Raw genomic sequence first — 72,089 nt, forward strand, 5'->3', positions numbered from 1 at the left:
CTGCTAATTATAATTTTGAACAGGTGTAAGAAGATGATCGATCCCATTTATCAGCCTTGGGAGGAATCCAATGTCGAAGAATTTAAAAGCCCAAAGAAACTGGTTCAGGTGGTTTATTTTATTGTATTTATCATGTCTTTATTACATAAGCAAAAAGTGGTTTTGAGGTTACTTTGAATTGGGGATGCACCGAAATTTCGGCCTCCGCAACATATCGGCCGAACATGGTGTTTTCGGCACTTTGCCAAAAGAGAAATTTTGCCGATAATGGCGCCAAAAAAGGAGCGGGGGCCATACCGCCAGGGTGCCGCACATGTATTATCCCAGTGCGCCCCTCAGAGTCTCCCCTTCCCCCTCCTGTCATACACAGGCACTCTGATCCAATGCTGGGAATCAATGTGCCATAGGAGGCGGGGAGATCGTTACAGTAGCTGCACAGCGATTCAGATCCAGCTCTGACACACAGCGTGACATGCATTACCAGGCACTGGCGGGCTGCACGTCATGGGCACTGGCGGGCTGCATGTGATGGGCACTGGCGGGCTGCATGTGATGGGCACTGGCGGGCTGCACGTCATGGGCACTGGCGGGCTGCACGTCATGGGCACTGGCGGGCTGCACGTCATGGGCACTGGCGGGCTGCACGTCATGGGCACTGGCGGGCTGCACGTCATGGGCACTGGCGGGCTGCACGTCTTGGGCACTGGCGGGCTGCACATGATGGGCACTGGCGGGCTGCTGCATCGGATATGCATGGGCAATGGTGAGGCTGCATGGCATGGGCACTGGCTGGATGCTACATATGGGCACAAGCACTGGTGAGGCTGCATGAAGGGCACAAGCAGGCTGCTACATCTGACTGGTAGGCTGCATCTGACAGGCACTGGTGATGCATTTGATGGACACTGGTGAGGCTGCATTGATCTCCTGTACCACGTCTGCAGTCTCTGACCATCTCCTGTACCACGTCTGCAGTCTCTGACCATCTCCTGTACCACGTCTGCAGTCTCTGACCATCTCCTGTGCCACGTCTGCAGTCTCTGACCATCTCCTGTACCACGTCTGCAGTCTCTGACCATCTCCTGTACCACGTCTGCAGTCTCTGACCATCTCCTGTGCCACGTCTGCAGTCTCTGACCATCTCCTGTGCCACGTCTGCAGTCTCTGACCATCTCCTGTGCCAGGTCTGCAGTCTCTGACCATCTCCTGTACCATGTCTGCAGTCTCTGACCACCTCCTGTACCACGTCTGCAGTCTCTGACCATCTCCTGTACCACGTCTGCAGTCTCTGACCACCTCCTGTACCACGTCTGCAGTCTCTGACCACCTCCTGTACCACGTCTGCAGTCTCTGACCACCTCCTGTACCACGTCTGCAGTCTCTGACCACCTCCTGTACCACGTCTGCAGTCTCTGACCGTCTCCTGTACCACGTCTGCAGTCTCTGACCGTCTCCTGTACCACGTCTGCAGTCTCTGACCGTCTCCTGTACCACGTCTGCAGTCTCTGACCGTCTCCTGTACCACGTCTGCAGTCTCTGACCGTCTCCTGTACCACGTCTGCAGTCTCTGACCGTCTCCTGTACCACGTCTGCAGTCTCTGACCGTCTCCTGTACCACGTCTGCAGTCTCTGACCATCTCCTGTGCCAAGTCTGCAGTCTCTGACCATCTCCTGTGCCACGTCTGCAGTCTCTGACCATCTCCTGTGCCACGTCTGCAGTCTCTGACCATCTCCTGTGCCACGTCTGCAGTCTCTGACCATCTCCTGTGCCACGTCTGCAGTCTCTGACCATCTCCTGTGCCACGTCTGCAGTCTCTGACCACCTCCTGTACCACGTCTGCAGTCTCTGACCATCTCCTGTACCACGTCTGCAGTCTCTGACCACCTCCTGTACCACGTCTGCAGTCTCTGACCGTCTCCTGTACCACGTCTGCAGTCTCTGACCGTCTCCTGTACCACGTCTGCAGTCTCTGACCGTCTCCTGTACCACGTCTGCAGTCTCTGACCGTCTCCTGTACCACGTCTGCAGTCTCTGACCGTCTCCTGTACCACGTCTGCAGTCTCTGACCGTCTCCTGTACCACGTCTGCAGTCTCTGACCGTCTCCTGTACCACGTCTGCAGTCTCTGACCGTCTCCTGTACCACGTCTGCAGTCTCTGACCATCTCCTGTACCATGTCTGCAGTCTCTGTGCATCTCCAGTACTATGTCTGCTGTCTCTGATCATCTCCTGTACTGCGTCTGCAGTCTCTGACCATCTCCTGTACTATGTCTGCAGTCTCTGACCATCTCCTGTACCATGTCTGCAGTCTCTGACCATCTCCTGTACCATGTCTGCAGTCTCTGACCATCTCCTGTACCGCGTCTGCAGTCTCTGACCATCTCCTGTGCCACGTCTGCAGTCTCTGTGCATCTCCAGTACTATGTCTGCTGTCTCTGATCATCTCCTGTACTGCGTCTGCAGTCTCTGACCATCTCCTGTACTATGTCTGCAGTCTCTGACCATCTCCTGTACCATGTCTGCAGTCTCTGACCGTCTCCTGTACCATGTCTGCAGTCTCTGACCATCTCCTGTACCATGTCTGCAGTCTCTGACCATCTCCTGTACCATGTCTGCAGTCTCTGACCGTCTCCTGTACCACGTCTGCCGTCTCTGACCGTCTCCTGTACCACGTCTGCAGTCTCTGACCGTCTCCTGTACCACGTCTGCAGTCTCTGACCATCTCCTGTACCATGTCTGCAGTCTCTGACCATCTCCTGTACCATGTCTGCAGTCTCTGACCATCTCCTGTGCCATGTCTGCAGTCTCTGACCATCTCCTGTGCCACGTCTGCAGTCTCTGACCATCTCCTGTGCCATGTCTGCAGTCTCTGTGCATCTCCAGTACTATGTCTGCTGTCTCTGATCATCTCCTGTACTGCGTCTGCAGTCTCTGACCATCTCCTGTACTATGTCTGCAGTCTCTGACCATCTCCTGTACTATGTCTGCAGTCTCTGACCACCTTCTGTACTATGTCCTAATGTAGCAGTCTTGATAAAAATCGCTGATCGCCGCCATTACAAAAAAAAAAAAATATTAATAAAAATGCAATAAAACTATCCACTATTTGGTAGACGCTATAAATTTTGCGCAAACCAATAAACGCTTATTGCAATTTTTTTTTGTACGAGAAATATGTAGAAGAATACGTATCGGCCTAAACTGAGGGAAAAAAATGTGTTTTTATATATTTTTGGGGGATATTTATTACAGCAAAAAGTTAAAAATATAGATTTTTTTTCAAAATTGTCGCTCTATTTTTGTTTATAGCGCAAAAAATAAAAAAAAACGCAAAGGTGATCAAATACCACCAAAATAAAGCTCTTTTTGTGGTAAAAAAAATAGGACGCCAATTTTGTTTGGGAGCCACGTCGCACGACCACGCAATTGTCTCTTAAAGCGACGCAGTGCCGAATCGCAAAACCTGGCCGGGTCCTTTTAGCTGCCTAAAGGTCCGGGTCTTAAATAGGTTAAAGGGCAACGTGCCTGTGCCCAGCCGTGCCATTCTGCCGACGTATATCGGCGTTAGGCGGTCCACAAGTGGTTAAGCCAGTACGAAATCGGCATCCGATTTTGTATCTTTTTTCTCCTTTTAGGATTACAGACACAAAACGGCGGAGCTCATTCTAAACCCTGTATTTTTATTGGCTCAGCTTTCCTGTCTCAGGCATTGTAGATGTGTCTTCCAGTGTTATATTTTATTTGAATTTCAATAGTAAAATGGTTATAAAGTGTATATACTTGTATCTAACCATCTTCTGTACATTCAGCAGGGCTCATTTCCAGATGATGAAGATGATTTTCTTAAAGGAGAAATGCCCCAGAATAGTAGCGTTGAAATGACGCCGGGTTCATACGACTCCTTCCTGAAAAGTCCATTGGGCAGTGTTGGATCTCCTTCAGTCAAGTTTCTTCAGCGGCGTTTCTGAACATTTAAAAACACGTGCCCAACCTTCTGCGTTATTTTGTTCTGTCAACCTCACCAATATTTCCCCCCAAAAAAATCTTCAAAAAAGACGCGTAGAAGCGGTCGCGCATGCGCCACGCCCACACGCTCTGCGGATGCGCGACCGCTTCTACGCGTCTTTTTTTTTTTTAAGATTTTTTTTTTAACTTGCTTTGTGCGAATTGGAGACTCGGTGGAGTCAGAGTACCTACATGCAGCATTCACATGTAGCATTGTACCTGTTTTTATTTAATAAAAATTTCTCAAAGAGACAATATCGCACTATTTGGAGTTTTATTTTTTTTGCATGATTTGGATATTCGAGCCACCTGCTTTGAACACCGACCGGGACACAGAGGCTCCTGACAGGAGATACCCAGGAGCAGGGGCGTACCTAGAGTATTTGGCACCTGGGGCGGATCCTATATCTGGCACCCCTCCCCTACCTTAAAATGTAAAAACACCCCACTGTGCCCCCTGCATACCTCTGTATCCTTCAATATCTTTTTGTCACTACTGTGTACCCCTCTCCACAACTGTACCCTGTACCCCTTTACATTACACAGCACCCTGCACCTCTGGACTCATTTACATTACACAGCACCCTGCACCTCTGGACCCCTTTACATTACACAGCACCTTGCACCTCTGGACCCCTTTACATTACACAGCACCCTGCACCACCGGACCCCTTTACATTACACAGCACCTTGCACCTCTGGACCCCTTTACATTACACAGCACCTTGCACCTCTGGACCCCTTTACATTACACAGCACCCTGCACCTCTGGACCCCTTTACATTACACAGCACTCTGGACCCCTTTACATTACACAGCACCCTGCACCACCGGACCCCTTTACATTACACAGCACCCTGCACCACCGGACCCCTTTACATTACACAGCACTCTGGACCCCTTTACATTACACAGTACCCTGCACCTCTGGACCCCTTTACATTACACAGCACTCTGGACCCCTTTACATTACACAGCACCCTGCACCACCGGACCCCTTTACATTACACAGCACCCTGCACCTCTGGACCCCTTTACATTACACAGCACTCTGGACCCCTTTACATTACACAGTACCCTGCACCTCTGGACCCCTTTACATTACACAGCACTCTGGACCCCTTTACATTACACAGAACCCTGCACCCCTTTACATTACACAGCCTTGTAGCTCTGGACCCCTTTACATTACACAGCACCCTGCACTTCTGAACCCCTTTACATTACACAGCACCTCTGGAACCCTTTACATTACACAGCACTCTGGACCCTTTACATTACACAGCACTCTGGACCCCTTTACATTACACAGCACCCTGCACCCCTTTACATTACACAGCACCCTACACCTCTGGACCCCTTTACATTACACAGCACCCTGCACTTCTGAACCTCTTTACACAGTACCCTGCACCTCTGGTCCCGTTTACATTACACAGCCCTTGTAAATCTGGACCCCTTTACATTACACAGCACCCTGCACTTCTGAACCCCTGTACATTACACAGCACCCTGTACCGCTTTACATCACACCACCCCGCACCTCTGAACCCCTTTACATTACACAGCCCTTGTAGCTCTGGACCCCTTTACATTACACAGCACCCTGCACTTCTAACCCCCTTTACATTACACAGCACCCTGCACCTCTGGACCCCTTTACATTACGCAGCACCTAGCACCTCTGCACCCCTTTACATTACACAACACCTTGTACGTCTGGACCCCTTTATATTACACAGCACCCTGCATCACTGGACCCCTTTACATTACACAGCACCCCTGGACCCCTTTACATTACACAGAACCCTGCACCTCTGAACCCCACAGCTCTGGACGCCTGCATGTTACACAGACACCCCCTAACAATAAAGACCCACCCCTTACAGTGCAGATCCCCCCCCCCCCCACGGCCCCACTATGTACCTCAGATGATCACAGCACTAGTGGACTGGTCCTCCCCTCCCCCTGTGTCGACATAGAGGAGGGGAAGGCGACCTCACTCTGCTCGGCTGTGCCGAGATTGATCAGCCTGCTGCTGTCTCTTAAGTTCAACCCGCCCGCTCAGCCCTGCTGTCTCCACTTCAGTCGCAGGGGGGGGGGGGGGGGATGCCTGCCGCTGTCTAAACCCGCCGGCTGCCCCTCAAGTTCATCCAGCCCGCTCACTGTCTTCGCTTCAGTCGCGGAGGAAGGAGGGTGCCTGCCGCTGCCTAAACCTGCCCGCGCTCCAGTGGGGGAGGGGCGCCGGCCTGACACCCTCCCCAGCGTGTGGCACCCCGGGCGCCCCGCCCCCACTTAGTACGCCACTGCCCAGGAGATCCGGATATCCATGGCTGGGGATCTCTGATCCAATTACCGTTGTGTGACCTCCCTGAGTAAGGGGGAGGGGGGGGGGGGTCGCTGGAGTTCTGGTAAGCCTTTCATCTCACTGGGGTGACGGTTCTCACGAGGTCAAGCATTTGTATGAACTTTTATCACATACGTCACTTTTTATTATTGCACTTTATTTGCTGCATCTTATTACATGGCACATGGTTTGTTTACACATTAATTGTTACACACATATTTCATTTTATGGAGTTGTATTTCTTTGCACTGGTGGGTGGCTGGTGGGTAGGGGGAACAGCGAGGAGTGTGTAGATTTTGGCATAAATAGAGAAAATCACAGCTGTTTAATAACAACTGGCGACCTTTAAAAAAAAATCTTTGCTGAAATGATTGCAATGATTGCAAAACTCCTTTTTTTGGATTTAAAGAATTAGCCCACCTTTGTGATGAAAAAATATTAATCATCGATGAACCGGTGACACCAAGGTAATAGCTGAGCTCAAATTAATTATTACATCTTTACATGTATTTAAGTACACAGCAGTGTAAGTACCGGGAATTAGCCTCTTGCAGTACAGCAGAGCTGGAGTGTGAGAGGAAGGAGCAGCACAAGGAGTCAATCGGTTCATGTGCTGACAATGAGTATGCTGATAGGAGGAGAATAGCAGACTGACAAAGAGATGAGCTCATCACTGTGCTGCTTCTCTTTTCACTGTCCAATTACAGGATGGGGACAGATCCAGGATTAGAGATGGCCTGCCGGTTCGCCAGGCGGTCGTTTCGCGGCGGACATCTGGCGAGGGCGCGAAAATAATATAGTAGTTTAAGGGATGATATTCATTTTTATTGCACATATCCTACCGAGAAAGGAGATGTGGTATGAGGACCATTTTTTAACCAGTTCCCGACCCCCGCATGTACATATACGTCCACAATATGGCACGTACAGGCACATGGGCGTACACGTACGTCCTCGCCTATTAGCGGGTGGTGGGTCCGATCGGGACCCCCCCCGCTACATGCGGAGGTCGGGTCCGCTCGGGGAGCGATCCGGGACCACGGCGCGGCTATTTGTTTATAGCCGCTCCGTCGCGATCGCTCCCCGGAGCTGAAGAACGGGGAGAGCCGTATGTAAACACTGCTTCCCCGTCCTTCACTATGGCGGCGCATCGATCGCGTCATTCCCTTTATAGGGAAGACACGATCGATGACGTCATTCCTACAGCCACACCCCCCTACAGTTGTAAACACATACTAGGTGAACCCTAACTCCTACAGCGCCACCTGTGGTTAACTCCCAAACTGCAACTGTCATTTTCACAATAAAGAATGCAATTTAAATGCATTTTTTGCTGTGAAAATGACAATGGTCCCAAAAATGTGTCAAAATTGTCCGAAGTGTCCGCCATAATGTCGCAGTCACGAAAAAAATTGCTGATCGCCGCCATTAGTAGTAAAAAAAATTTTTTTTATAAAAATGCAATAAAACTATCCCCTATTTTGTAAACACTATAAATTTTGCGCAAACCAATCGATAAACGCTTATTGCGATTTTTTTTTACTAAAAATAGGTAGAAGAATACGTATCGGCCTAAACTGAGGAAAAAAAATGTTTTTATATATGTTTTTGGGGGATATTTATTATAGAAAAAAGTAAAAAATATTGCATTTTTTTCAAAATTGTCGCTCTATTTTTGTTTATAGCGCAAAAACTAAAAACCGCAGATGTGATCAAATACCACCAAAAGAAAGCTCTATTTGTGGGGGGGGGAAAAGGACGCCAATTTTGTTTGGGAGCCACGTCGCACGACCGCGCAATTGTCTGTTAAAGCGACGCAGTCCCGAACTGTAAAAACACCTTGGGTCTTTAGGCTGCATATTGGTCCGGGGCTTAACTGGTTAAGGAGAGAACTTAGGTGTGAAAAGATTGGAAGATAATTGGCTTTGTATAATTGATTATGTGAGGGTGTGACATTGACTCCTAAGTATCTAATGGCGTGTGGACACCATATAAAGGGGAAATTGAGTCGTAAAAGGTTTTGTGTGTCTATAGGAATATTTATTGGGAGGACTGAGCATTTATTCGTGTTAATTTTTAGGCCAGAAATATTGTGAAAAGAGTTCAGTATCTTTAGAAGAACAGGTATGTACTTACACTGCGTGTACTTAAATACATGTAAAGATGTAATAGTAATTACAAAGCTGCATTCATTTGAGCTCAGCTATTACAGTGGCAGCTGGTGCTCAAATTTTTTGGGGGGCAAAAACAAACAATCGCAGCTTTACTGTAGAGCTGCACGATTAATCGCGGAGAGAATCGCGATTTCGATTCTCCCCGCCCGCGATCTCCCCGTGGGATGACCCGCGATTCTTCTGTGTTCTCCGCTGGTTCCACGTAACCAGCGTGGAACGCAAATGCCGCCGACATCGAAACCGACGTCAGCAGCCTGCGCCGCTGGATAGATTCCTTGAGCTTCTCTCACAACAATAGTTTGTATCCATGCGCCACCCAGTGGTTGCCGGCGGTACTGCTTCTGATGTATTAATCTTTCTCACAGTTCTGTACAACTGTGTGTATCCATGCGCCACCCAATGGTTGCTGGCGGTACTGCTTCTGATCTATAAAAAAAAGAGACCAGTGATATGTCTATAATGTTAAAGATCATATAACTCCTATGAAAAAATTTGAATCAAAGTTTTATTCTCCTTTTTTCATAGGAGTTATATGATCTTTAACATTATAGACATATCACTGGTCTTTTTTTTTTTTTATATATTCATATTTTCAGATAAATCACAGGGTTTTTTTTATTAATTTTTTTTTTGGGGGGGGGGGGGGGGGGTTCTGGCATTACATTTTTGAGAATCGTGAGAGAATCGTGATCTTTTGTCTAAGCAAAAGAATCGTGATTCTCATTTTGACCAGAATCGTGCAGCCCTACTTTACTGTGCGCATCAATTGCAGCCACTGTGCCCATCAATTGCAGCCACTGTGCGCATCAATTGCAGCCACTGTGCCCATCAATTGCAGCCACTGTGCCCATCAATTGCAGCCACTGTGCGCATCAATTGCAGCCACTGTGCCCATCAATTGCAGCCACTATGCCACCAACTGTTGCCATTGTGCCATAGGACAAAAAATAGGGTGAACTACAGCGCTAGCCAACAGTGAATAATGAAGATAACAAGTGCACAAACAAAATGCTGCTCAAATCTAATATGTGCTAACAACAAAAATAAAGGTATAGAAATTAAGTGAATAGCGCAAACTGAACTAATGAAAGAAACCAATATGGCAATATTGCAGTGATCACAATCTAAGATAAGAGGTTATAATACTGATATAAATCACAAATAACCAACAGTGAAAAAATAGTCCTTTTTTTTTAAATTCAAAAAGATGCTTTAAAGAAAAAAGTCCATGATAAGGTGAGTGCACAAATCAGTATAACAACTAATTCAGAAATTCCTGCCGATAGAAGATGCTGCAACAATCTAGGATGGTCTTCACAGGTATTGAGCTCACAGAGCGCTTACCTCCAAACAATAGAAAATGCGCATCAACGAATTCCTCGGGCCACTGGAATGGGATTTGGAACGTCCTCTGTGTATGGGAGAAGTCCCGGTCCTCACAAAGATACGATCAGCTCACCATGACAACCACGAGTCAGTCATAGATGGAGTGAAAAAATACAAACTCTCATTGTGAAATATGTAAAGCTCAAAGTGGTTTAATGAAGCTAAAAACTTGCTTACATGAAAAACAATTTCAATTTGTGCCATCAATTGTCACCACTGTGCCATGCCATCAAACATCACCACTGTGCCATCAATTGTCACCACTGTGCCATCAATTGTTGCCCCTGTGCCATGCCAAACGCAGCCACTGTGCCCTCACTTATCGCCACTGTGGCCATCAAACGCAGACACTATGCTATCAATTGTTGCCACTGTGCCCATCAATTGTCACCACTGTGCCATCATTTATTGCCACTGTGCCCATCAATTGTCACCACTGAGCCACGCCATCAAACGCAGCCACTGTGCCCATCAATTGTCACCACTGAGCCATGCCATCAAACGCAGCCACTGTGCCCATCAATTGTCGCCACTGTGCCCATCAATTGTCGCCACTGTGCTCATCAATTGTCACCACTGTGCCCATCAATTGTCACCACTGTGCCCATCAATTGTCACCACTGTGCCATACCAAATGCAGTCACTGTGTCCATCAATTGTCGCCACTGTGCCATGCCAAACGCAGCCACTGTGCCCATCAATTGTCGCCACTGTGCCCATCAATTGTCACCACTGTGCCCATCAATTGTCGCCACTGTGCCATCAATTGTCGCCACTGTGCCGTGCCAACAAACACAGCCATTGTGCCATCAATTGTCACCACTGTGCCATGCCATCAAACATCACCACTGTGCCATCAATTGTTGCCCCTGTGCCATGCCATCAAACGCAGCCACTATGCTATCAATTGTTGCCACTGTGCCCATCAATTGTCACCACTGTGCCATCATTTATTGCCACTGTGCCCATCAATTGTCACCACTGAGCCACGCCATCAAACACAGCCACTGTGCCCATCAATTGTCACCACTGTGCCATCATTTATTGCCACTGTGCCCATCAATTGTCACCACTGAGCCACGCCATCAAACACAGCCACTGTGCCCATCAATTGTCACCACTGAGCCATGCCATCAAACGCAGCCACTGTGCCATCAATTGTCGCCACTGTGCCCATCAATTGTCGCCACTGTGCTCATCAATTGTCACCACTGTGCCCATCAATTGTCACCACTGTGCCATACCAAATGCAGTCACTGTGTCCATCAATTGTCGCCACTGTGCCATGCCAAACGCAGCCACTGTGCCCATCAATTGTCGCCACTGTGCCCATCAATTGTCACGACTGTGCCCATCAATTGTCGCCACTGTGCCATCAATTGTCGCCACTGTGCCCATCAATTGTCGCCACTGTGCCCATCAATTGTCGCCACTGTGCTCATCAATTGTCGCCACTGTGCCCATCAATTGTCACCACTGTGCCATACCAAATGCAGTCACTGTGTCCATCAATTGTCGCCACTGTGCCATGCCAAACGCAGCCACTGTGCCCATCAATTGTCGCCACTGTGCCCATCAATTGTCACCACTGTGCCCATCAATTGTCGCCACTGTGCCATCAATTGTCGCCACTGTGCCATCAATTGTCGCCACTGTGCCGTGCCATCAAACGCAGCCACTGTGCTCATCAATTGTCACCACTGTGCCCATCAATTGTCACCACTGTGCCATACCAAATGCAGTCACTGTGTCCATCAATTGTCGCCACTGTGCCATGCCAAACGCAGCCACTGTGCCCATCAATTGTCGCCACTGTGCCCATCAATTGTCACCACTGTGCCCATCAATTGTCGCCACTGTGCCATCAATTGTCGCCACTGTGCCGTGCCATCAAACGCAGCCACTGTGCTCATCAATTGTCACCACTGTGCCCATCAATTGTCACCACTGTGCCATACCAAATGCAGTCACTGTGTCCATCAATTGTCGCCACTGTGCCATGCCAAACGCAGCCACTGTGCCCATCAATTGTCGTCACTGTGCCCTGTAATATGCTGCCAGATTGCCCCCTCCCCCCCTGCCCAACACTTAACTTTCTGGGGTCAGCCATTCTCCTTCCACTGTCCCTCAATGTCTTCTCCCGCCCTCGATGACGCTTCAGCCAATCATGTTACCGGTAACCAGACCCGGTGAACCTGATTGGCTGAGACACGTGTCAGTGTTAACCAGGGAAGGCACACCCAGTGCGTCCTCTGGTTAATTATTTGGAAGCCGATTAGAGCCCACAGGCTGTAATCTGGAAACCTATCGGAGCTGCTGGCTCTGATCGACACTTCCAAAACCAACCAACTGCTGTTATTCAGATGGCTGTCGCTCACTAGGGGGCCGGCCATCTGAATAGTGGGCGGCAGCGACAATACATAGATTCATGCAATGCATGAATCTATGTATTGTTTCAGTGGTGGTACAGGAGAGAAGGGGCGGCGCTCCTGCGCCCACTATTGACGCGCCGCCACTGCTCCTGACTATGCTTGTTCTTGTCCACACCTGGTACCTGACCTTGGCTTTGAACTGGCTTCTCTTCTGACACCTTGTGAGTCCTGCTACTTCCCACCTGTCTGCAGACACTGTCTTAGTATCCCATCTGGACATCTCATCCGAGGACACTGCAGTCAGGACATCTCTGAAAGCAATTCCAGCAGGCGACCTGCGCTTCTTTGAGCCCGTCTCCTTCTGTTCCACCTTCAGAGGAGTCTGGAACTTAGCCGCAAGGGAAGCCCTCTCTCCATTAGCCTACAGCAACAGGTTTCTGATAAAAAAAAACATTTTAACCACTTATGGACCGCCTCCTGCACATATACGTCGGCAGAATGGCACGGCTGGGCACATGCACGTACAGGTACGTGCTGTGCTATTGTGCGGGCGTGCGCCCGCGACCCGGTACGAAGCTCCGGGACCCGCGGACCCGATCGCCGCTGGAGTCCCGCGATCGGTCCCCGGAGCTGAAGAACGGGGAGAACCGTATGTAAACACGGCTTCCCCGTGTTTCACTGTGGCGGCTGCATCGATCGAGTCATCCCTTTTATAGGGATTCACAATCAGTCACAACTACAGCCACACCCCCCTACAGTTGTAAACACACATGAGGTCACACATAACCCCATCAGCGCCCCCTTGTGGTTAACTCCCAAACTGCAACTGTCATTTTCACAGTAATCAGTGCATTTTTAATGCATTTTTTGCTGTGAAAATGACAATGGTCCCAAAAATGTGTCAAAATTGTCCGATGTGTCCGCCATAATGTCACAGTCATGAAAAAAATTGCTGATCGCCGCCATTAGTAGTAAAAAAAAAAAAAAATTATAAAAATGCAATAAAACTATCCCCTATTTTGTAAACGCTATAAATTTTGCGCAAACCAATCGATAAATGCCTATTGCGATTTTTTTTTTTACCAAGAATAGGTAGAAGAATACGTATCGGCCTAAACTGAGGAAAAAAACATTTTTTATATATGTTTTTGGGGGATATTTATTATAGCAAAAAGTAAAAAATATTGATTTTTTTTCAAAATTGTCGTTCTATTTTTGTTTATAGCGCAAAAAAACAAAAACGCAGAGGTGATCAAATACCACCAAAAGAAAGCTCTATTTGTGGGGGAAAAAGGACGCCAATTTTGTTTGGGAGCCACGTCGCACGACCGCGCAATTGTCAGTTAAAGCGACGCAGTGCCGAATTGCAAAACCTGGCCTGGGCATTTAGCTGCCTAAAGGTCCGGGGGCTTAAAGCGGAGTTCCGGCCACAATTTTAAAAATAAAAACTTTTTAAATATAAATACCCCTGTAATACACAAGCTTAATGTATTCTAGTAAAGTTAGTCTGTAAACTAAGGTCCGTTTTGTTAGGTTGTTACAGCATTTAGACACTTTATAAAACAGAAATTGACTGGGGCCATCTTAAGTGTGGGCATCATGAAGCCAGACTGTATGACTTCCTGGATTTCAGCCTCGCACATGCTCAGTGCTGTACAAGCAGTGTAATAGATTTCAGATCAGGTTTCAATAGCAACGGGAGTGTCAGAGGAAGTTACCGCCCCTTATCTATGCAAACCTCTCTTCCTCTCCTCCTTCCAGGAACCAGTAAATATACGAAATAATTTGTTCCTGTGCAGATATATCTACATAACAAGATGATATATATCTCTTGTTATATATGTGGTGTGTATACATATACCAGACATGTGCACTGTCAATAAATTAATTTTGTTTAGTTCCGTTTCGCATTATTAGCCGTTATTTCGTATTTTGTGCCCGAAACTCAATTCGGATTCGTACGCTCGTAATGGGCACAGCAGGAGTACAGCCACAGGAAGTCAGCACAGAACAGGGATGGTGGGAACCCTTCATGAGGGATTCCCACCATCCCTGCACGGAGTTCCCGGGTCTGTACACCTGCTGTGCCCATTATGAGGAGTTCCCACCATCCCTGTGCTGAGTCCCCGGGTCTGTACACCCGCTGTGCCCATTATGAGGAGTTCCCACCATCCGTGTGCTGAGTTCCCGGGTCTGTACACCCGCTGTGCCCATTATGAGAGGTTCCCACCATCCCTGCACGGAGTTCCCGGGTCTGTACCCCCCGCTGTGCCCCATTATGAGGAGTTCCCACCATCCCTGTGCTGAGTTCCCGGGTCTGTACACCAGCTGTGCCCATTATGAGGAGTTCCCACCATCCCTGCACGGAGTTCCCGGGTCTGTACACCAGCTGTGCCCATTATGAGGGGTTCCCACCATCCCTGTGCTGAGTTCCCGGGTCTGTACACCCGCTGTGCCCATTATGAGGGGATCCCACCACCCCTGTGCTGAGTTCCTCCTGCTTCCTTCTTCCCCCAGCACAGCACATTGCCACCATAACATTGCCCACCGCATCATCCCGCATCGGCCCCAGCCCACCGCATCCTCCCCGGCACAGCACCCCGCATCGGCCCCAGCCCACCGCATCATCCCCGGCACAGCACCCCGCATCGGCCCCAGAACCACAACCAGACCCAAATGTCAGTGCCCACCAGTGCATTATCAGTGCCCATTAGTGCGGTGACACCAGTTCATTATCTGTGCAGTGGCACCAGTGCCTTATATCAGTGCGGTGACAACATTATTAGTGCCCATCAGTGCGGTGACAACATTAGTGCCCATCAGTGCGGTGACAACATTATTAGTGCCCATCAGTGCGGTGACAACATTATTAGTGCCCATCAGTGCGGTGACAATTAGTGCCCATCAGTGCGGTGACATTAGTGCCCATCAGTGCGGTGACATTAGTGCCCATCAGTGCGGTGACATTAGTGCCCATCAGTGCGGTGACAATTAGTGCCCATCAGTGCGGTGACAATTAGTGCCCATCAGTGCAGTGACATTAGTGCCCATCAGTGCGGTGACAATTAGTGCAGAGTGGGGGAGGTACAGATGATCAGGCATACAGAGCGGATCTCTGATAGGTCTGTATGTGAGTACAGTGATCGTAGTACAGCCCCGCCTCCCTGCACTAGAATTGTAACACACAGTGCAGAGCGATGTTGCTATGTACAGGGAGGCGGGGCTGTACAGGGAGGCGGGGCTGTACTACATTCGGTGCTCTCACATACAGATCTATCAGACAGAGTGAGATCCGCTCTGTCTGTCTGATGATCTGTATCTCCGTGCACACCGTCGGTGACGGATGGACGGGGGCGGTGCTAGGACGGGGGAGGAGTTGGAGAGGGAGAAGAGGAAGGACACCACCTCTATGGGCGGCACTGCCCTCCCTCCCGCCCCCCGAGATGTTCATCCACGGCTGCGATGTTGAGGCCAGCCTCCTGGGATTGATGACACACATATCCCAGGAGGCATAGCAGCGCTGGATGCGGCAGGGGGGGGGGCCATTCCACCGCGGCGGGGGAATAAGACACTCAGGGATAAAAACGTAAGTTTTTAAAAGAAAAAAAAAAGACATCCCAAATGTATTTAAAGGGGCAGTGTTAAAACTAATGCTGATAAGTTGAAAAATAGGGTGGAACTCCGCTTTAAGTGGTTAATGAATATGGTACTGGATCATAGGCGTACGCACATAGGGTGTAAGGTGTGCCTGGGCACACCCTAATCACCCTGTACTATGCAGATTCCCCCTGAGAAAGGGACTGGGGAATCTCTGTCCTCAGTCCCTTTCTCTGTCTCAAAAGCACTGTATGTGGCAATTGAATTTGGTTGAAGTTCATTTTTATGGCTTCTCCCATTTGAATCTTCCACTGCTAGACAAGGGTTTCCTCTCTTGTGTATTCGGCTGCTATGCGAAGCTAGGTCTGACTTCCTTTTAAATCCTTTCCCACAGTCTGAACAGCTATACTGAAGATCACTCTTGTGAATTATCTGATGCGAAGTAAGGTTTGATTTATCGCTAAAACATTTGCCACATTCGGGACAGGAATAGGGCTTCTCCCCCGTGTGAAGTCTTTCATGCGTGATGAGGATAGATTTGTGGAAAAACCGCTTGCCGCATAGAGAACAAGAAAATGGCTTCATCCCCGTGTGACGTGCCTGGTGTTTGGCAAGGCTCGACCTTGTGGTGACGCATTTCCCGCACTCTGAACAGGAGTACGGCTTCTCTCCTGTGTGACCTCTCTGGTGAACCGTCAGTGAATGTTTCGAAGTAAAACTCTCCCCACATTCTGAACAGGAATACGGCTTCTCCCCGGTGTGAGATCTCTGATGAGAAATGAGGCGTTTTCTTTCAAAAAAACGCTTTCCGCATTCTAAACAGGAAAAGGGCTTATCTCCCGTGTGAACTCTATAGTGTTTAATGAGTAGATGTTTATACGAAAAACACTTCTCGCACTCGGAACACGAATAAGGCATCTCGCCCGTATGAGTCATCCGATGAGAGATAAGACGCGCTTTCTGGAAAAAAGCTTTCCCACATTCCGAACATGAAAACGGCTTCTCGCCCGTGTGAGTCCCCTGGTGCGCAATTAGGTGCTGCTTCTGAGAAAAGCGCTTCCCGCACTCCGAACACGTATACGGGTTTTCCCCGGTATGAATTCTTTCGTGTACTAGAAGATACGACTTAAAGAGAAAGCTTTTACCGCATTCAGAGCAGGAAAATGGCTTCTCCCCAGAGTGCATTCTCAGATGTGCGGTAAGGTTCGACCCTTTAGCAAAACATCGGCCACATTCAGGACAGGAGTACGGTTTCACACCGGTGTGGATCCTCTCGTGTTCAGTAAGACTGGATCTTTGAGTAAAGCCTTTCCCACAGCAGGAACACGAAAAAGGCTTGATGCCTCTGTGGATTCTCTCATGCTGAATGAGACTGGATCTCTCCGTAAAACCTCTCCCACATTCCAAACACGGATAAGGCCTCACCCCCGTGTGAATTTTCTGATGTTGAAGAAGATTGGATCTCCGAGCAAAACACTTTCCACATTCGGGACATGAAAACGGCTTTTTCAGTTTGTGATTGGCGCGGTGTGAACAAAGTTCTTCTATTTGGGCGAAAGACTCCCCACACTCATAACACGGGAAAGGCCTATGTTCTGACTGCGGTACTTGCTGGATGGTATGATAGGCATGGTCAGGAAACCACCCCCAACGTGTGGAGGCATTGGGTGGTGGATCTGCACTAGGAGGTTCTGGATGAAGATTTGCGGCTTTGGGGCTTTCTTCTGAAGAATCGGATGTGACTTCATCATCTTCTATTTCACCGGCAGAAGGGGAAATGAAAGGCTCTTCGGTGTCACTTCTGTATTGTTCATCTGAAAAAAAAATGAGACAAATAAAATTGTAACGTAGGTCAGAAATATTGGATTTTTCTGTATTTTGTGTTTTGTGAAATGAAGGACCCCTTCACGCCGATATACGTCGGCAGAATGGCACGGCTGGGCACATCAACGTACCTGTATGTTGCCCTTTAAGCCCAGCCGTGGGGTCGCGGGCACGTGACCCGGTCCGAAGCCCCGTGACCGTGATCGCCGCTGGAGTCCCGCGATCGGTCCCCGGAGCTGAAGAACGGGGAGAGCTGTGTGTAAACGCAGCTTCCCCGTTCTTCACTGTGGCGGCGTCATCGATCGTGTGTTCCCTAATATAGGGAACCACAATCAATGATGTCACACCTACAGACACACCCCCCTACAGTTAGAAGGGGGGTCGCTTTAACTGACAATTGCGCGGTCGTGCGACGTGGCTCCCAAACAAAATTGCCGTCCTTTTTTTCCCCACAAATAGAGCTTTCTTTTAGTTGTATTTGATCACCTCTGCGGTTTTTATTTTTTGCGCTATAAACAAAAATAGAGCGACAATTTTGAAAAAAATTCAATATTTTTTACTTTTTGCTATAATAAATATTCCCCAAAAATATATAAAAAATATTTTTTTTTCCTCAGTTTAGGCCGATACGTATTCTTCTACATATTTTTGGTAAAAAAAATCACAATAAGCGTTTATCGGTTGGTTTGCACAAAATTTATAGCGTTTACAAAATAGGGGATAGTTTTATTGCATTTTTATGATTTTTTTTTTACTACTAATGGCGGCGATCAGCGATTTTTTTCATGACTGCGACATTATGGCGGACACTTCGGACAATTCTGACACATTTTTGGGACCATTGTCATTTTCACAGCAAAAAATGCTATAAAAATGCATTGTTTACTGTGAAAATGTCAGTTGCAGTTTGGGAGTTAACCACAAGGGGGCGCTGATGGGGTTATGTGTGACCTCATCTGTGTTTACAACTGTAGGGGGGTGTGGCTGAAGGTGTGACGTCATCGATTGTGTCCCCCCTATAAAAGGGATGACACGATCGATGCAGCCGCCACAGTGAAGCATGGGGAAGCCGTGTTTACACACAGCTCTCCCCGTTATTCAGCTCCTGTGACCGATCGCGGGTCTCCAGCGGCGATCGGGTCCGCTGGTCCCGGAGTTTCGGGCCGGGTCGCGGGAGCACGCCGCTACCCACGGCTGGGTACTAGTACAGGACGTACCTGTACGTACATGTGCCCAGCCGTTTCATTCTGCTGATGTATATGTGCAGGAGGCGGTCCTTAAGTGGTTAAATAAGCTGGATTTAAGACAAATAGAAAAAGACACCGTATAGTTCACACGTGTTATTAAAAAAAATAAAACAAAAATCAGGACAGTGATAAAAGGTTAGGAACTATGGGCCAGATTCTCAAAGAATTACGCCGGCGTATCAGCACATAGGCCAACGTAAGTCCGAATCTAAGGCCGTCGTATGTTTAAGTGTATTCTCAAACTGAGATACACTTAAACATGCCTAAGATACGACGGCCAGCGCCATTGTATCTTAGGCTGCAATATCTACGCTGACCGCTAGGTGGGGTTTCCATTGCGGTCAGCGTAGAATATGCAAATGACTAGTTACGCGGATTCACGAACGTATGCTTCCCCGCCGTCGTGATTTTACGTCGTTTCCGTAAGAGATACGCGGCGTAAAGATAAACATCCCCCGTAGGTGGCGTACTCAATGTTAAGTAGGGCCGTCGTTCCTGCGTCTCAATTTTAAGATTTTACGTTGTTTGCGTAAGTCGTCTGTGAATGGCGCTGGACAGGTATTTGCACCCACGTCCTCACAGCAGGGATTCTGCGGGTAGTGCGTCACTTCCCGCCCCCGACCGCTGTGTTCTGGGAAACACTCGGCTCCTAGAACACAACGGGAACCAGTGAGGACGGCGCTGCGCGACTCGCGCATGCGCCGTAGGAAATCGGGCAGTGAAGCTGGAGCGCTTCACTTCCTGATTCCCTCACCGAGGATGGCGGTGGGGGCAGCGATCGCTCGTCCTCTGCTGCCGACGTCGCTGGACTCCAGGACAGGTAAGTGTCCTAATATTAAAAGTCAGCAGCTGCAGTATTTGTAGCTGCTGGCTTTTAATATGTTATTTCCGACGGAGATCTGCTTTACTGGCTCCAGGCCATGGTTGCACTCCAGCCTCCTCCACATACAATGCAGGGTTAATAGCCATGCATTGTACATGGTGATGCCAAAGAGCCAACCACAGGCCAGAGGGAGAACAGCACTGGATCAGACCAGAGTGGGGATAAGGGAAGTATTAGCAAACTTCTCTACTTGCAAATATAAGGTCGCCTCAATGGTATCTTCAGAATCTGCTCCTTCTCTTGGTTATCGCTAAAGAAAGTTGGAAGGTTGACACCTTTTAGATAAATCTTAAAAAAGTGAAACGTTTATTAGCGGAAGGTCCTGTGCCACATGGATGGTCAGGACTCCTCCAAACAAAACAGCTTTATTGATATCTTTGATAAGTTGCCATTAGGCAAAAAATGCAAATGGATTATGGATTGGTGACTCACATTCAGGGATGGACTGGCCATTAGGACTACAGGGAGTTTCCCGGTGGGCCGATGGCTCAATGGGCCGGCTTCAGTGACAGCGGACCGCCGCCCCCCTCCGCTGCTCCGTGGGTTGCTCCCTTCCCTTAGCACTCACCTCATCTTCCTCCCCACAGCGCTCAGTTGGGGGGAACAGAGAAGCATGGGGGAGGGGACAGACAGCCAACTCAACAGCTATGGCCTGGGAGTTTCTCACTTCTGCCTAATCTTGTCCCATAAGGGGGTGCACTGAACTGATTCCCCACTGGTACTGCCTATAAAAGTACCAGTAGTACCAGCCGTTCTACTCTATTAAAGTAGAACGGCTAGTGGCTAGTGAAGGGGGAGAGGTGGCTTGGGTGGCCGGGGGGGTGCGGGAGTTGTCCGGCCACCATGGGAGAGACCTGTCAAAGTGGGCCAGTCTGGATGAAGTCCAGGGCCAAATTTTTGTCCCAGTCCAGCCCTGCTCACATTCGATATCCTGCAGAACAGCAAAGACACCAACATGAAGTGCAAATGTGCATGTGAACATACATACACATACAGTAAGTGCATTATGATGTGTCAAATGGCCCCTCCCTGCCCCCAAAGCCAAACCCCCCCATCCTAAGGCGCAAAGCTCCTAACGGGGTAAGGCACAATTGGGTCCACCTAGCCAGAAGGCAGGAGGACCCCCTGCTTATGATAAGCCAAAGCTGACCAACCAGTGCTAAGAGCTGTGAGGCATTCCTGAAAAGAGACCGCCTCCCATCAATGGGACCCAATGGCTGCACATCCTTCCCCTAGATGTCAGTAAAGGTCCGAAGACCCACACCCTACAATCCCAAGTGAGAGTTAACACACTAAAGTGTGAGTGAGAGATGTGAAGAGATAATAAAAGGTGCAAATGTGCTACACAAGGCCCGCTGGGCCGAATCTGGCCCTCGTACCTCTCCTGCAGCTCCAGCCCTCCTCTGGTTCTCCTCCAGACCCTTACTTTCTGCTTTCAAGCAATGCATCCAGCTTCTTCCCAGCAGCAGCATAAGGAAAGGGGGTGCACTGTGATGTAAGGGAGAGTGGGGGACTCAACTTCTGATGGTGGGGTGGCTCTTGACATCTAATGTAAGGGGAGGGGATGCGCTGGACATCTAATCTTACAGATACAACCGGAACTTTGGAGGACAATCATAATGCTGACGCGGCCCATGATGAAATTGAGTTTGACACCCCTGTGCTAGACAATGGATAGGCCAGACTTGCCCATACGGCATTGTGCAAAAAACTTTAATGTTGTGGCTGAGTACCCTTTCTCACCCATAATGATACTTGAAACCAGTGGCGGTTCGTCCATAGAGGGCGCTGGAACGCCGCCCCCTCTGGCTCTCACCCGCCACTGAGTCTAATAATAACATACATTCATGCATTGCATAAATGTATGTTATTGTTGCCAGCTGCCACTGGTCTATTCAGAGATGGCTGGAACTTGAGCGCCGGCCACCTGAATAACGGCAGCTGGTTGGCTGTGCGGAAGTGCCTATCAGAGTACAGCCCTCGCATGTCTTATCCTTGGAACGTACGGGGGGTGTGTTCCTTGGATAAGACCGACGGCCGTCTCAGCCAATCAGGTTCCCCGATTCTGGTTATCGGTAACCTGATTGGTTGAAGCGTCACCAAGGCGGGAGAAGACATCGAGGGACGTGGAAGGAGTAAGGTAAGTGCATTTTACAGGGCACAGCAGCGACAATGGGCACAGAGGCGACAAAGGGCACAGAAGTATCAATGGGCACAGTGGTGACAAAGGGCACAGTGGCATCAATGGGCACAGTGGTGACAATGGGAAAAGTGGCAACAATTAAAGGGCACAGTGACATGCACAGTGGCAACAATTAAAGGGCACAGTGGTGACAATTGGCACAGTGGCGACAATTGGCACAGTTGCGACAATTGAGGGGCACAGTGGCTGCGTTTGATGGCATGGCACAGTGGCTGCGTTTGATGGCATGGCACAGTGGCTGCGTTTGATGGCATGGCACAGTGGTGACAATTGATGGCACAGTGGCTGCGTTTGATGGCATGGCACAGTGGTGACAATTGATGGCACAGTGGCTGCATTTGATGGGCACAGTGAGGCTGCAATTTTTTTCTTTTTTTCGTTTGCGCCCCCCCCCAAAAAATTTTGAACACCAGCCGCCACTGCTTGAAACACCCCTGGGATGCCACTCTCGGGGGGCGTGCAACACCGTGAGCTCTTTGCCTTCCCAGTTCCTCACCAGACCGGGAAGCACCATTTAAATCATTGGCCCCATCGGAATCCTCCCCCAGGGGCTAACTCTCAGCCTCCACCACCCAGTGACGCTCCGATTTCCATGCCCATGTGTAGATACCTCAGGACCCCTATACTAGCAGAGATACTAGGTGTAGATACCTCAGGACTCCTATACTAGCAGAGATACTAGGTGTAGATACCTCAGGACCCCTATACTAGCAGAGATACTATAAAGCCAGCCGCCTTAGCCGAAAGGCCAGAACTTAAATAAAACACACTGGAAGAGAAACAAAAAACTTTTACAGCAATGATAAGGATCAGTGATTTTCTTTTACTACTCACCTGTGCTGATCTCTATAGGAGTTGCCTCCTCTTTAATCTTCACACGTCCTTCTTCCTCCTCCTCAGATTTGACGTCCCTCTGAGGGTCTCTGGTGTCTCCGGGATCTGTGAATAAAGATGAGAGTGAAGCCCCCTGTACTGAGATGTATGAGAGACCCCAGAGAGTGTGTGTGTGTGGGGGGGGGACTATCTAGCAGAGGCGGCTCTAGGCTTTGTGAGACCTTAGGCAAAACGTACACATGAGGCCTGACTCTTGGCCGTAATGGGGAAAAAAATTAAGTGATACAAATTAAGGCCCGGATTCACAAAGCACTTGCGCCGACGTATCTGCGTAAGTGCAAATATGTGCCGTCGTATCTGTGCGCCGTGCCCACAAAACTAGATACGCCTGAAAATAGGCTTAATCCGACCGACGTAACTTGCCTACGCCGGCGTAGAGTGGGCGCATATTTACGCTGGACGTATTTGGCGCTCCCATTGATTTTCTATTCACATATGCAAATGAGGAAGATACGCCGATTCACGAACATACGTCCGTCCGTCGCGATCGCTCCCCGGAGCTGAAGAACGGGGAGAGCCGTATGTAAACACGGCTTCCCCGTGCTTCACTGTGGCGGCGTATCGATCGAGTGATCCCTTTATAGGGAGACTCGATCGATGACGTCAGTCCTACAGCCACACCCCCTACAGTTGTTAACACACACTAGGTGCACCCTAAATGCTACAGCGCCCCCTTGTGGTTAACTCCCAAACTGCAACTGTCATTTTCACAATAAAGAATGCAATTTAAATGCATTTTTTGCTGTGAAAATGACAATCGTCCCAAAAATGTGTCAAAATTGTCCGAAGTGTCCGCCATAATGTCGCAGTCACGAAAAAAACCGCTGATCGCCGCCATTAGTAGTAAAAAAAAAATAATTAATAAAAATGCAATAAAACTATCCCCTATTTTGTAAACGCTATACATTTTGCGCAAACCAATCGATAAACGCTTATTGCGATTTTTTTTACTAAAAATAGGTCGAAGAATACGTATCGGCCTAAACTGAGGGAAAAAAATGTTTTTATATATGTTTTTGGGGCATATTTATTATAACAAAAAGTAAAAAATATTGATTTTTTTTCAAAATTGTCGCTTTATTTTTGTTTATAGCGCAAAAAATAAAAACCGCAGAGGTGATCAAATACCACCAAAAGAAAGCTCTATTTGTGGGGAAAAAAAGGACGCCAATTTTGTTTGGGGGCCACGTCGCATGACCGCGCAATTGTCTGTTAAAGCGACGCAGTCCCGAACTGTAAAAACACCTTGGGTCTTTAGGCAGCATTTTGGTCCGGGGCTTAAGTGGTTAAAGTGCTGGTGTCAGTGTCCTCTATCGCAATGCTGGTGTCAGTGTACTTTCTCAGCACTGGCATTAGTGTGCCTCAGTGCTGGTGTTGGGGCACTCTATCTCAGTACACTGTGTCTTGGAGCTGGTGTCAGTGTCCTCTATCTCAGCGCTGGTGTCAGTGTCCTCTATCTCAGACAAGCCTGCAGTGTCCTCCGGTTATCATAGGGCTGCTGCACATGTGTAGCACGGGGAAAGCGTGCAGAGCACCTCCGGATCCCTGCAGAAAGGAATGTATGCAGCCGACTTGGGGGGCGGGACTCTGGCTGAGGAGGACACCGAGCGGCGCTGCATTAAGCAGGAGAGGAACCCGGAGGAGCTGGCCAATGACAGGGTATGCGAAACATAGCAGCCAGTGCAATAGAGCAGGGAGCTCTGCTACAGAGGTGGCTCTTCAATTAGGCAAATTTGGAGCCCGCGGGGCCCCTGCAAATGCGAGGCCTTAGGCGGCCACTTAATTTGCCTAATTAGAGAGCTGCCTCTGCTGGCTGGTAACACACAATGACATGATGTGAGGAGGAGAGCCGGAGTCTAATAGAGGCTGATGGCTCCTGACTCCCCCACTGGGCACATACTGTCTCCCCATTACTGTCTACTGACAGAGGAGAGGGGAGAAGAAGAGATTGTTGTAGTGACTGAACAAGGAGGATCTGGGACTCTTCTCTGGATTTAGTGTTTATTACTCACCTGTGCTGATCTCTGGAGGGATTTCCTCCTCCTTACACCGATTGGCACTCATCATAGAAACTCCTTTATTATTTTCAACTTTAACAGTAACTAGGCCTTCACCCTAGATAGAACAACAACAACATATATTTACACAGAGTATGATGTATAATAAAACGAGAAGAATTTGAATGAAAACTTTTAGTCCCTCCTACCTGATCCTCCTGAGGGATCTCCAGATCCTCCTGATCTTCCTGTGGGATCTCCAGATCCTCCTGATCTTCCTGTGGGATCTCCAGATCCTCCTGATCTTCCTGTGGGATCTCCAGATCCTCCTGATGTTCCTGTGTGGAGTCCCGGGAATACAGAGGACGGGGACATCTCTCTGGTGGGTTCCCATTACTGGATCCATCTGTAGGAAACACACACTGACTCAATACATTGTTTCTATGGCCCGGATTCACATACATCGGCGCATATTTATGCCAGCGTATCAAATATACGCTACGCCGACGCACCGCACAGAGGCAAGCACTGGATTCACAAAGCACTCGCTCTCAAATCTACGCTGGGTTTCCTCGGCGCAAGCCGGCATAGGTGGAAGTGGGCGTGAGGCATGTTAACGAGGCGTGACCCCATGCAAATGATGGGCCAAGCGCCATAGAAGTACTTAAAACGAACAGCGCATGCGCCGTCCCGTGGCCGCATCCCAGTGCGCATGCTCAGAATCACGTCGAAACATCTGCCTAAGATACGTCGAATCACTGCCTACGACGTGAACGTAACCTACGCCTAGTCATATTCACGTACAACATAAACGATGTAAAATACGACGGCTTGTGTTCCCTGGTCCATAACTTTGCATGAGTTGCGCCTCCTATATGGGGAATAACTTTACGCCGGACGTACGACTTACGCAAACCGCGTATATGATGCGCCGGGCGCAACTACGTTTGTGAATCGGCGTATCTCCCTCATTTGCATATGTGCATAGAAAATCAACGGGAGCGGCAAATGCGCCCGGCGTAAATATGCGCCCACAATACGACGGCGTAGGAAAGTTCAGTCGGTCGTAGGAAGCCTATTTTTAGGCGTATCTAGTTTTGTGGGCACGGCGCACAGATACAACGGCGCATAGTTACACTTACGCGGCGTATCTCGAGATACGTCGGCGTAAGTGCTTTGTGAATCCGGGCCGATATCTTTATATCAGGGGATGTGTGTATCTAGGGGGATCCTCAATACAAAAAATGAAAGTCTCCTCTTACCCGGTGATGTGATGATTGGCTGGCTCGCCATCATGACTCCATTTTACTGATCCTTATGTCCCATTGACACGGAAACACTGGTGATGGTGAGCTATGGAAAAATGGAGCATAAACATCATTTCCCACAGTGTACTGCATGCCACCACACAGCAACGTGAAGCAACATGCTGCTGTGCACTGAGTGGCACTTCAAATAAAGTTAAGAAAAAAAAAAGTAAGCAGCATGATACAGCTCACAGAGAAGAGATGACTGGTTGCTATGGGCAATCAATGATTCCTTCCCTCAGGCCCAAAGTCATTATTGGGTTCTTCAGGTTACAATAAATAAGCAAATGGTGGAAGCAGAACTTTACTCATAACAACTTGCTGGAGGCTGCCATTTTTCTGAAGCCCAGAGCCCCCAAACAGCAGTAAATCATAAAGTGGAACTAAACCCATTGATTTAAAGGGGTTGTAAAGGTAAAAAAAAAACAAAAAAAATCCTAAATAGCTTCCTTTACCTTAGTGCAGTCCTCCTTCACTTACCTCATCCTTCCATTTTGCTTTTAAATGTCCTTATTTCTTCTGAGAAATCCTCACTTCCTGTTCTTCTGTCTGTAACTACACACAGTAATGCGAGGCTTTCTCCCTCATGTGTAGTGTGGTGCTCGCCCCCTCCCTTGGACTACAGGAGAGTCAGGCACCTTCATTCCGGAAACAATACAGTGTCCCAGATTGAACGGGACTGTCCCGTCATTGACATGTCTGTCCTGGGTCCCGGGCACCTTCATTCAGGAAACAATACAGTGTCCCAGATTTAACGGGACTGTCCCGCCATTGACATGTCTGTCCTGGGTCCCGGGCACCTTCATTCTGGAACAATACAGTGTCCCAGATTGAACGGGACTGTCCCGCCATTGACATGTCTGTCCTGGATCCCGGGCACCTTCATTCCGGAAACAATACAGTGTCCCAGATTGAACGGGACTGTCCCGTCATTGACATGTCTGTCCTGGGTCCCGGGCACCTTCATTCTGGAACAATACAGTGTCCCAGATTGAACGGGACTGTCCCGCCATTGACATGTCTGTCCTGGGTCCCGGGCACCTTCATTCCAGAACAATACAGTGTCCCAGATTGAACGGGACTGTCCCGCCATTGACATGTCTGTCCTGGGTCCCGGGCACCTTCATTCCAGAACAATACAGTGTCCCAGATTGAACGGGACTGTCCCGCCATTGACATGTCTGTCCTGGGTCCCGGGCACCTTCATTCCGGAACAATACAGTGTCCCAGATTGAACGGGACTGTCCCGCCATTGACATGTCTGTCCTGGGTCCCGGGAACCTTCATTCCGGAACAATACAGTGTCCCAGATTGACCGGGACTGTCCCGCCATTGACAAGTCTGTCCTGGGTCCCGGGAACCTTCATTCCGGAACAATACAGTGTCCCAGATTGAACGGGACTGTCCCACCATTGACATGTCTGTCCTGGGTCCCGGGCACCTTCATTCTGGAAACAATACAGTGTCCCAGATTGAACGGGACTGTCCCGCCATTGACATGTCTGTCCTGGGTCCCGGGAACCTTCATTCCGGAACAATACAGTGTCCCAGATTGACCGGGACTGTCCCGCCATTGACATGTCTGTCCTGGGTCCCAGGAACCTTCATTCCGGAACAATACATTGTCCCAGATTGAACGGGACTGTCCCGCCATTGACATGTCTGTCCTGGGTCCCGGGCACCTTCATTCCGGAAACAATACAGTGTCCCAGATTGAATGGGACTGTCCCGCCATTGACATGTCTGTCCTGGGTCCCGGGCACCTTCATTCCGGAAACAATACAGTGTCCCAGATTGAATGGGGCTGTCCCGCCATTGACAAGTCTGTCCTGGGTCCCGGGCACCTTCATTCCGGAAACAATACAGTGTCCCAGATTGAATGGGGCTGTCCCGCCATTGACATGTCTGTCCTGGGTCCCGGGCACCTTCATTCCGGAAACAATACAGTGTCCCAGATTGAACGGGACTGTCCCGCCATTGACATGTCTGTCTTGGGTCCCGGGCACCTTCATTCCGGAACAATACAGTGTCCCAGATTGAACGGGACTGTCCCGCCATTGACATGTCTGTCTTGGGTCCCGGGCACCTTCATTCTGGAACAATACAGTGTCCCAGATTGAACGGGACTGTCCCGCCATTGACATGTCTGTCTTGGGTCCCGGGCACCTTCATTCCGGAACAATACAGTGTCCCAGATTGAACGGGACTGTCCCGCCATTGACATGTCTGTCCTGGGTCCCGGGCACCTTCATTCCGGAACAATACAGTGTCCCAGATTGAACGGGACTGTCCCGCCATTGACATGTCTGTCTTGGGTCCCGGGCACCTTCATTCTGGAACAATACAGTGTCCCAGATTGAACGGGACTGTCCCGCCATTGACATGTCTGTCCCGGGTCCCGGGCACCTTCATTCCGGAACAATACAGTGTCCCAGAATGAAATAGAGGACACAGCCACCCCCTACTAACTACATTTCCGGAACGGTTGCTAGGGCCAGCGCTAAATAGCGGCGGCCCCTCTTTGTTTAGTAAACAGACGCCAAGTTGCTTGACTATATGCAACACAAGAATACATCTGCAGCGCTATCAGCCCCAGCAGAGCCCCTCCCCCATCTAATGTTCTACATATCAGAGGATTAGAAAAAGATAAAAAAGGTGACATAAACCCCCATCCAGTCCTCACACAGTACTGCCACCCCCTTTTCTCATAATAAGAACATTATTATTATCATTACCTCCTCCTCAATGGACACTCTGCAGCCCAATGGGCAACACCAGACATTTCTAGGAAGTATAAAAAAAAATCCTTCTGTGGGCTCCAAGAAAATGGCCGCCACCCCTTCAAACTCCCCAGCTCGGCGCTCTGTTTTTAAACACAAAAACAAATAAAAACTGCCGTCTAATATAGGAGCCGATAATACCAAATATTATCCACGGCATTTTGTAAATATTTAACGAATCTATCTCTTTTTTAATGACAACTCTGTGGATGTAAGAGACGTTTTGTCTGGGAGGGTTTGCCCTCTAGTGGATGCTTGGTGTTTCCGTCGCCCGGGTCGTGGGCGGTGTGTTGTCACATTCTGCCTCCCAGCTGTATCTTGTTGCTATGGTGACGTGCGTGCGCAGAGGAAAGGATCAGACAAGAATGCGGTCGCCATCTTGTGGACAAATTAGGGAACTGACTATTTTTTTTCTTGTGGAGGGTGGTCGCCATCTTGTGGACAAATTAGGGAACTTTTTTTATTTATTTTTTTCTTGTGGAGGGTGGTCGCCATCTTGTGGACAAATTAGGGAACTGACTATTTTTTTTGTTCTTGTGGAGGGTGGTTGCCATCTTGTGGACAAATTAGGGAACTGACTAGGATTTTTTCTTTCTTGTGGAGGTCGGTCGCCATCTTGTGGACAAATTAAGGAACTGACTAGGATTTTTTTTCTTTCTTGTGGAGTTCGGTCGCCATCTTGTGGACAAATTAGGGAACTGACTAGGATTTTTTTTCTTTCTTGTGGAGTTCGGTCGCCATCTTGTGGACAGAATAGGGAACTGACTAGGATTTTTTTTATTTATTTCTTGTGGAGTTCGGTCGCCATCTTGTGGACAAATTAGGGAACTGACTAGGATTTTTTTTTCTTGTGGAGGGCGGTCGCCATCTTGTGGACAAATTAGGGAACTGACTAGGATTTTTTTTTTCTTGTGGAGGGCGGTCGCCATCTTGTGGACAAATTAGGGAACTGACTAGGATTTTTTTTTTCTTGTGGAGGGCGGTCGCCATCTTGTGGACAAATTAGGGAACTGACTAGGATTTTTTTTTTCTTGTGGAGGGCGGTCGCCATCTTGTGGACAAATTAGGGAACTGACTAGGATTTTTTTTTTCTTGTGGAGGGCGGTCGCCATCTTGTGGACAAATTAGGGAACTGACTAGGATTTTTTTTCTTTCTTGTGGAGGGCGGTCGCCATCTTGTGGACAAATTATTTGTGGGAAAAAAAGGACACCAATTTTGTTTGGGAGCCACGTCGCACGACCGCGCAATTGTCAGTTAAAGCGACGCAGTGTCGAATCGCAAAAGGTGCTCTGGTCTTTGGGCAGCAATATGGTCCGGGGGTTAAGTGATTAATGTGTCTGTAAGGTGGCACATCTGTAGCATGTAGGGGTGCAACGGATCACAGTTGATCCGTGATCTGAACGGGTCACCCCCGTCGGATCGGAACACACTGTGATCCGCGGATTGCCACGGCTCCGGAGCTAGGCCGAAGCCGCGGCCTTTCCTAATGTTACGGCGGCGGCTCCGGAGCTAGGCCGAAGCCGCAGCCTTTCCTAATGTTATGGCCGCGGCTTCGGCCTACCTCTGGAGCCGCGACCATAACGCTAGGAAAGGCCGCGGCTTCGGCCTAGCTCCGGAGCCGCCGCCGTAACATTAGGAAAGGCCGCGGCTTCGGCCTAGCTCCGGAGCCGCGGCCATCTTGGTACACCCGGCGGCGGCCCTTCTCTGTTTACACCCACAGAGGAGGAGGAGCCTGCACTCGTAGGACACAACGCTCGGGGAGTGTCTGTCGGTACCTGTATTGAGAGCAGAGGGGGGCCACTGTACCAAAAGAAGGGGGGCCACTGTACCAAAAGAAGGGGGGTCACTGTATCGAGAGGAGGGGGGTCACTGTACCGAGAGGAGGGGGGGTCACTGTACCGAGAGGAGGGGGGGTCACTGTACTGAGAGGAGGGGGGTCACTGTACCGAGAGGAGGGGGGGTCACTGTACCAAGAGGAGGGGGGTCACTGTACCGAGAGGAGGGGGGGTCACTGTACCGAGAGGAGGGGGGGTCACTGTACTGAGAGGAGGGGGGTCACTGTACCGAGAGGAGGGGGTCACTGTACCGAGAGGAGGGGGGTCACTGTACCGAGAGGAGGGGTGGGGGTCACTGTACCGAGAGGAGGGGTGGGGGTCACTGTACCGAGAGGAGGGGGGGTGTCTGCACCGAGGGGGTACTATAGTTGGTGGGGGGGACATGTGGATATTACAGTGGGGGAGATTTTTTTTTGTTTTGCCGATCCGAAAAATGATCCGATCCGTGACTCCTGATCCGAGGAACGATCCGAACCGTGAGTTTTTTGATCCGTTGCACCCCTAGTAGCATGCATAAAACATGTTACAGCAAAAATATCCTATGAAAAAAAAAGAGTCAAATCTCATTTAAAAAATTAAAATTTTGCTGACACCCGGCTATTGAAAAAATAAATAAAAAAATGACCCCCCCCCCCTCCAGTCCATACCAGGCTCTTCTCTGGGCATGCAGCCCGGCAGGTCAGGAAAGGGAGAAGACGAGCGATCGTGCCCTCCTGAACCACACCAGGCTACATTCCCTTAACATGGGGGGGGGGGGGAGTTGGGTTGTCCAGGGTTGTCAGGAAGAGGCCCTTCTGTGCTTGGTGTGGTTTAAAATGCTATAGATGAAGTCATTGGGACTGGCGGGGTCATCAGATGTTTAATGCTGAATAGTTGCCCAGTGGTTGTACTACAGAAAATAAATCATGCATGGCCTGCCTAGAGCTCCATCTGCTGGCTCAAGAGAATAAAAAATATTCATAAGCATTAGTTCATATTGACCCGACAAATGAAACGTTTCCCAAAATGTTATTTTATTTTTCCCGTCCTGACCATAATAAATAAAAGGAAGATTATGTACAAAACAAGTATACATTCCCTTTACGATATCATTTGTGGAAAAAAAAGACCAGACATACAGTATCTCACAAAAGTTAGTACACCCCTCACATTTTTTGTAAATATTTACTTGTATCTTTTCATGTGACAACACTGAAGAAATGACACTTTGCTACAATGTTGTGTAGTGAGTGTACAGCTTGTATAACAGTGTAAATTTGCTGTCCCCTCAAAATATCACACAGCCATTAATGTCTAAACCGCTGGCAACAAAAGTGAGTACACCCCTAAGTAAAAATGTCCAAATTGGGCCCAATTAGCCATTTTCCCTCCCCGGTGTCACATGACTCGTTAGTGTTACAAGGTCTCAGGTGTGAATGTGCCGCAGTTGTGTTAAATTTGGTGTTATCGCTCTCACTCTCTCATACTGGTCACTGGAAGTTCACCATGGCACCTCATGGCAAAGAACTCTCTGAGGATCTGAAAGAAAGAAAAGTTGCTCTACATAAAGATGGCCTAGGCTATAAGAAGATTGCCAAGACCCTGAAACTGAGCTGCAGCACGGTGACCAAGGCCATACAGCGGTTTAACAGGACAGGTTCCACTCAGACTAGGCCTCGCCATGGTCGACCAAAGTTGAGTGCACGTGCTCAGCGTCATATCCAGAGGTTGTCTTTGGGAAATAGGCGTAGGAGTGCTGCCAGCATTGCTGCAGATGTTGAAGGGGTGGGGGGTCAGCCTGTCAGTGCTCAGACCATACGCCGCACACTGCATCAAATTGGTCTGCATGGCTGTCGTCCCAGAAGGAAGCCTCTTCTAAAGATGATGCACAAGAAATCCTGCAAACAGTTTGCTGAAGACAAGCAGGCTAAGAACATGGATTACTGGAACCGTGTCCTGTGGTCTGATGAGACCAAGATAAACGTATTTGGTGTCAGATGGTGTCAGGCGTGTGCGGCGGCAACCAGGTGAGGAGAACAAAGACAAGTGTGTCTTGCCTACAGTCAAGCATGGTGGTGGGAGTGTCATGGTCTGGGGCTGCATGAGTGCTGCCGGCACTGGGGAGCTACAGATCATTGAGGGAACCATGAAAGCCAACATGTACTGTGACATACTGAAGCAGAACATGATCCCCTCCCTTCAGAGACTGGGCCGCAGGGTAGTATTCCAACATGATAACGACCCCAAACTCACCTCCAAGATGACCACTGCCTTGCTAAAGAAGCTGAGGGTAAAGGTGATGGACTGGCCAAGCCATGTCTCCAGACCTAAATCCTATTGAGCATCTGTGGGACTCCTCAAACGGAAGGTGGAGGAGCGCAAGATCTCCAACATCCACCAGCTCCGTGATGTCATCATGGAGGAGGGGGAAGAGGACTCCAGTGGCGACCTGTGAAGCTCTGGTGACCTCCATGCCCAAGAGGGTTAAGGCAGTGCTGGAAAATAATGGTGGCCACACAAAATATTGACACTTTGGGCCCAATTTGGACATTTTCACTTAGGGGTGTACTCACTTTTGTTGCCAGCGGTTTAGACATTAATGGCTGTGTGTTGAGTTATTTTGAGGGGACGGCAAATTTACACTGTTATACAAGCTGTACACTCACTACACAACATTGTAGACACACATAGCTAGATTCAGGTAGATGGGCGCATCTTTGAGGCGGCGTAGCTTATTGTATTTACGCTACGCCGCCGTAAGTCAGTGAGGCAAGTGCTGTATTCACAAAGCACTTGCCTCCTAAGTTACGGCGGCGTAGCGTAAATGGGCCGGCCTAATTCAAATGAGGATGAGGGGGGGCGTGTTTTATGTAAATTACTCGTGACCCGACGTGATTGACGTTTTTTACGAACGGCGCATGCGCCGTCCGTGTACATATCCCAGTGTGCATTGTTCCAAAGTACGCCGCAAGGTTTTGACGTGAACGTAAATTACGTCCAGCCCCATTCACAGACGACTTACGCAAACAATGTCAATTTTTCAAATTTCGACGCGGGAACGACGCCATACTTAATATTGGCTAGGCCACCTAGGGGGCAGCTTTATCTTTACGCCGGCATACCTCTTACGGAAACGGCGTATATTTACTGCGACGGGCAAGCGTACGTTCGTGAATCGGCGTATCTAGTCATTTGCATATTCTACGCCGAACGCAACGGAAGCGCCACCTAGCGGCCAACGGAAATATTGCACCCTAAGATACGACGGCGCAGGCTAGGTTTAAATGTATCTCAGTTTGAGAATACACTTAAACTTACGACGGCTTAGATTCCGAGTTACGCCGGCGTATCTACTGATACGCCGGCGTAACTCTTTGTGAATCTAGCCCACTGTGTCATTTCTTCAGTGTTGTCACATGAGAAGACAGAATAAAACGGGAGGGGTGTACTCACTTTTGTGAGATACTGTAGATCATCTATGTAGATTTTCACTTGAATGAACTTTCTGATGTGCAGCTAAAATCCATCCTGCGCGGAAACGCTTTCCACATTCCGGACAAGGGAAAGCCCCCACCGCCGTGTGCGATATCTTGTGTTTATCCAGGCTGGATCTGTATGGAAAACTCTTCCCGCATTCGGCGCAATAAAACGGCTTCTCCCCGGAGTGCCTCCTGTAGTGGATGACGAGATATTTCTCGTGCGTAAAGCGTTTCACGCACTCGGGACATGAATACGGCTTCTCCTCTTTGTGGCAGACCGGCTGAGGAGTTGGCGTCATGGCTTTTTCTTTTGCCACGTAGGCTGTGATGTCCTCACTGTCTGGATATTTTTCCGTGTTGTACCATCTGTATCGTCCATCTGGAGTAACAAATGAAGCCGTTAGGGATGATTAACCCCTTCCATACCGGGGGGCACTTATACACCCTCCCGCCCAGACCAATTTTCAGCTTTCAGCGCTGTTGCACTTTGAATGACAATTGCGCGGTCGTGCTACACGGCACCCAAACTAAATTTTTATCATTTTGATCCCACAAATAGAGCTTTCTTTTGGTGGTATTTGATCACCTCTGGGATTTTTATTTTCTGCAAAAAATAAATAAAAAATTACCAACAATTTTGAAAGAAAAAAGTTTTTTTTTGTTTCTGTTATAAAACATTGTAAATAAGTAAGTTTTCTCCTTTACTGATGGGCACTGATGGTACTGCACTGACGGGCACTGATAAGGCAGCACTGATGGGCACAGATGAGGTGGCACTGATGTGGTGGCATTGATGGGCACTGATGATGGGCACTAATATGTTGCATGGATAGGCGGCACGGTTGGGCACGGATAGGAGGCATGGATGGGCACGGATAGGTGACACGGATAGGCGGCATGGATGGCCACGGATAGGCGACACGGATGGCTACGGATAGGCGGCATGGATGGGCACGGATAGGCGGCATGGATGGGCACGGATAGGCGGCATGGATGCGCACTGATAGGCGGCATAGAGGGGCACTTTAATGTGTTGCACTAATGTATGTGTTGTACTAAAGGATGCCAATCAGTGCCAAACAATGCCTGCCAATCAGTGATGCCCATTGTGGGCACTGATTGGCATCCTTTTTTTGTGTTTGTCATCCCTGGTGGTCTAGGTGGGCATCCCTGGTGGCATCTGTGGTGGGCATCCCTGGTGGTCCAGTGGGGGGGGGGGCTGCGCTGATAATCGATCAGCGCAAACCCCCCCCTGTCAGAGGAGCAGCCGATCGGCTCTCCTCTACTTGCGTCTGTCAGACGCGAGTGAGCAAAAGCCGATTACCGGCTTTTCCTGTTTACATCGTGATCAGCCGTGATTGGACACGGCTGATCACGTGGTAAAGAGTCTCCGTTACCTAGATCGGTGTTGCGGGGTGTCAGACTGACACCCTGCAACAACGATCGCCGCGATGCGCGCCCCCGGGGGCGCGCAGCGGCTCAATATCCTGAGGACGTCATATGACGTCCACTCAGGATATTGAAACCACTTTGCCGACGTCAATATGTCATTGGTGGGCGGCAAGTGGTTAAAGGGGTTGTAAAGGTACAATTGTTTTCCCTAAATAGCTTCCTTTCCCTTAGTGCAGTCCTCCTTCACTTACCTCATCCTTCCATTTTGCTTTTAAATGTCCTTATTTCTTCTGAGAAATCCTCACTTCCTGTCCTTCCGTCTGTAACTACACACAGTAATGCAAGGCTTTCTCCCTGGTGTGGAGTGTCGTGCTCGCCCCCTCCCTTGGACTACAGGAGAGTCAGGACGCTCTCTACATTGCAGATAGAGAAAGGAGCTGTGTGTTAGTGGGCGTCCTGACTCTCCAGTAGTCCAAGGGAGGCCGGGGGCGAGCACGACACTCCACACCAGGGAGAAAGCCTTGCATTACTGTGTGGAGTTACAGACAGAAGAACAGGAAGTGAGGATTTCTCAGAAGAAATAAGGACATTTAAAAGTGAAATGGAAGGATGAGGTAAGTGAAGGAGGACTGCACTAAGGTAAAGGAAGCTATTTAGGGGGGAAAATAATTACCTTTACAACCCCTGCAAACAGTGCTGGACAGCTGGGCTCACCATGACACCATCCACAATGCTACTTCCGCAGGCAAGCTCTTAGTGATGCCGACTCAGCAGCTCCCACTCCAGCTCCTACCCCGCAGCCTTCAAGTCCCGAGCATTCAATCTGCATGGGGCGGGGTCAGAGCATCACTGGCGCTTCGGCCCCGCACCTCCCTGCTGGCTGTGAAATAATAGGTATCGTTCTGCACAGCACGGGGTACTGCTGCCAGCCTGCCTCCCCTGTGTATCCATCACTCTCAGTACCATCATGGGGCCCCCAATTTCGGGGCAGCGTGGGCTCAAGGACCAGCTACTTTGGGGAAAGTGCAGGGGCCCCCCATACAGCATTAAGACAGCCCTGCCGAGATTCCCCAGTTCCTTTCTCTGCAGCCAAGTAGCAGGGGGAATCTGCCCAGCACAGGGTCATTAGGGTGTGCCCAAGCACACCTGGCACACCCTGTGCGCACACCTATGAATGAGAACATGTTCTCTATGTAAACTCAGACGGAATTCCTCTGGATATTCAATGGAAAAACTCAGATGGGCATATACACGGTCGGAAATTCTGATGAAAATGTCAGTCGGACCTTTTCCATCGGAAATTCCGATCGTGTGTACGAGGCATTAGTCTAGTATATTGAATTGCTGTAGGGAACAATAACTTGGAAGAAGGTCTAAAGGTAATGCGGTAGGGGCCTAGTTACTTAGAACTGTGTTATGGGGAAGGGGTTAGTTGGGCGTGAGGTACTATTGTAGTATATTTCTAAATGAGTGATGGGGTAATAAGGAAGAGGAAGCTCTGTCTTGGTCCTGGACCTTGTATCTGGGATGGTTGGATTGGTGCTGTGTGAAATGGACAGGCGGTGTTAGTAAGTGGGTAATTAAAGTGGTGTTTCGGGATAAAAATAATGGGCCAGATTCAGATAGAATTGCCTATCTTTAGGCGGGCGTAGCGCATCTCAGATACACTACGCCGCCGTAACTTAGTGAGGCAGGTACCGTATTCACAACGAACTTGCGTCCTAAGTTACGGCGGCATAGTGTAAATGGGCCGGCGTAAGCCCGCCTAATTCAAATTGTCCAGACAGTGGGCGTGTTGTATTATAATGAGCCTTGACCCCCACGTAATTGACCCTCCTAACGAACGGCGCATGCGCCGTCCGTGAACTTATCCCAGTGCGCATGCTCGAAATCACGTCGCAAATAGTCAATGCTTTCTACATGAACGTAACTTACGCACAGCCCTATTCGCGTACGACTTACGCAAACGACGGAAAAATCGACGCTGTCCCGACGTCCATACTTAACATTGGCTACGCCTCATAGAGCAGGGGTAACTTTACGCCGAAAAAAGCCTAACGTAAACGACGTAAATCAATGCGCCAGGCAGACGTACGTTTCTGAATCGGCGTATCTAGCTCATTTGCATATTCTACGCGGAAATCTACGGAAGCGCCCCTAGCGGCCAGCGTAAATATGCACCCTAAGATACGACGGCGTAGGAGACTTACGCCGCTCGTATCTAGGCCAAATCTATGCGTAACTGATTCTATGAATCAGGCGCACAGATACGACCGCGCTCATTCGGACATACGACGGCGTATCTGGAGATACGCCGTCGTATGTCCTTTATGAATCTAGCCCAATAATTAAAAGCCAGCAGCTACACATACTGCAGCTGCTGGCTTTTAATAAATGAAGACTCACCTGTCCCGCAGTCCCTCGATGTTTCCATCAGCTGTCGGGTGCCGCCGTCGTCATTGCGGGTAAGGGAATCCGGCAGTGTAGCCTTTCGGCTTCACGCCAGGAACCCTACTGCGCATACGCGAGGCCCCGCTCCTCTCTCCTATTAGCCCGGCGTTTGAAAAATTATTGCACAAATACTGTGCAAGATAAAAAGTTGCAATGACCGCCACTTTATTCCCTAGGGTGACTGCTAAAAAAATATATATAATGTTTGGGGGTTCTGAGTAATTTTCCACCAAAAAAAGGAAAGAAGTGCCAGAATTGGCTCGGCATGGAAGTGGTTAATTTGACGGGGGAGAGCGGGCCTGGCACAGCCTGGCACAGAAGATATGGAGGTTCGGTTACAGTGTTTACTGTTTATTACTCACCCATGCCAATCTCTAAAATTTTCATTTTGGACTTCACACGTCTTTCTTCATTGTCAGCTTTGACATTTCTCTGAGTGGCTCTGGTGTTTCCGGGGGCTGTGAAAAAAAAAAAAGAAGAAGAGAGTGACACCCCCTGTCCTGACTGGAAACCCCCCCCCAAAAAAAAAGATTAGGGTAGCCACTTCAGGCTCCCGTATATGAAAATCAGATGACTCCCGCTGAGCGTGCAGGCTAGGGGAGAGCCCATCTCGGCTCAGTAGATGCCGGTTTGAGAAAGAAATACCGCAGGTGCCACACCTCCGGCAAGACCCAGCAGTCACCATAATAAGAGCAGCCTTAGCCTGGGCTCCATCCAGGCAACCCCCATCGCATTTCACCCCCCCCCCCCGCATGGAGTCCTCCATGACTAAGCCACGAGGGCAGGGTGAAACGTGTCGGGCAGGTGTCCTGGACCGAACCCAGGCTGAGGCTGCAGGGTCTTGTTGGATGTGCGTCACCTGGGGTATTTCTTTCTTATACCTACCCCATGTACTGAGATGTATGAGAGACCCCGGAGAGTGTGTGTGTGGGGGGGATGATGTGAGGAGGAGAGCCGGAGTCTAATAAAGGCTGATGACTCCTGACTCCCCCACTGGGCACATACTGTCTCCCCATTACTGTCTACTGACAGAGGAGGGGGGAGAAGAAGATATTGTTGTAGTGACTGAACAAGGAGGACCCGGGACTCTTCTCTGGATTGAGACTGCATTCACACCTGAGGGACGCAACGCGTTTGGCACCAAGGTAGCTTTTTTTTTTGGCACTGAGTCAAGTGCATTTTTGCAGGTTTGGGGTGCCTTTAAAAAAATAAGAGATTGTTGTAGTGTCTGAATAAGGAGAATCTGGGACTCTTCTCTGGATTGAGATTGCATTCACACCTCAGAAACGCAACGCGTTTGGAACCAAAGTAGCTTTTTTTTTTTGCCACCATCGAGTCAAGTGCATTTTTGCAGGTTTGGGGAGCCTTCAAAAAATAAGAGATTGTTGTAGTTTCTGAACAAGGAGAATCTGGGACTCTTCTCTGGATTTAGTGTTTATTTCTCACCTGTGCTGATCTCTATAGGAATTTCCTCCTCTTTATATGACTTTTCGCTCTTTGGAGACGCCTCTTTAGCTTCGTTTTTCACTTCAGTTGTAATATGCTTCAACCTTTTATACTGAATAATACAAAACATAGATTGTATTATCTGAGAATAACCTAAACAATATAACAGACCGGCTAAGACCCTGAAAACATTATATGGAAAATATACAACGTAACTTGCTATAAGAACCTCAGTTTCTCCTACCTGATAACAGCGTAGGATTTTGTGATGTTCCTGTGTGGAGTCCCGGGAATACAGAGGACGGGGACATCTCTCTGGTGGGTTCCCATTCCTGGATCCATCTGTAGGAAACACACACTGACTGAATACAATGGGCCAGATTCAGATACATTTGTGTATCTTTAGGCGGGCGTAGCGCATCTCATATACGCTACGCCGCCGTAACTTAGCAAGGCGAGTACTGAATTCTGAAAGAACTTGCGCCTTTAGTTACGGCGGCGTAGCGTATATGGGCCGGCGTAAGCCCGCCTAATTCAAAATAGGAAGGAGGTGGGCGTGTTTTAGTATAATGATCCGTGACCCCATGTAAATGAGGCGCCGAACGCACGGCGCATGCGCCGTCTGTGGATGTATCCCAGTGCGCATGTGTCAAAATCACGTCGGCTAGAGATACGCCGAACACTGCCTACGACGTGTACGTAAGTTACGCACAGCCGGGAGCTGCGGTGGCTCAACGCGATTGGCACTGCGCTGACAAGCCATTCACCTCTGCAGCTAGGGGTTCGGATCCCGGTCTCGGCTACATGTGAATTGAGTTTGGTGGTCTCAGCCCGGCTCCTGGTGGGTGTGCTATGCGAGGTAAGCCTGCGCTTAGTACGCCCACCCCCTCCCACAAAAACCACCACACTTACACGCACTCGAAATTGGGTTAACATGCACGCACTTTGACCACGCGGTCTCTAAAAAGAGAGGCGAAGGACTGACGGGGCTGGTTGAGTGGGCTAATCCTCTCACTCCCTTATAGGGAGTCCCTCTGCCCCGTTGGGCTTGAAAGCGGAGCAGGTAGGGCGGGCTGTGTGGGAGGACCCCCTCACACACCCACCATTGCCACCCGGGGCATGGAGAAAGATGACAGAAACACAAAAATACACTTTAAAAAAAAAAAGTGACGCACAGCCCTATTCGCGTACGACTTAGGCAAACGACGGAAAATTTGACGCTGTCCCGACGTCCATACTTAACATTGGCTACGCCTCATATAGCAGGGGTAACTTTACGCCAGAAAAAGCCTTATGTAAACAACGTAAAAAAATCCGCCGGGCGCACGTACGTTTCTGAATCGGCGTATCTAGCTAATTTGCATATTCTACGCGGAAATCAATGGAAGCGCCACCTAGCGGCCAGCGTAAATATGCAACTAAGATACGACGGCATAAGAGACTTACGTTGGTCGTATCTTAGCCAAATTTCGGCATATCTTGCTTTCTGAATACAGAAAAAAGATACGCCGGCGCATTCTAGAACTTACGCGGCGTATCAATAGATACGCCAACGTAAATTCTTTCTGAATCCGTCCCATTGTTTCTATGTCTTTATATCAGAGGATGTGTGTATCTAGGGGGATGATCAATACAAGAAATGAAAGTCTCCTCTTACCCGGTGATGTGTTGGGTGGCTGGCTGCTCATCATGACGCCTTGTAGAGATATTCGTGTTCTTCTAAATGCTCTCTTCTCCAATTTAGAATAAAAGAGGGATTTTCACTGTTAGAAATTAAAAGTTTACTTTGCTGTGCACATTGAAAAAACACTATCCAGCCCAGAATTCCTGTCCAGCAATGCTCTAGAACAGGGGTCTCCAAACTTGTCCTTCAGACTTTAGGGGGGCCGGACTGTGGTCAGTGGTAGAGGAAATTTTCCTGGCATAAGTGGAAGTAAACACCGCCACATTTGGTATTGGGGGGGGGGGGGGGTAGCAGTGCCCAGTGTCAATGGGAGATATTGGGCTTCATTGTTGGTGTCAGTTGGCAGAAAATGGTTGCAAACCAGTGGGAGAAGTAGTGTCCCAAGGGTCGGCTAAAGGCAGGCAAAGGCCCGCATTCGAGATTGGAGGCAGGAGGTGATTGGAGGCAGGGGGTGATGGTGGCTGCGGTGGCACTGCAGAGGGGGATGGAGGCAGGGGGAGATTGGAGGCAGGGGGTGTTAGTGGCAGGGGGTGATTGGAGGCAGGGGGTGTTAGTGGCAGGGGGTGATTGGAGGCAGGGGGTGATGGTGGCTGCGGTGGCACCACAGAGGGCGATGGAGGCAGGGGGCAATGGAGGCAGGGGGAGATTGGAGGCAGGGGGTGTTAGTGGCAGGGGGTGATTGGAGGCAGGGGGTGATGGTGGCTGCGGTGGCACCACAGAGGGCGATGGAGGCAGGGGGCAATGGAGGCAGGGGGAGATTGGAGGCAGGGGGTGTTAGTGGCAGGGGGAGATTGGAGGCAGGGGGTGTTAGTGGCAGGGGGTGATTGGAGGCAGGGGGTGTTAGTGGCAGGGGGTGATTGGAGGCAGGGGGTGATGGTGGCTGCGGTGGCACCGCAGAGGGGGATGGAGGCAGGGGGCAATGGAGGCAGGGGGTGTTAGTGGAAGGGGGTGATTGGAGGCAGGGGGTGTTAGTGGCAGGGGGTGATTGGAGGCAGGGGGGTGATGGTGGCTGCGGTGGCACCGCAGAGGGGGATGGAGGCAGGGGGCAATGGAAGCAGAGGGAGATTGGAGGCAGCGGGTGTTAGTGGCAGGGGGTGATTGGAGGCAGGGGGTGATTGGAGGCATAGGGTGTTAGTGGCAGGGGGTGATTGGAGGCAGGGGGTGATTGGAGGCAGGGGGTGATGGTGGCTGCAGTGGCACCGCAGAGGGGGATGGAGGCAGGGGGCAATGGAGGCAGGGGGAGATTGGAGGCAGGGGGTGTTAGAGGCAGGGGGTGTTAGTAGCAGGGGGAGATTGGAGGCAGGGGGTGTTAGTGGCAGGGGGTGTTAGAGGCAGGGGGTGTTAGTAGCAGGGGGAGATTGGAGGCAGGGGGTGTTAGTGGCAGGGGGTGATTGGAGGCAGGGGGTGTTAGTGGCAGGGGGAGATTGGAGGCAGGGGGTGTTAGTGGCAGGGGGTGATTGGAGGCAGGGGGTGTTAGTGGCAGGGGGTGATTGGAGGCAGGGGGTGTTGGTGGCACCTCAGAAGGGGGTGGAGGCGGGGGTGATTGGAGGCAGGGGGCCTGGGGGAGATTGGAGGCAGGGGGAAATTGGAGGCAGAGGGAGATTGGAGGCAGGAGAAGATTGTGGCACCGCAGGGGGGGGGGGGGGGTGAAGGCAGGGGGTGATGTGACTAAATAATTTGCCCTTATTATATCGAAAATAACAAAAATATGTTTTTTTACCTTGATATCTACCTTAAATCACATTGCTATTTGCCTAGCGTACTTGTTTGTAGCCTAAATACTGAAATGTTCACCTAAAAATGTAATTTAGTAACTTTAGTGAAATGCCAGTAAATACGTGGCTGCGCCAGTAAATTTCGGAGTGTCGTGCCAGTAAATTTCAATCTGGTAGGTTGGCAACACTGAACTCAATATTGAACCCTATGGACTAAGACTAATGCCATTAGAGTTCACATGTGCGTAAAGGCAGGCGTCCCAATACTTTTGGTAATATAGTGTATGTACTGCATATGTGTGTGTATATATATAAATACAGATTTTTTTACATGTATGTGAGACGTGTCAGAATAGGCTTGGGAAGAAACTGGAACACAGTGGATCTTAGGAGAGACAATTATCCATCAACCTGAATATTTTTGGCGTCTCCCCGAAGAAAGGTCATCATAAGACGCGTCTTCCTGCTCTCCATTTATAATCGTAAAAATGGACACCTCACAGGGTGCGCGACTGTGCGTGTTTATGCCACGATCTTTAAAAAACAATACAGATGGCTGATAATTATTCGCAATTGCGTATTGCATTACAGCATCCCGGATGATTGCGTCCCCCCCACAGCCTCAGCAGAGCCCCCCATCTAATGTCCTACACATCAGAGGACTTGCATGAAGATGTTTATTTGTGGAGGTGACATAATCCCCTCCCCCCCCAGTTCCCCTTCTCTCATAATAAGAAGACATTATTACCTCCTCCTCATTCAGCATCCATTCTCAGCTCTGCACACACACCAGGAAGGAGATGCTTCTATTTTCCTTCTGAGCTACAACAAAATGGCCACCGTCCTTCCTTCCCCGGGCCGCCCGGTTGCTAGGGTGACGTGCGTGTGCAGAGGAATGGAAGAAGTCAGGGAGGGAGGTCGCCATCTTGTGGAGAAATAAGAAACTGACTAGGAATATTTGCCGATTGGATGTTTTGCCATCTCTCCTAAACGCGTTTCCCTCCTGGCAGCAGCATTTTGGCAGAAGACGCGTTTAGGTGTGTAAAGCTTTTGGACGTTAATTTATTAAAATGTATTCGGCGCATTTAAGGGAATTAACGCTCATTTCGACGCATTTAACACAATATTCTCAATGCACACGTTCCTGTAGAAATGGCTGTGTGTATAAGTGGATGCTGAAGAAGCGACCACTGGCTGGTCGTTTTTCAGAAGACAAAAAATTATGTTTAGCCCACACACGATCATTTTAAATGACGTTTTTAAAAATGTCATTTTTTTTCATCACAAAAAGTGATCGTGTGTACGGGGCATTAGATGAGATTCTCAGTGACCACAATGTGCAGTTAAATGAGAATCAATAGTGACAAGTACCGTATTTATCGGCGTATACCGCGCACTTTTTCCCCCCTTAAAATAAGGGAAAAATCGTGGGTGCGCGATATACGCCGATACCCGCTTCTCGCGCTCAGTTTGAATGCCTGCGCCGACGTATACCCGGCTACAATCGGCCAGGCTCGGCTTCGCTCGTGCTCACGCATAAACGTCACAGAGCGTGAGCACGAGCGCAGCCGAGCCTGGCCGAATGTAGCCGAGTGTACTGCACTCGGTATATGTCGGCGCAGGCATTCAAACTGAGCGCGGGAAGCGGCGATTCGACGGGTAACAGCGTGGGAGAAGTCGGGAGGACACCACCTAAGCCGCAGACGGACGCCGGACCCGACGAGGAGGACACCACCGAAGCCGTAGACGGACGCCGGACCCAACGAGGCCGCCGATGGACGCCGCGCAAGACACCAAAACTGTAAGTACTAAAATGTTTTTTTTTACAGGAATGCGGGTCCACATTAGAGGTGCGCGCTATACGCCGGAGCGCGCAATACCCCGATAAATACGATACATACTCACATATACTGTACATACACAAATAGGGTAAACTAGTACGACCTGTGTCTTTATTCAACCTCAACAAATATGTACCAGACAGCTACTCATCTAATGTTAATAAAATTACTGTGAAAGCCATGTGATTCGTTTTGTGGTTGTGGATAATCCAACTGGTATATAAAGCACCAAATCCCCAATAATATGAAGACAAAGACGGAAGAAATGGGATTAATAGGACAGTCAGATGGAATGTATTCCTGACATGTTTCGCCCCTGACTTGGGCCCAGGTCAGGGGCGAAACATGTCGGGAATACATTCCATCTGACTGTCCTATTGATTGTATTTTTGTACTACCACGCTCCAATTATTTATTTTTAATACTGTTTTTATTTTGCTGTTCAAAATAAAAATATTTTAATATAATTTACTCGATATATTGCATTTGTGCACCCAAAAATCCCATTTCTTCCGTCTTTGTCTGTGAAAGCCATATGTTTTTCTCCTCACTGGAGAAGTGTGTTTAAAGCAGGGTTTCCATTCTGTTTTTGATTTTTTTGAAATAGGACCTTTCATTTATCTTTCCTTAATTCTTTAGAATACCGCATACTACGTCTTTTAGTCCCGCCGTTCCGCCGACTTATATGCAATAAATACCTTATATTTCTTTCTCCTGAGCCTTCATGCGATTTCCCATCTTGCTTTTGGGCAAAGTGAAACCCACAAGCAGTTGCTTCCTGGATTAGGTGGGATGACGCGCCCGGACGAAAGAGCTGTCCCGCCCCAATCTCGCGCATTCGCAATACTGCTACAGCGCCGCGCTGTCTATGAGTTTGGTTGCCATCGCAACGAGCGATGCAATAACGAGATTCTCGTACAGGGGAGGCGCACGGCTGAATGACTCCACATTTCCCAGGAGTATTAGCGCTGTGGAGCCGAGGTAGCTGACGTTTTTTTATTTTTTTCCTTTTTTAGGTGTAATCTACAATTTAAAGCAAATTTTTTTTTTGGTGGAACCTCCACTTTAAAAAGAAAAGCTGGATCTGGGCATAAAGTGGTTGTAAACCCTTAGTGAAAAAAAAACTTATCTGAGATCAAAGCCGTCGCAGCCATCCTCTTACACCACTCCGGCGGCTGACATCTCTCCCGGGGGTTACTTCCGGTTATCGTGGCTCGGCGCTGGGAGCCACGATAATGTCACTCCCACACATTCACATGGGAGCCGCCGGTAACGGCACACAGACTGAAGCAACGGGCACATACGCGGCCAGTGGCTGTGCATAGTGTCACCAGCCCGGGGGGGGGGGGGGGAATTTCCACCCTGCCCCCCCTTCCAGCCCTCCCCTGGGCCCATATAAGCCATTGCTTCAATTTGCCCCGGTGTGCATGTGCCGATGACATCAGCACATACAGGGGATGTCTCCTAAACCGTGCAGGTTTAGGATATATTCTGGGTAGCCACAGGTAATCCTTATTATAGGCTTACCTGTAGCATAAAAGTTGTCTGTAAGAGTTTAGAACCACTGTAAACTAAGTTATTGATAGTATCAGTGGCCCAGATTCAAGTAGCAATTGCGCCTGTGTAACCATAGGTTACACAGCGCAATTGCTTACTTGCTCCGGCGTTACGAATGCTCCTGATTCAGGAATATCGTAACGCCGACTGCAGCCTAAAATCCGCGTGGCATAAGGCTCTTATGCCACGCATATTTTAGGCTGCATTCTTGCGATGCCCGCTAGGGGGTGCTCCCATTGTGCTCAGTGTATAGTATGCAAATTGCATACTAACACCGATTCACAATGTTGCGCGAGCCCTGCGTACGCAAGTTACGTCGTTTCTGTACGGCGTGTTTAGCGTAAGGCTGCCCCTTCTAATAGTAGGGGCAGCCAATGCTAAAGGATACCCGTCGTTCCCGCGTCGCGATATTTGAATGTTACGTCGTTTGCGTAAGTGATTCGTGAATGGCGCTGGACGCCATTCACGTTCACTCTGAAGCAAATGACGTCCTTGCGACGTCATTTGCCGCAATGCACGTCGGGAAAGTTTCCTGACGGAGCATGCGCTCTACGCTCGGCACGGGAGCGCGCCTAATTTAAATGATTCCCGCCCCCTACGGGATCATTTAAATTGCGCGCGCTTACGCCGGGCATTTTGCCGGAGCGCCCACGCAATTTACGGAGCTACTGCTCTGTGAATCGAGGGTAGCGCAGAAAATTTGCGGGGGCGCAGGGCAAAATCGTTGCCCTGCGCCTCCGCAAAAAAAGCGCAATTCTCTTTGAATCCGGGCCAGTGTGTATTGTGTAGGGAAACATTTTTTTTTTTTTACAGTTAGTGTCAAGAAAGACCATCACACACAAATAGAAAACCTCCATATGTAGTGCACTATACAATACCCACATCCAGAGGAAGGCCAACAAAAATCCAATAAAGCATTAGTAGGAAGAAAGTCAGTGAACCACAATTTAAAAAACAAAGTCAAGGACTTATTTCCCTGTGTTTCTTACAGGTATGGCAACTCATTGAAATGAAAGGGCTGCCCTATACACAGTGGTGTAGCGTGGGTTGTCAGCGCCTGGAGCAAGGCAAGTAATCTGCGCCCCCCTGACCCACGGACTTACCTATTTTCAGCTAGCTCCAGTCTGGTCACATGATCCACTGAGTGAGACAGCGGTGGCTGTAGGGAAGAGGAGAGCGTGCTTGATAATGACCGGTAAAGCCTGGAGTGGTGACATCATGCATATGTTCCTATGTCCCATCTGTTGTTGGCGCTCCCTCCTCTCCAACACTTGTGACAGCACCCCTCTAAATTTTGCGCCCGGGGCGGTGGCCCCCCTCGCACCCCCCACGCAACGCCACTGCCTATACAAGCAATGCATTGGAACATGTAAAAAAAAAAAAAAAGAAAACCCATATGGAACCAACATGATAGACTGCACTGTACTGGTGTTATCCTGAACTGAGAGTAATGATTGGCTTATATATTCTGTATGATTTTATGTTGATTGGATAAAGTGGAGCATCTATCTCTGGATCAGTGGGGCTGATGGATCCAACTGAAAGCTGAAAGTGATTACATAGCCTTGAAAGGGCACTAAGAACTATGGGCCAGATTCACAAAAGAGATACGACGGCGTATCTCTGAGATACGATTGTCGTATCTATGCGGCTGATTCATAGAATCAGTTACGCATAGATAGCCCTAAGATCCGACAGGTGTAAGTGACTTACACCGTCGGATCTTAGGCTGCAATTCTAGGCCGGCCGCTAGGTGGCGATTCCATTGCGGTCGGCGTAGAATATGCAAATAACTAGTTACTCCGATTCATGAACGTCCGCTTTGACCGTCGCTCTAAATTGACGTCGTTTCCGTAGAGATACGCCGCGTAAAACTAAAGCTGCCCTCTAGGTGGTCTAGCCAATGTTAAGTATGGCCGTCGTTCCCGCGTCGAAATGTGAAATTTCACGTCGTTTGCGTAAGTCGTCCGTGAATGGCGCTGGACGCCATTTACGTTAACCAATGACTTCCTTGCGACGTCATTTAGCGCAATGCACTTTGGGTAATTTTAGGGACGGAGCATGCGCAGTACGTTCGGCGCGGGAACGCGCCTAATTTAAATGGTCCCCGCCCCATTTGAATTAGGCGGGCTTGCGCCGGGTGGATTTACGCTACGCCAGCGCAAGTTTACAGGCAAGTGCTTTGTGAATCAAGCACTTACGCTGTAAACTTGCGGCGGTGTAACGTAAATGGGATACGTTACGCCGCCGCAGCGTAACACATTTCTATGTGAATCTGGCCCTATATTTTCCCCAATTAAAATAGGCTCATCTTATAAAACAATAATAATAATAATAAAAAAAAAGAAAACAGTGCATGTGATTTATATATTTTTTTTATTAGACATTTAGCATTTTTGTAGCTTAATGATATTCCACATCAGGAGACTTTCAATTCAGGTTTTAACATCCAGTAACTTTACATTTTAGCTTATCCAGAGCACTTGGGAACAAATTCTTGGCTGCACCCTTAACCACATCCATGAGACCTCTTTTTACTTCTTCCTCGGTCATTTCCCCTTCACCGTCTTCATCGGCACCTCTCCTGGGAGAAGACACAGTTATTGTTACATAAAACAACATTGATTATTACACAAAAACTGTATTTCACTGGGACCAAAAATTGATATTTTTAGGCCACATTGACTCTTATTCTATGACCACATTAAAGGGGTTGTAAAGGTACAATTTTTTTTCCTAAATAGCTTCCTTTACCTTAGTGCAGTCCTCCTTCACTTACCTCATCCTTCCATTTTGCTTTTAAATGTCCTTATTTCTTCTGAGAAATCCTCACTTCCTGTTCTTTTGTCTGTAACTCCACACAGTAATGCAAGGCTTTCTCCCTGGTGTGGAGTGTCGTGCTCGCACACTCCCTTGGACTACTGGAGAGTCAGGACGCCCACTAACACACAGCTCCCACCAACGGGTTCTGTTACCCTGACTATGAGGCCGGGTACACACGGACAAACATGTATGGTGAAAGCGGTCCGTCGGACCGTTTCCACCATACATGTCTGCCAGAGGGCTTCTGTACGATGGTTGTACACACCATCGTACAGAAGTCCGCGCGTAAACAATACGCGGGGCGTGTCCGCGGTGTCGCCGCGTCGATGACGCGGTGTCGCCGCGACAATGACGCGGCGACGTGGGCGGCCCGCCTTTAAAATGCTTCCACGCATGCGTCGAAGTCATTCGACGCATGCGAGGGACGGCGGGCGCCTGGACATGTACGGTAGGTCTGTACTGACGACCGTACATGTCCGAGCGGGCTGAATTCCAGCGGACTGTTTTAAAACAAGTCCAGGAATATTTGTCTGCTGGGAAAAGGCCCGGCGGGCAAATGTTTGCTGGAATTCGGCCCGCTCGCGCCCACACACGACCAAACATGTCTGCTGAAACTGGCCTGCGGGCCAGTTTCAGCAGACATGTTTGCTCGTGAGTATGGGGCCTGAAGGTGACGGGAAATAATTATTAGCACCTCTGTTCACCCAGAGAGGACCTTGGTCATTCTTGATCTTTATAGAATGTTGTTATATAAGCCTGTAATTGATGTTGGAGGACTTATATTCTGTATTTTGTACCTACCGTATTCCATTTGGAATTATGGTTCCAGTTGTATTTTTCTATTTGAAAATTCAATCTTGCCATTTTTGAGTCAACATTTTCTTTACAAAAGCCCTCCAGGCCTACTACTTGGATGGAATCTCATCTATATTAAAAGGTTTCTTGTGTGCTTTAGAACATTCTCATTACAATGTGGGGAATTTTTCAGCAGACATGTTCGGTCGTGTGTAGGCCCGAGCGGACAGGATTCCAGCGAACATTTGCCCGCCGGGCCTTTTTCCAGCGGGCAAATATTTCTGAACATGTTTTAAAACAGCCCGCTGGAATTCTGCCCGTCGGACATGTTCGGTCGTCTGTACAGACCTACCGTACATGTCCGAGCGGCCGCCATTCCCTCGCATGCGTCGAATGACTTTGACGCATGCGTGGAAGCATTGAACTGGCAGGGCTGCGTACGTCGCCGCGTCATCGTCGCGGCGACGGCGCGGCCTCGTCGCCGCGTATCGAGTACGTGCGGATTTCTGTATGATGGTGTGTACAGCCATCATCCAGAAATCCCCGGGCAGACATGTACGCTGAAAACGGTCCGGCGGACCGGTTTCATCGTACATGTTTGCCCGTCTGTACAAGGCCTTAGTGTGACAATGTTGTCAACATTTTATTAGTAGAGTGTTTTTAATAGGGTATTCTGGGGGTGGATATCCCACTAGCGTGGTGGAATTTTACCCCTAGTGGTGTTTCCTATATTACTGAATTGTTTAAAGGGGTGGTTCCCCTAAAAATAAACTTTTGACATCGCATTTAGCAAATAAATTACAATTAGAATCGACTTGTTTTATTTAAAAAATACCTCCGTACGTATCGTTTCCTATATTCGGTCCCACCGCCACTTCCGGGTACGATGCAGGCGGTGGGCGTTCCTAATTGATGGACAGGCATCCGACCGACGCATCCATCGCGTCACGAGATGCCGAAAAAAGCCGAACGTCGGTGCGCATGCGCCGTATAGAGCCGCACCGACGTTCGGCTTTTTTCGGCATCTCGTGACGCGATGGATGCGTCGGTCGGATGCCTGTCCATCAGTTAGGAACGCCCACCGCCTGCATCGTACCCGGAAGTGGCGGTGGGACCGAATATAGGAAACGATACGTACGGAGGTATTTTTTAAATAAAACAAGCCGATTCTAATTGTAATTAATTTGCTAAATGCGATGTCAAAAGTTTATTTTTAGGGGAACCACCCCTTTAATAAAGGTTATTTTTCTATGAATATGTATTTTTTTATATATCCTGGTTGACCCCCTTTATTTCTATCTTCTGGGAGACATCTCTTTGTCTCAAGTTCTTGTTCTTGCAATTAATTCTATATAACACCCCATACATTGGCAAGCACGTGAATCTTCACATGCCTAACCGCATAGTGCCATAGCCCATGAAGTCTCGTGTGCAGGGATGAGCTTAGTATTCGAGGCGAACTCATGTTCGTTCGTCGAAATACGAACAAAATGGGTCGTTCGCGCCAAAGTTACGTTTCACAGACCATAATTCACTGCAGCATCGCTGGCTGATGATTGGCCAAGCATGCACTATGACCCGCATGCTTGGCCAATCACAGCTTGCAAAAAACGGAGAACCACAATTGGCCAAAGCCAGGGTGGTTTTGGCCAATTATGGCTCAGGGGGTTAAGTACACGCCCCACAGTATAAAAGGCCGCCTGCAGGTCGGCCTTGTGTAGTGGGTTGCGGTGGTTAAGAGAGGACAGAGAGAGAGAGAGTGTCATTTTTTGCAGGTAGATAGAGCAGGCAGGCAGGCTAGTCAGTTAATGTTACAGTGTGTAGAGGATATATATACATCCCAGGTGTTGTACATATATTTATACACTGTATAGTTTAGCTAGATCAGTTCTTCCTAATTTACTGGCAGGCAGGTGATTGTGCTAGCTGCAGTATTCTTACGTGGTTTATTGCCTGTGTCCTCTGTAGTTTGCACCTAAAGCTACTTGGTGTGTATTGCACCTGTGCTCTGTAGTTTGCACCTAAAGATTCAGGAGCAGTGATTTTAATGATGTTTAAATAAAAAATACAAAAAATAAAGTCTTTAACCACTTCCCTACCGCCTCATTGTGAAATGACGGCGGCAGGAACCCCTCCTCGATCCGGGTGGACGTCATATGACGTCCTGCGTTCCCGGCGATCTAGGGCGCGCCCGCGGCGACGCTCGTGGCCCGGCGCGGGTGCCCAGCGGCCGCGATTGTCGGTAATCACGGCAGGAGTGTGGATCTGTGTGTGTAAACACACAGATCCACACTCCTGTCAGCGGTGAGGAGACCAATGTGTGTTCCCAGTACAGAGGAACACACATCGGTCTCCTCCCCTTGAGAGTCCCCTCCCCCCTACAGTTATAACACACCTTAGGGACACATATTAACCCCTTCAACGCCCCCTAGTGGTTAACCCCTTCCCTGCCAGTCACATTTACACAGTAATCAATGCATATTTATAGCATTAAATCGCTGTATAAATGTGAATGGTCCCAAAAACCTGTCGAAAGTGTCCGATGTGTTCGCCGCAATGTCACGGTGACAGTAAAAAAATCGCAAATCGCCGCCAATACTAGTAAAAAAAATTAATAAAATAAAAATGCCATAAATCTATCACCTATTTTGTAGACGCTATAACTTTTGCGCAAACCAATCAATATATGATTATTACGATTTTTTTTTTACCAAAAATATGTAGAAGAATACATATCGGCCTAAACTGAGGGAAAAAAAACGTTTTTTTTTAAAAAAAAATTGTGATATTTATTAAATAAAAAAGTAAAAAATATTGTGTTTTTTTTTTTAAATTGTCGCTCTTCTTTTGTTTATAGCGCAAAAAATAAAAACCGCAGAGGTGATCAAATACCACTAAAGGAAAGCTCTATTTGTGGGAACAAAAATGATAAAAAAAATTGTTTGGGTACAGTGTAGCACGACCGCGCAATTGTCATTCAAAGTATGACAGTGCTGAAAGCTGAAAATTGGCTTGGGCAGGAAGGTGCGTAAGTGCCCGGTATGAAAGCGGTTAAATATTGTACCTGCTGGGTGTCTATAGTATCCCTGTGAAAACGTCTTTGAGAACCCGGGTCTTGCCCGAGGGAACATGTATCAATGGAAAAAAAGTTTGAAAAACGGTCTTTTTTTCAGGAGTCCTGAAAAAAACGAGAGTTTTTAAAACTTTTTTTTCCATTGATACATGTTCCCCGGGGCAAGACCCGGCTTCTCAAAGACATTTTACAACAATAACTTGCATATTAGGCACTTTTGAATTCGAACGTTCGATTACTATAGACGTCAATGGGGTTCGAAATGTTCGCGCGAACGTTCGGTGCGAGCCGAACGGGGGGCGGGGGGGGTGTTCGGCTCATTTTAAATTGAAAGAAAGTTCATCATTTAATAATAATAATAATAAAGAAGAAGAAAACAGTTCATGTGATATTTTTATTTTTTATCAGACATTTAGTAGTTAGCTAAATGATATTCCAAATCAGATGACTTCCAATTCAGATTTTAACAATCTCCAGAAATTTTACATTTTAATGAATCCATCAAAGACACGGCCACATTCTTGGCTACATGCTTGCCCACTTTCTTGAGTCCACTCAATAGCCCTCTTTTTGCTTCTTCCTCTATAACTTCATCTTCATCGGCATCTCTCCTGAAAGAAAACACAGTGATCGTTACATAAAACAACATTGATCATTACACTAAAACTGTATTTCACTTGGACCAAAGAAATATGCATATTTTAACCACTTAAGGACCGCCTAACGCCGATATATGTCGGCAGAATGGCACGGCTGGGTACAATCACGTACCTGTACGTGATTGTTAAATGCCCAGCCGTGGGTCGCTGCCGCGGTCCGAAGCTCCGAGACCGCGGCCGCAGCACCCGCGGGCCCGATCGCCGCCGGAGTCCCGCGATCGGTCCCCGGAGCTGAAGAACGGGGAGAGCTGTGTGTAAACACAGCTTTCCCGTTCTTCACTGTGGCGCCGTCATCGATCGTGTGATCCCTAATATAGGAAACCACAATCAATGACGTCAGACCTACAGCCACACCCCCCTACAGTTAGAAACACAGATGAGGTCACACTTAACCCCTTCAGAGCCCCCTTGTGGTTAACTCCCAAACTGCAATTGTCATTTTCACAGTAAACAATGCATTTTTAATGCATTTAATCTATTGATACGCCAGCCTAAGTCTTTCTGAATCTAGCTAAAAAACTAGACTGACTGATACAGCAAAAACATAAAAAAGTAGTTGTATACCTGTGCCTCATGCTATCTCCTTCAGCTGGACCTTTTTGGCCTCTGAATAGTGGTGCACCCTTGAAATACACTTACCCTGTTCTCCTTCTCATCTTCCTTTCTCTCTCTCTCTCTCTCTCTCGCTCTCTCTCTCATTTCCCCTCTTTCTCTCTCGCTCCCCCCTCTCTCCTTTACTCTCCCTCTCTCTCACCCTTATTCTCTTACTTTCACCCACCCTCTCTCTTTCTCATCCCTCTCTTACCCTCCTCTCTTTCTCACCCTATTTCTCTCACCCCCTCTTTCTCATCCCCTCTCTTGAACAACACAAGCTCTCACCCCCTCTCTTTTCTCTTTCCCTCTCTCTCTCACCCTCTCGCTCTCTTTTCCACCCCCCTCTTTCTATATCACCCCCTCTATTACCCATGTCTCGCTCACCCCCTCTCTCCCCCTTCCCTCACTCTCTCACCCCCTTCCCCTTCTCTCTCACTCTCTTACCCCCTCTTTCCCACCCCCTCCTTATTTCGCCACCCTCTCTCACCCATCTCTATCTCTCTTATCCCCTTCTCTGTCACCCCTCTAACCCCCAACCCCCAGGCTCTGATGAGTTGTTGCAGGATTTTCTCACCCTCCCTTTCTCACCCCTTCTCTCTCTCTTTTCCTCCTTCTCTCCCCATCTCTCATTTACCCTCTCTCTCCCTCACCCCTACCTCTCTCTTACACCCCTCTCTTTCTCTCCTCCACCCCCTCTCTCTCACTCCAGTCCCCTCTCTTTCTCTCCTCCACCCTTTCTCTCTCTCACCCCCTCTCTCCCCATTTCCCCACTCTCTCTCACTCCCTTCTGGCTCACCGCCTATTTTTGGGGGGGCGCAAACAAACAAACAAAAAAATAATAATTGCAGCCTCACTGTGCCCATCATACACAGCTACTGTGCCCGTCAATTGCAGCCACTGTGCCACGCCATCAATTGTCGCCACTGTGCCATGCCATCAAACGCAGCCACTGTGCCAATCAACTGTCACCACTGTGCCATGCCATCAAACGCAGCCACTGTGCCAATCAACTGTCACCACTGTGCCATGCCATTACACGCAGCCACTGTGCTATCAATTGTCACCACTGTGCCCATCAATTGTTGTCACCACTGTGCCATGCCAAATGCAGCCACTGTGCCATGCCATCAAACGTTACCACTGTGCCCATCAATTGTTGTCACCATTGTGCCCATTAATTGTTGTCACCACTGTGCCCATCAATTGTTGTTACCACTGTGCCCATCAATTGTCACCATTGTGCCCAGCGGCAAAAATAACATAGATTCATGCCATGCATGAATCTATGTTATTAGACTCATGTGGCGGTGAGAGCCAGAGGGGGCGGCGCTCCAGCGCCCTCTATGGACGAACCACCACTGTTTATAAGGCATGTGCTGTGTGGCAGAGCTGTGGAAATCCCAGGGCTGAATAAACAGACATAACAAATATTTGGCAGTTAAAACAGCACTCATATCTGTATTTCACCTTTATGTTTAGTGGATTGCCCCAATTTAAGCTTTAAAAGTCTAAACTTTTCATTAAAAAAAAAAGTCTTATATATACTTACTCTTCTTCACCGAGAGAAAAGGAGATGGTCCCAAGAAAGAAAAGGACTAACATGGATTTCTTCATGGTGAACATCTTTGGGATCTGCAGATAATTTGAAATCATGGAAAGAAGACAAAATTGAAAATAGGACTCAAAAAAACACAAAACACCCTGGGCCATATTCTGAGTAGAGTTACGATGGAGTATCTCAGGATACTCCGTCGTATCTCTCTTTTTTGGCCCGCGTAGCTATGCGAGTGATTCTTAGAATCATTTTCGCATAGATACGCTTAAGATCCGACATGTGTAAGTCACTTACACTGTCGGATCTTAAATGTAATTACCCAGCCGGCCGCTAGGTGGCGTTTACGTTCAGGTCTCATTTGTTTATGCAAATGAGCCTGATACACGATTCCCGAACGAATTCGCGTCGCGTAACCATCGCTAACGTCGTTTGCATAAGCTTAAGGTTACCCCTGCTATATGAGGGGTAACCTTACGCCAGTCCCACGTACGCCATGTTAAGTATGGCGTCGGGTCCGCGTCGTCTTTTCCCGTCGGGTACGTCGTTTCCCTAAGTCGTTCTTGAATACGACTTTACGTCAGTGACGCACACATCGGCGTCATTGACGTTTTCCGACGAGAACTGGAGCATGCGCACTGGGCTATTTTAAGCCCGGCGCATGCGCAGTTCGTTCGAATCGGGGGCGCGCCTAATTTAAATACAAGCCGCCCCCTTGGAGTTACGCGGGGATACGCCGGGCCAATTACACTACGCCGCCCCAAACTACGGAGCAAGTGTTTGGGGAATACAGCACTTGCTCCTGTAGGTTGGGGCGGCGGAGTGTAAATGGCTTACGCGACGCCCGCCCGAAATCTACGGGAATATGGCCCAGAATTGTCAGGCATACATAAAATGGTTGTTTCAGTCAGGGGGGACATGTGCTTAACATTAACAGGGGTACCTTCGCTGACAGGAGTAATGACAGCAAAATCATTACTTATATCAGCCCAGTGATATGAGTAGAGAGCCAGGGAAAGGTGTGGGCTGTGTTCTCTCCCCCCCTTCTCCTTCCTGCCATTACAGCGCTTCTGCTGCCTGTGCTGCTGAAAGGGTAAGCATGAGCAACAGAGGATGCCTCCTCAGGGTGGGCTGAGCAAACCTTCCTGGCCATGTAAAAGGAGCGGGCCAGGTAAGCCCTCCCCCAGGTGGGCATAGCTCATCTTCTTCTAGGACCAGAATGGAGCGGAGACCAGCTGATCCTTCATTGCAGCGGATCACAACTGTTTTCTTACTATTGCACTGCCTAAGAGAGCTCAAAAACTGTGCACACCCCACCAGTCCTTGGTTGCTAGGACTGCTGGCATATCCTAACAACCAATGACATCACTTGTTTGCTCCGCCCCTCAGCTACCGGAGGAGGACAGAACTTCCCTATTCACACTTGCTTCCTCCTCTTAACTCCCGCTGTGCTGCTACAACCATGCTAGTTAGGGTAGGGAGGCACATTGGTGTAAAGGGGGTGGGGGCACATTGACGTAAAGGGGGCACATTGAGGTAAGGGGGAGGGGCGCACTGATATAAGGAGGGAGCACCTCGATGTAAGGAGGACACACTGATTACTAATGTAAGAGGAGAGAAGTGATGTAAAGGGGATACTCATACTCTGTTGTGGGGGGGGGGGCACAGTAATGTAAGGGTGGGACTCTTATTTAAGGTAGCATTGATGTAAGGGGGAAGCTCTGATGCAAGGAAGGCAAAATTATAAGGGGTAATGTTGTAAAGGGCATTGCTGTAAAGAGGGACATCAATGTAAGATGGGGAATTGATATAAGATAGGACAGTGATATAAAGGGGGAACTGATGTAAGGGGGGGGGGCTCTCAAGTAAGAGGGGACATTGATGTAAGGTGGGACTCTGATGCAAAGAGGACACTGATGTAAGGGGGGATTTATGTAAAAGAGGACATTGATACAAAGGGGGAAATTATGCAAGGGGGCTCTGAAGTAGGGGGCACTGATGTAAGGAGGCACATTGATATATGGAAGAACTCTGATATAAATGGGGAATTGATAAGAGGGGCTATGAAGTAAGGGGGGTCTCTGATGCAAGGATGACACTTTTGTAAGGCAGGATTATGGTGTAAGGGGGCATTGATGTAAGAGAAGGCATTGATATAAAAGGGAAAATGAAGTAGGGGGGACTCTGATGCAGGTAAGGCACTATTGTAAGGGGGGGCATTGATGTATGGGGGAAGTAATGTAAGAGGAGAAATTGATATGAAGGGGGGACTGATATGAGGCTGGCTTCTAAGGTAAGGGGGCATACTGATGTAAAAACAAACTCTGATGTAAATAGGGGCACTAATGTAATGGAGGCACTGATGTAAAGACCTTATAGAGGAATCAGTTGGAAATCTTGAGTACTCCCTCTTTTGACTTCCAATATACACATCCTTTCTCAAGCATCGCCATAGATGCCATACTCTGGCAATACTTAAAGAAGAAACGCCCTAACAAAGGGGGTATATCATGGTTCTACGATCACCTCTAAAACACAGAACCCTTCATAAAATCCCCTCAGATGCTTAGCTGGGAAAGGGACTTTTCAAGATCCTTTTCACTGGGGCTGGGTTCACACCATTGCGAGTGAGTGAGTGAGAAACTTGTAAAGCGCAACACATGCGAACTGAATCGCCTCTGGGCGCTGTATCCATTTCATGGGTAAGGAACCCCTTGACCTCAGAAGAGATGGGTTTTAATCCTTCTCCTTAAGGTCAGGTGGTCCGACTCCAGTCGGATGGTGGTTGGTAGTGCATTCCACAGGCGAGGTCCCTGGACTGCAAATCTTCGATCTGCTTTGGACTTGTATCTGGCTTTGGGTATCTGGAGTAGGTTTTGATTGGTGGATCGCAGAATGCGATTGGGGTTATGGGCTTTTATTTTTTCGCATAGATATTGGGGGGCATTTCCCAGAATACACTTATGTGTCAGACAGAGTGCTTTGAAAGTGATTCTGTCTTTTACTGGCAACCAATGAAGGGATCTCAGTGAAGGTGAGATTGATTCCCATTGTTTTTTTCCAGTCACTAGTCGAGCGGCCATATTTTGAACGACTTGCAGACGAGTGATTTGGTATTTGGGGAGTCCTAGATAGAGGGCATTTGCGTAGTCGAGTCTGGAATTGAGGATTGTTCCCACCACGACTGCAATGTCCTCTTTCGAGATAAAGGGGGTGAGTCTGCGTAGTAGGCGCAGCATATGGTGGGATCCGCTGACTACTGACCCTATTTGTGCATCCATTGTCATTGCGAATTGGATGTGGGGTCTCCACATCCAATTTGCAATAGTGGGAGATTCTGACCGGTTATCTATGGAGCCGGTTCCCATATCTCCGCTGCGGCTCCAGTACAAATTTGCACAGGAGGCCTGTGCGTGTTTTGGTCCGTTTCCGGTCCAAATTCAGCCAAAAATGTGTGCTGAAATTGGACCTGAACTGATGAACCAGGACGCACCGGACCCCATGTGGCAATGGTGTGAACACAGCCTAAAAGAGTGACAACACGCATTAGCTAATAACATAAGTGTATCCCATTGTGTAAATCATTGGGATAACGTTGTCGAAATACTTTATAGAAGCTATCTCACACCTTATAAGTTATCATCTAAAAGGCACTCTGATGTGTCTGCTTTGTGCAGGCAACAGCGTAGCAATGTGGGTAACCTAATGCATATAATGTGGACTTGCAAATCCCTTAAAGCCTCGTACACACGATCAGTCCATCCGATGAAAACGGTCTGAAGGACAGTCCTAGGCTAACCTATGAAGCTGACTGATGGTCCGTCGTGCGTACACACCATCAGTTAAAAAAACGATCGTGTCAGAACGCGGTGACGTAAAACACAACGACGTGCTGAAAAAAAACGAAGTTCAATGCTTCCAAGCTAGCGTTGACTTGATTCTGATCATGCGCGGGTTTTTATCCGATGGTTTTGCATACTAACGATCGGTTTTGACCTATCGGTTAGCAATCCATTGGTTAAATTTTAAAGCAAGTTTGCTTTTTTCTAACCGAAAGTTAAATAACCTATGGCGCCCACACACGATCGGTTTGGACCAATGAAAACGGTCCATCAGACCGTTTTCATCGGTTTAACCCATGGGTCTTCAAACTACGGCCCTCCAGTTGTTCAGGAACTACAATTCCCATCATGCCTAGTCATGTCTGTGAATGTCAATGTGTTACAATGCTGTAGTTCTACAACATCTGGAGGGCCGTAGTTTGAGGACCCCTGGTTTAACCTATCGTGTGTACGAGCCTTTAGAGTTCCTGGAACTCAGTTTTCTGCCTTATTTGCCAAGTCACAGGCATTCTAACCAAGCCAACACTACACTTAGCTTTGCTAAGCCTGATGATAGACTGCTTTCCTATGCAGTACAAGACTGCAGTGTCTCATATTCTAATCGCAGCAAGGTTGACTATCACCTCTGCGTGGAAAACACCCAACACATTAAACGTATCTGAAGTCATTAGGAGTAACTCTCATTACTACAGGGTTCCCCTTCATATCCATACCAGACCCAAAGGGCCTGGTAATGGGCTGGGGGGGGGGGGGGGCAATTCTGTTTTTCTCAATGATTTTCACCTATATTGCAGAGACCCGAAAATAAATTACAGCCGCAAACAGTTTTAAATTAAATTTCTTCCATTTGAAATGTAATTTTGCTGTGGCATTGTTCTAAACATGGGAAAACTGTGCCACTTTACACGCATACTATAGACACCCCCCCAGGAATGATATTTAACCTGCCTGGCGGTGTTCCCAAGTCTGACTCGGGGTTAGATTTCTGTGCTGCGATCGGTAGCCCCGAGTCAGACTCGGGCTTGCCTCGCTAGATCCACAGGCTTGGTTTACTTACCTTGTCCCTGGATCCAGCGATGCCACCGCGCTGTGTGAGCGAGCGGGACCTCGCTCGATTCACACAGTACCTCTGTGTGACGCCGATCTCCGTTCCCTGCGACGTTACGATGCACGGGGACAAGGAACGGCGCCAAATTCAAAAAAGTAAACAAACACTTTACATACAGTATACTGTAATCTTATAGATTACAGTACTGCATGTAAAAAATACACACACCCCCTTGTCCCTAGTGGTCTGTCCTGTGTCATGCATGTCATTTTATATAATAAAAACATTTCTTTCTCCCTGCAAACTGTAGATTGTCCATAGCAACCAAAAGTGTCCCTTTATGTCAAAAATAGTTTTAGATCAGCTAAAAAACAGCGATAATAAATTATAATCACTTGCAGAATTGTGCGATAGCGATTTGTGGGGAAATTCGTCATAAAAAAAAAAAAAATAATGACAGCGACAATTCTGCAACTGAGCAAATTTCAGTGATTTTGATTTGATTACATTATTGAATAATTTTTATTAGAATTATATTATTATTTGTTATAATTATTTATAGTTATTTATTATATTATAATTTATAATTTTGTTTTTAAAAAAATGTCATACCCGGGATGCCTATTAGAATCTTGTTTGGTCAGATTTAAGTGAGTTATTTCTAAAAATTACAGACCTACAATATAAAACGCCAAATTTCCTTGCAAATAATGGTACCGCTTTCAGCATGTTTTTTTCTGAAAGAATCATACCGCCAGGGAGGTTAAAGGAATATTTCATTTTTTACAGTGTGCTTTCCATGTAGGAAACATCTATGGACTACCTTTGTACTTTCTGTATAATCTTTGTCATTCTATCATACTACTGTGTAAAAGTTATGTTTATTTCATGTTTATTACTTCTCTTTCAAAACTCAATAAAAATCTATTGAAAAAAAATTGTAAAAAGCATAAAAATTTCCATTCAGTTTAAAAAAAAAAAAAAAAAAGTTGTTTCCTACGCTACATAATGGTTTTAATAAGCTTACAATAAAAATTGAGAGATATGTACAATAGCTGTTTTAATTCTAGGTTGGCCAATTTTGGTGTTTTCTGCTTTGAATTTTGTAAATCAAGAAAAGTAAATCAAAAGAAAAATGATATTAGGAACATTTCCAGCATTTAGAAACCAAAATAAAACAGGAGTCATTTAAACTTTGCCTGAAAGCTGAATTCTAAGGGTTCTTTCCTTTTAAATAATTATAATAGAATTAATCATAAAATAATGATATTTCAGCATATGCTTACCGGGTAGTTCAGTTGGTGCTGAGAATGTAGACGGCTGGAAGACTTCAGTGAAGGTCTACTCTACGGAGAACGGGGCTGGCTTATATAACAGAAGACAAACAAAGGTAAAAGTCAAAATTTTCCCAGGAACACATGACTGATACCATGTGAATTTATTAAAATATTTACCTGCTAGCCTTCAGGTGTGACAAAGCACCCAATAAGCATTTCAAATATCTCATGATTTGCTATTTTGTTTTAATCCAAAATAGATCCATGTGAAATTTCAGCCCAGATAGGTAGGGACAAAAGAGGGTATAATCTGAGTGTAACACATTTAGAAAAAATGGGGGGTACTCCCACGCTATCACTATAGGTCAAGGGTGCCCAACCAGCGGCCATATGTGGCCAGCGGAGCCCTCTGATGTGGCCCGCAACCTCCTGCTTTGCGATAGCAGATTCGCAAGCCTAGATCGCAAGTTGCCGACCTGTGTGAAAGCAGCCTTAGGCCCATTTTACATGGTTCAACTCACACAGACCCTCCATTTATCTCTATGGAGCGGCAGATATAAACGGACTTGTGTCCATTTGCACCCACCTACCTCCAATCCAATCCACTAAAAGAAAAAAAAAAAACAGAAAGGGGATCTGTCCCCTTCCATTTGGTTGAGTCGGATGGGAGGGCCCACAGAGTAGAGTGGGCTGTGTCCGTGTCCGCTCTGCATTTACAGAGCGGACACGGATTCTGTCTTCCGTCTGCTCCACTTATTGTGGCCCGCGACCAGTTACCAAGTTGGTTATGTGGCCCTCGCTCTTCAAAAGGTTGGGCTCCCCTGTTATAGGTGAATATACATGTATGTATATATATATATATATATATATATATATATATATGTAACTGCTGGGAGCACCAATAAGGTGACTCCAGAAATAATAATTATACAGTGCTAAATGTCCAGTGCAAATAAGTAAATAAGCAAGACTATAAAATCACAAAGTGCTTGATGGATATAAAAGTGCAATAGTGACGATCTCTAAATTCAATAGTAGGGAAAACGTGATTCTCCCAGTCTTGATTGTGTAAACAACACAGGTGTGGTGGGTATCTCTTCTTTCCATGCAGTGGCACCTCTAGACGGGGGGGGGGGGGCTCTTACCTCACAGCTGTAAAGTAACAGCATGGAAATATAGTGATGGTCTGGTTTCCTCTGCAGGTCCTTTCCTGGGTGCCTGGTCGATCAAGTAACCTGGGGGTGGAGGGGGTTTCCTCCTTGTGTAGATCCAATAATCAATAATAGTAGCCGATGGCTCCGCTGTACTCCACGTCCACATACACCCCAACCAAGTCAGCAGGGGGGGAGAGGGAGAAAAATGCCCAAATAGTGTAGAATGTTTTTAAAATTCCATTCTATAAAAACTTTAAAAGGTAACACTCATATTAACCACTTAAGCCCCGGACCAATATGCTGCCTAAAGACCCAAGGGGTTTTTACAGTTCGGGACTGCGCCGCTTTAACAGACAATTGCGTGGTTGTGCGACGTGGCTCCCAAAATTGGCGTCCTTTTTTCCCCACAAATAGAGCTTTCTTTTGGTGGTGTTTGATCACCTCTGCGGTTTTTATTTTTTGCGCTATAAACAAAAATAGAGCGACAATTAAAAAAAAAATGCAATATTTTTTACTTTTTGCTGTAATAAATATCCCCCAAAAACATATATAAAAACATTTTTTTTCCTCAGTTTAGGCCGATACGTATTCTTCTACCTATTTTTGGTAAAAAAAATCGCAATAATCGTTTATCGGTTGGTTTGCGCCAAATTTATAGCGTTTACAAAATAGGGGATAGTTTTTTTTTACTAGTAATGGCGGCGATCAGCGATTTTTTTCGTGACTGCGACATTATGGCGGACACTTCGGACAATTTTGACACATTTTTGGGACCATTGTCATTTTCACAGCAAAAAATGCATTTAAATTGCATTCTTTATTGTGAAAATGACAGTTGCAGTTTGGGAGTTAAACACAGGGGGCGCTGTAACATTTAGGGATCACCTAGTGTGTGTTTACTAGTGTAGGGGGGTGTGGCTGTAGGACTGACATCATCGATCGAGTCTTCCCTATAAAAGGGATCACTCGATCGATGCGCCGCCACAGTGAAGCACGGGGAAGCCGTGTTTACACACGGCTCTCCCCGTTCTTCAGCTCCAGGGAGCGATCGCGACGGAGCGGCTATAAACAAATAGCCGTGCCGTCGTCCCGGATCGCTCCCCGAGCGGACCCGACCTCCGCATGTACCGGGGGGGGGGTCCCGATCGGACCCCCCACCCACGTCTAGCAGAGGACGTACAGGTACGTGAATGTGCCTGTCCGTGCCATTCTGCCGACGTAAATGTACATGAGGAGGTCGGGAACTGGTTAAGCAATGGTAGAGCAAGCAAATCTCCACGAGCGAACCACCACTGCCACATTGTGGTGGACATATCGGACACTTTTGACAGTATTTTGGGACCATTGGCATTTTTACAGCGATCAGAGCTAAAAATAGCCACTGATTACTGTATAAATGACATGGGGGAGGAGTTAAACAATAGGGGGCGATCAAGGGTTAACTGTGTTTCCTCGGTGTGTTCTAACTGGATGGGCTAGCTAGGACATGACAGACATCACTGCTCCCGATAAACAACACCAACAAAAATCCCAAAGGAAAACACTGCGCTAGGTATAAATGTGAATAATAAACACCATTGATTAGTGATGAATTGAATGATTAGCTGCCAGTACCAGAAATTGTGATACAAAAATTCCTAAAACATGTGTAATAAACAGTACAGCGCTCGAAAAAAAGCGAAAAAAAAAATCTAAAATAAATTGATCTTAGATATAACTATAATAACAGGTGAATAATAAGTATCCCAGACGATGTCCGTGGTGACGAAACGCGTAGGTGTGGCTTGCAGATCCGACGTCATCACGCCTTTCCAGACGAGGAAGCATGGAGCATATACAAACAGGAGAAGCAGGAGAATCCGCCACGCCGCCATTGGAGTTGTTTATTTCGCATCTAGATCTCCCTGGTTTTGTAAGTGCATAGTTACTTGGCCTATTAAACTCATATTTTACCGTATTATGCTATGGTCTTTTTTTCTCTGATCTTTCGAGATAACAGATACAACCTCAGACATTCCATAGAGGGTTCCGGAGGGAGATCTAAAATCCCCATGTTTGCTGAGACCGCTGTAACGGTGGTCATATATTTAGGGTAAGAAGACTGCATTACCACTGCCTTCCTGGTGGATGAAGTTTGCTCTATTTTTCAATCTTTCTTTTAGACGCTTATTTGGATTAACCCCATAAGGACTGTTTTTTCTTATGTTCCTTCATCCATTCAATGTAGTGGGACTCTCTTTTTTCACGCATGATTCTTTATGTCACTTATACTGGTTTTTCACTAGAATTCGGTACCCTGAGAACTAATTCTTATTATTCACCTGTTATTATAGTTTTATCTAAGATCAATTTATTTTAGATTGTTTTCACTTCGTTTTGAGCGCTGTACTGTTTATTACACATCACTGCTCCGGGTGACAGGGAGCAGTAGATCCCAGTCATGTCACTAGGCAGAACAGGGAATAGTCTTGTTTACATCCCGCCATGAACGCGAGCCAACGGCAGATATCCAGTCCGCGGGACTTGCTTTTGAAGTAGTCTGTCTTAGGGAAACCTCCTTTGGATACCTGGTGGCCTAATTGAGTACCACAAGGATGTATTGGTGGCCCCGAGCTGATTTCACCAAAGGGCCCACCAAATGCATCACAATATGCTCAGTACTTCGATAATGGGAAACAGCACCAACGGGTTCCTCTAGTGGGGCATTGGTGCAGTCAACTTTCAGGTGGGACATGATCTGCAATACATTTTAACCTCTGCTGTCACTCCCACCCAGTAGAATCCATCTGTTATTTGTGCCTTGGTCTTATCAGCCCCCAGGTGACCCTCCAATGTGTCATTGTGGGCTAGGTCAAGCATCATTTGTCTGAAAGGCTGGGGAAACAGTAACTTGTTGACCACTCCTGCCCTAACCTCAGTGACCTGGTATAGCAGCTCACCAATGACCACAAAGCGGGGGAAACCTTTTTTGGCCTCAGATACTTGTGACACACCATTAACTATGGTAACCTGTTCCCAGGGATTTTTAAACATGGGATTCCTCTTTTGGGCAAAATAAAATGCACTCCATGACATCTCGAGATTTAGGAGGGGCAAGACTAGAGGAGCTTTCTCCCTCATCCTCCATAGATATAACCTGCAAAAGGGAGGCTTCCTCTATGTTCTCCACAGCCATGGCTTGCATTAGAGTGGGTCCCCCCCTAAGGGACCTCCTTAGCTGGTGGACCATCTGCCCCAGATGCAACTCTATCAGTGTTCTCTAAAGTGTTGGCGTTCAGTCCTTTGAAGGGAACAGAGCAGTCCAGTTGTCCTGGTTATCCATGCCTAATGTAGTCCCAAAGTTCAAAAATAAACGTTGGTACCTTCCTATTAAACATCATGGAGGAGGTCGAATACGTTTTGTGGACAAGTATCAGTAGTCACAGGCACCTCACCCCAATGATAAGAAAAAATGAGAAGGGGGGGAAAAAAAGGGGGTAACCAAAAGGACCCCGGGGCTTTTGAACGGTGCAAATAGATAATCAGACAAAATTTGATTATAAAATTAGAAAATATAATTTATTACACAAATAATTAATATGCCATAAATACGATAAATTTGAAATACATCTCGATTAAATACGTGATATCAAGACGAAGCATTGTTTAAGTCAGCTCTACATGTTTCACTCCGACGAGTTTCTTCAGGAGCTTTCAGACATACAATGCTAAATATCAAAAGAAAAAACAAGACATATAATTAAATGACTGTTGAAAACAATCATTTATATATCAATACATTTTGGTAAATAATGTCAAAAAAGGGGGAAAAGAAAAATATTGATCATGAATACATCAGTTATTGTAGATAATGCATGCTCAAGGATCTCAACTACATATAAACAGGGGCCAAAAGTAAAAACAATAATATTTACTTACCAAAAAGGTAAAACAGCAAAAGACAGCAGACCATACAGGAAGGAACCAGAGTCCTCAGGGAAAACAGAATAGTTCAGGAGAACCACAGCAGGATTTTAAGCCATTAATAGAATTAATCTGAAAAATCAGGAAAGCACATGTGGAAACACATATGCAAACTACTCTCAGTTGTATTATGCAACAGTGGGTAAAGAGAATATACACTTCAAAAACTTGTTATAATGAACAATATATGTAATATATATACCTGTCAATAGTAAGCAAAAATGCCTATTGTCAGTAGAAACAGTCTAATGTTTGCCATAGATATGGATTGAAAGAGGATAAAGGGGAAGGAAGACACTCTCACAGCCCCTCAAATAACCTGATCAAAAAGCGGCATCCGCTCTGTTAAGAAAAAAGGGGAGAAATAAAAAAGTATATTATAAGTAAATAGGGATAGTTCAGTGCCAAAAAATGCACAGAACAAACAAATCCCTAATGCTCACAGTGTGTAAGCACAAAGCCAAAAAACTTGTAAGGTAAATACCTGATTAGAACAAAGTCCAAAGATGAAAAGGCAGAGCCACCTAGATAGCTGTGCATACAGCAGCCTTTCCTTGCATTAATTAGGTCTGGTCTCAGCTGGAGCACCTAACACAGCGCTTAGGCTTTAAATCTGCCACCACGGCGATGATTGACCAATCAGAGCGCCGCAGTGCAGACACATGACCTGGGCGTCAGCAGAAGGAAAATAATCCACCCAGCTGACAAGCTCAGCTGATCCCAATGTAGCCAAAAGTAATGACAGCACACATGAGACCAAGGAAAAGGTCTCTGTGGGCGGTCCAAAAACGATCGGCGCCATTTTGGAGGCTGGAAAGGTTTCCAGTACAAGATAGCTGGAAGGCAAATGGAATAGACAGCGCAGCAGCGCTGAAAAAACACACAAAACTCAAGCTGGGAATGGATGTGCTGGCGTAAATGGTCTAAAAGAAAGGGACCTGAGGGGAAACAATAATGAAAGGGGAGTGATAAACCCTCTTAACCCCTGCAGCTCCCTACGTGTCCGTATGGCTCTCCTGAATCCATCCTGCGCCCAGAGGCATAAGGGAAAAACATTCCTTGGTGTGCCGTCATTATGAATAGAAGTAATACAATGAAAATAAAAATAAATATAAATAATAAAACAGTATGATATAGTGTTACTACTTGAAAGTAGAAAAAGCAAGGTGTTTTGACATATAGTGTTCTTAATTAATATTTGTAAATAGCAATCTGTTTTATGAGATCCATGAGCAAGCAGATCCAACAATCATTAAACACAAAGTTTTATTTGGAGAGACAATCAAATGGAGGAGGTCGGGTACCACCCCAGCCTCCTGGATAATTGTGCCACATGGCATTGTGATTGTCACTAATACCAGTGAGTATTCCTTGGTGTCCCTGTGTATGCATCCAACCCTCAGGGTTCTTGCTACCGGACCCCCCCCCCCCAGCTACCCTGGTACCCACAAGTGTTACCATATTTCCAGATTCCAACAGCGTAGAGCTGGTTCACCCAATGGTCACTTTCAGATACAAAAAACCTGTACATCTCCTTCATATATTCGAGCATGGGAAAAAGATCTCAATTATACTTTTACACAATGCCAAATAGATTATATACTTCTTTTAGTGTATAAAGTTTCTATCTCCAATCAAATTCAGGAAGCAGGCTATAAATTACTCATTAGATGGTACAGGACCCCAGATATTTTCAATTGAATGAATCCTCATGTCTCTCCTGTGTGTTTGCGCTAGAGATGGGAGAAGAGTTTGAGCTGAGCAAAAGTTCGGCCTGAACATCACCTGTTCACCCGTTCGCCGAAACACTCAAATTTGCAGGTCGCTCAGCGGGATGTTCGCCCGCCAAGCGGCCCACAATGCACTACGAGCTGCACAATCAGGGCACAGTGAAAAGCTGGTTGTTAAGGAGTGGGTCGTGACATCCTTAACAACAAATGAGTCTTTAGCTGTCAACGGCCTTTTCCGCTGACAGCTGAATGAAAAAAAAATAGCAATAGAATTTTTTTTTTAAATGGTGTGGGGTTACCCCCAATCCATATCAGGCTCTTCTAGTATAGATTTTAAGGGGGGACCACTTGAAAATAAAAGAAAAAAACTGCCTGGGGCCCCACAAAATCCATACCACTCTGGTATGGATTTTAAGGGGAACCCCCACGACCAAGTTTTTTATTTAAATGGCATGGGGTCCCATAATCCATACCAGACCCTTATCTGAGCATGCAGCCTGGCAGGCCAGGAAAGGGGAGGGGGGGTGGCGCCAGTGGAATCAAACTTCCCCTTTATAGTGCCGTCGTACGTGTTTTACGTCCCCGCGTTTGAGAACGACGAGATTTTGTCTTGACAGTGTGTACTCAAAGAAAGCTTGTCAAGATTCTCGACAAGCCTAACAAGGAACTCGTCGAGGAAAACGATGTTTCATTTACGACGAGTTCCTCGGTCGTGTGTACGAGCCCTAAAAGGTTAATTAAGGTTTATTGCTAGGCATTCAATTTATTCGAAATGTTTTCAGGATTTGATTACTTGTCAACACACACTACTTTAAGCAAATAATTGAACAAATAAAAGCATCTTGTTATACGTCAGGCTGAAATCACATGAACAAAGGCATGTCATAAAAAGAAAAAAAAATGGTGAGAATAATAAACATCCCCGGTATAACATTAAAATGGTTGTAAACCTCAGACATTGTCATGGACTTTACTGCGTTTTTACGTTATCCAGAAGGAGCTGGTCATTAATTGACTTTTGGCTTCCTATGTATTGTATAATCTATTCATAGGGGGGTGCCGGACTGTCTGAGGTGGCCATAGGGTGACCACATTTCCATACTGCCATTTAGGGACACACCCCCTCTCTCACCTTCCCCAAAAAAAGATTAGGGGGAGGGGGCGGGGGGAAATGTAGTTTCGGGGTTGATGGGAAATTTGGCGGCGGGTTATGTGTCAGGTGAATGTGCCACTTGCCACCAAATGCAGTGTCGCTTGCCACCCATAGTCTGTCACCAGATGCAGTGCCGCTTGCCGCCCATAGTCTGTCACCAGATGCAGTGTCGCTTGCCACCCATAGTCTGTCACCAGATGCAGTGTCGCTTGCCACCCATAGTCTGTCACCAGATGCAGTGTCGCTTGCCGCCCATAGTCTGTCACCAGATGCAGTGCCACTTGCCGCCCATAGTCTGTCACCAGATGCAGTGTCGCTTGCCACCCATAGTCTGTCACCAGATGCAGTGTCGCTTGCCGCCCATAGTCTGTCACCAGATGCAGTGCCGCTTGCCGCCCATAGTCTGTTACCAGATGCAGTGTCGCTTGCCACCCATAGTCTGTCACCAGATGCAGTGTCGCTTGCCACCCATAGTCTGTCACCAGATGCAGTGTCGCTTGCCGCCCATAGTCTGTCACCAGATGCAGTGTCGCTTGCCACCCATAGTCTGTCACCAGATGCAGTGTCGCTTGCCACCCATAGTCTGTCACCAGATGCAGTGTCGCTTGCCGCCCATAGTCTGTCACCAGATGCAGTGCCGCTTGCCGCCAATAGTCTGTCACCAGATGCAGTGTCGCTTGCCGCCCATAGTCTGTCACCAGATGCAGTGGCGCTTGCCGCCCATAGTCTGTCACCAGATGCAGTGTCGCTTGCCGCCCATAGTCTGTCACCAGATGCAGTGTCGCTTGCCGCCCATAGTCTGTCACCAGATGCAGTGCCGCTTGCCGCCAATAGTCTGTCACCAGATGCAGTGTCGCTTGCCGCCCATAGTCTGTCACCAGATGCAGTGGCGCTTGCCGCCCATAGTCTGTCACCAGATGCAGTGTCGCTTGCCGCCCATAGTCTGTCACCAGATGCAGTGCCGCTTGCCGCCCATAGTCTGTCACCAGATGCAGTGTCGCTTGCCGCCCATAGTCTGTCACCAGATGCAGTGCCGCTTGCTGCCCATAGTCTGTCACCAGATGCAGTGTCGCTTGCCGCCCATAGTCTGTCACCAGATGCAGTGTCGCTTGCCGCCCATAGTCTGTCACCAGATGCAGTGCCGCTTGCCGCCCATAGTCTGTCACCAGATGCAGTGCCGCTTGCCGCCCATAGTCTGTCACCAGATGCAGTGCCGCTTGCCGCCCATAGTCTGTCACCAGATGCAGTGCCGCTTGCCGCCCATAGTCTGTCACCAGATGCAGTGCCGCTTGCCGCCCATAGTCTGTCACCAGATGCAGTGCCGCTTGCCGCCAATAGTCTGTCACCAGATGCAGTGTCGCTTGCCGCCCATAGTCTGTCACCAGATGCAGTGTCGCTTGCCGCCAATAGTCTGTCACCAGATGCAGTGCCGCTTGCCGCCAATAGTCTGTCACCAGATGCAGTGCCGCTTGCCGCCCATAGTCTGTCACCAGATGCAGTGCCGCTTGCCGCCCATAGTCTGTCACCAGATGCAGTGCCGCTTGCCGCCAATAGTCTGTCACCAGATGCAGTGCCGCTTGCCGCCCATAGTCTGTCACCAGATGCAGTGCCGTTGCCGCCCATAGTCTGTCACCAGATGCAGTGCCGCTTGCCGCCCATAGTCTGTCACCAGATGCAATGCTGCTGTCATTCCTTCTGCATGAGCCGCATGCGTAGAAGGAAAGGAGTGGCGTCACTATCTGGAGAGTGAACATCACACCAGCCCCTGCTGCTTGCCGCTGTGTGCCGGAGAAGGAGAAGGTGCCGAGGTGGGTGGGGACAGCAGTGCTGCACTAGGCGCAGGCCTCGCTCCCGGTCTCACTGTCTGAGAGTAAATTGTCACTGGTTGCAAGATGCCAGGCAGCGCCGGCCCTAGAAACCATTTCCGGAAATGTAGTTATTAGTTAGTAGGGGGTGGGTGTGTCCTCTATTTCATTCCGGGACACTGTATTGTCCCAGAATAAAGGTGCCCGGGACCGGGGACAGACATG

The 72,089-nt window shown here is 47.9% G+C and overlaps 2 protein-coding genes across 6 annotated transcripts in view; one reads left to right on the top strand and one right to left on the bottom strand.

Moving 5' to 3' along the window:
* Positions 1-4,260, top strand: part of RRN3 (RRN3 homolog, RNA polymerase I transcription factor) — a 51,630-nt gene extending 47,370 nt beyond the window's left edge. For 4 of the 5 annotated variants that reach the window (XM_040321635.1, XM_040321632.1, XM_040321634.1 and 1 more), the window contains exons 17-18: positions 24-108; positions 3,810-4,260. In XM_040321635.1, the coding sequence (XP_040177569.1) occupies positions 24-108; positions 3,810-3,968 (244 nt within the window). In that variant the 3' untranslated portion in view covers positions 3,969-4,260. The remainder of the gene's footprint in view (positions 1-23; positions 109-3,809) is intronic. The other variant, XM_040321636.1, reaches the window with a different exon arrangement.
* Positions 4,261-9,643: 5,383 nt separating this feature from the next.
* On the bottom strand, positions 9,644-43,887 carry LOC120910480 (zinc finger protein 2 homolog). Its single transcript, XM_040322236.1, has 9 exons — positions 43,747-43,887; positions 41,257-41,362; positions 25,256-25,335; positions 25,139-25,156; positions 24,945-25,047; positions 22,873-22,977; positions 16,059-17,695; positions 12,467-12,705; positions 9,644-9,650 (listed from the first exon to the last, which is right to left on the bottom strand). Exons 2-9 carry the CDS (start codon positions 41,288-41,290, stop codon positions 9,644-9,646), a joined length of 2,223 nt encoding a protein of 740 aa, XP_040178170.1. The 5' UTR covers positions 41,291-41,362; positions 43,747-43,887.
* Positions 43,888-72,089: the final 28,202 nt, after the last annotated feature.

Source organism: Rana temporaria, chromosome 8 (assembly GCF_905171775.1).
Source record: "Rana temporaria chromosome 8, aRanTem1.1, whole genome shotgun sequence".
Classification (NCBI taxonomy): domain Eukaryota; kingdom Metazoa; phylum Chordata; class Amphibia; order Anura; family Ranidae; genus Rana; species Rana temporaria.

Bases quoted from the DNA above. Each gene is read 5' to 3' on its own strand.
- LOC120910480 (XM_040322236.1), bottom strand. From the start codon at position 41,290: ATGATGAGCAGCCAGCCACCCAACACATCACCGG. The intron at 17,696-22,872 runs GTGAGTAGTAAA...TTTTTTTTTCAG, and splicing joins TCCTATAGAGATCAGCACAG to ATGAACAATACAGAAGTGAC. The intron at 12,706-16,058 runs GTACAGGGTGAT...CTGTTGCTGTAG, and splicing joins TCTCAGGGGGAATCTGCATA to GCTAATGGAGAGAGGGCTTC.